We start from the raw sequence: 72,089 nt of genomic DNA, 5'->3' as shown, positions 1-72,089 counted from the left end.
AAGCCCTATCAATCAGCTCCTAACAACTGAAAACCCAGGTGACATCACAAAGTTATGAAGAAGCTAACAGAGGTTTGGATTTCATTTGGCTTGCAAGCCTATTCCCTTTTATTAATTTAAGAGATGTCTTCCAGTTCGAAAACATTTTTGCATATGAACTTAGGTATGATCCTAGACTATATAACAGCATCTCTTTAAAAATCCTGTCAGGAATTTAATGACGAGGACTTCTCTGATCCCGAGTGTCCCCTGCAGCTTTGGACTGGGATTTTCCTTTAATTTTTTTTTTTTTTAACACTATGATTTTACTTGCCATTGAAATGTTTTCAACTACTATGTTTTATAATTAAAAAATGTGTTTATGTACCCCTATCCTCCTGCTATAGCCTCTGATAATGGAACATGGGAGTGGAAAACGGCCCATCCACCACTTCAATTGCAGGGAATGGGAGAGCAGGGCTGAGCAGCACAGCGAGAGGGATATTGCTTTGGTGTTTATGTTTGCAATCTAAGGCCCTGATCCTGCACACGTTTAGGCAGCTGAGCAATTTTACACAAGTGAATAATCTGATTTAGCTCAAAGGGAATACTCCCATATGTTAAATGTCTCACCTGCTGTGGTGGTTTAACCCCAACTGACAACTGAGCACCAGAGTCACAACCACTCCCTGCTGTGGGGTGGGGAGGGGAGCTGGGAAACAAAGGCAAAAACTGTGGGTTGAGGCAAGAACAGTTTAAGAATTGAGATAAAATAAAATATAATCATCATTACAATAAAATATAAAATAATAATTTTAACGGGAAGGGAGAAAACAAACAACAACAACAACAACAAAGAGAGAGAAATAAAACCCAAGAAAGGCAAATAACACACAATAGAGTTGCTCACCACCCCCTGACTGAGGGTCTGCAGTATCCCTGTGGCCAGTTTTGGTCAGCTGTCCTGGCTGTGATCCCTCCTGGATTCTTGTGCCCCTCCTTGCTGGCAGAACATGGGAAAGAGGGAAGAAAGAGGGAAGTCCTTGACATGGGGTGAGCACCACTCACAACAGCCAAACCCTCGGTGTGTTATCAACATTATTCTCTTACTAAACCAAAACCACACCAATGTGGCAGCTACCAGGCAGAAAATTAACTCTCTCCCAAGCCAAACCAGGACACCTGGTTACGTGTTCCTAAGCTGGAGTCCCACATTGCACCCAGGCTGGCGCTTTCCAAGGAGGGAACTTCACCGCATGAAATCACCGTTCTTTCATTTTCTCTTAATTGTTGCCAAAGGAGCAGTAGCACATTCCCTGATCTACCTTTATGAAATACAAGAATTTGCATTGCTAGAGTGCACATGAAGCTAAATTGAAAAGGGTGGTTGGGCTTAAACTTCAGGAGAATGAAACAGAGCTTGAAAGCAAAATAAAATAGTTAGGAAACAGCAAAAATATTTTTTGTTACACAGAGCATACATTCTGCTCACATGGACTTTGATCATACATAAAGGTAGTGTAAGAATGGGAGGTGGTTTATATTTCATTAAAAAGTGACACTGAATATGTTGGTTTCAACAGCAAAATCTCTCCCTGCTATTTACTACTTTTTTCATCTATTAATGTATATATATGCCATCACAGAACTGTGATTCCATGGGAATTTCCATAGCAAAAATTCCATAAGCAGATAACAGACAAAAACTTTACCATAATTAGCCAATATTAAGGGAAAGCATAAGATTTCTGACTGTATTCAAAAGGCAGAGGAACATTTGCTTTCTAGATTCCTTTTTATAATTACCTCTGAATTCTTGATAGTAATACTTGGATGAGTTAAATACTTCAAGGAGAATGCTGCAGAAATACAGTACAGATCCTCCTGTCTCCTAATATTCATAAAAAAGCCCGCACAATACTGTATTTGAAATTTTAGTATACTGCTGTTACACTCTTTCAACAAGAATCAGTTTTTCCTCTTCAGAGAGTATCAAGGTGCTCTGATGTGACCAAAACTAAATCACCACCATTTAGGTGTTTCCCTTTTAAGACACAGCAGTGAGATTTTTTCCTTCTGCTGCAATTTACATTCTCAGCACTGTGAGAACAACTCCACCTATTAACTGCAGTCTCTCAGACACAAGGAACCCTCTTTAATGCTCTCAATGTTTTGTCCAAAGAACATCAGAATTTGTACTCTGGTCAGACACCACTGAGAAAACTACTGGTCAAAGGGAGTGGCACTAAGAAATCCCACATTTCCTTGCAGCTCCAGTGGCATAAAACAGAATTACCTTTCCCAGAGATAGGGCTAAGCAAAGAAAAACCATATTCTATAACAGGGAATAATTAAATATGGCTAAGTAAATATTGAAAAAAAGATTCTGAAATCAAGACCAGTGTAATAAAAATCTTAATGTTGATTAAAATGACAAATATTTTGAAAATACTTATGTTTTCTTTTGAGTGGATGTAATTGACAGACAAAACACAGAGTGATTCCAGGTGGAAGGTGTTGTCCCAAGAACAGTGATGCCTTATATGAATGTATTTTGGCTAGAGGACTGGTCCTCTGTCCTGACATTTAGCCTATAAAGCAATTTTATCCCAGTACACACTTCAATAACCATTTACCTCTGTGCCAACTGGGAATAGAATCATAGAATTGTTTAGGTTGGAAAAGACCTTTCAGATCATCGAGTCCAACCATTCCCCAGCACTGCCAAGGCCACCACTAACCCACGTCCCCAAGTGCCACATCCACACATCTTGTAAATCCCTCCAGGGATGGGGACTCTGCCACTGCCCTGGGCAGCTGTGCCAGGTTGGGCAGCCCTTTCAGTGAAGCAGTTTTCCCAAGTATCCAGTCTAAAAACTCCTGGCACAACCTGAGGACAGTTCCTTTTGTCCTTTGGCTGGTTACCTGAGAGCAGACCCCGACCTCCCCCAGCTCCCCCCTCCTGTCAGGGGGTTGCAGAGCCAGAAGGTCTCTTCTGAGCCTCCTTTTCTCCAGGCTGAGCCCTCCCAGCTCCTCAGCTGCTCCTGCTGCTCCAACCCCTTCCCAGCTCCATTGTCTTTGGGAGCTGGGTTCCCCAAGAGCAGCACAAACACTGCCATACAAAACACTGTCCCAACAATTTCATAATAACTTAAACCCAATTTGTGTGAGCTCACTTGACTTCACAAAGTGGAAATTCAGATCCCAGCTGAGGAGATTATGATCAAAGCAGGATGGAAACATCTCCTGCTGCCTTTTATTAGCAACAGACACTTCCACACATGGAAGCCTTTGAATAATTTACTGAAAGCAAACAGATCAGCTCAGTAAAGGTCTAATTTCATACTGTGGAGAAGACACTAAGAATGTGGCCTTCAATATTGAACAAACATCTTCTTTCACAATACATTTGTGAAAGTTATTTTTGCTCAAATAGAGAGTTGTGCCTGTGGAGTGTTGAGACTGAAGGCTTTCTCATCACTGTCATCAGGATGTCATCCCTAATTACTGTGTGGGGCTGTTGCTTGGGAACTCCTCCCTTCCCCTACCATGGGATAATATTTTCCCAGGCTATGGGAAACACAGCAGAGGGGGAAGGCCAGGAGGTCAGGATTGCTCTTTCCAGTAACAGCCCTCCAGCCAGATCAGCTTAAGCAGACCATGAAACTGGACCCTGAGGTAGACAGCTTTGAATTCTGCCGAGGGAAACTATCATATCTTTTCTCCCAAGTAATTTTTTATGTTCATAAAAATATGTTAAAAAAATAATTCAGTGTGTCTGCCAAAATTTCCTGAAGTTAACAGTTGATCCAGACTTTTAAAGAAGTAGTCACCTCAGACCTTTAGTTTTTTTAACAAAGTCTGAATATTAATTGAAAGGCTGAGTAAAAAAAATTAAAATATATGCAATCAACTAATATTAGGGTCATAATATTCTTGTCCTCAGAAATGCTGTTCATTATCATATATCTCTCATTATTTTTTCCTTATAACACATCTATTTCTTAAGGAGAATTACACTTATTTGGGGTTGTTGTTTTTGTTAAGCCCATTGTAGCAACTTTGAAAGTAAGAGTGGTAAAACATAACACACACATGGATAGTGTAAAGATAAACAAAATAAATGTTACTACCTCAATAATTTTGGACTTCAGTAAGTAATACAGAAAGGAAGAACTCCACGTCCTTCCTTCATTCCTTCTGTCTTTCTGTCCTTCCGTCCTTCCTTTCTCATTTGCTGGGCATTATTCACAAAGTAAAAATTCAGTTCAGGTAGTTCTCCCTATACTTTGAAAAATTCAGATTTGAATCCAAACTCAAACGTTGGGTTCCCAGCTCAGGCCATATCACTTTATTTTGTATTATCTAGGACATATCTTCAAAAGGAAGCCTGAGATGTATGAAAGAACATTTTGGTTTTTTTTCCTCCCCCTTATCCTCATAAAAGGGAATTTTCTATCTAGCAGTAGGTTTCTTAAAGCTAGAACTATACCTAGGATAGATTCCACTGTGTGTTTTAGACACAACTAATTAAATGCTTTTCCTAATTATACAAAAAATTGATAGATTATAATAATGATCTTCTCAAAACCAATAATCTTTCCTTTCAATTGAAGTTTTCTCCTTCCATAGGCTTTTTTCCCACCACAAAGTTCTCCAAAGTTTCTAAATCCAGCTCCTACATTTCCAATTTACAATATGAGATGGTCACAAAAGGCATGTGGAGCCTGTAAAGAAAGAGGTCCCCATTCACATGCAGTTGTCCAGCTGCTTCATTTAGCCAACCTCTTCTTTCCACAGGGTATGTAGGTCAGAGTTCCAATGTGAATGTTTGAATTTCTAACTTATCATACGCTATTTTAGTTTAAATATGAAGCCGACTTCCATCAGAATTTCAAACCTTATTAAAAACTAAACCAATAAAAAGAATTGTCTCTCCCATGCTCTGTGAAGATGGATGCTCAGCACCATTCCATCCCATAGTGCTGCTAAGAAATTAAGGAATATGGACAGGAAGAAACTAAAGTTGTTTCTAAAGGGGATCATGAAGCTTAATGGACTGATTTAATGTGCTCGATTACTGATTCAAATCTCAACACAACCAGCACAGGCAAGGGATTTTGAAGATCAAACACAGTTCTGGATGCCAATCTGGAGCAGGAGAGGTAAAAAAGATCTAGGATCTGCAACTGGTTTGCTAATTGCACATATAAAGCATATGATAATTGGCTGTAGGAGAGACTAGACTTAGTTGTGGAGTTGCTTTATTCCTCCATTTTTTATCAGTAACACACAAATACACATTTCAAACACCCCTGAAAATTCAAGAGCTGATTCACTCCTCAGTCTCAGAAACATCTGTGGTTACAAGCACATCATGTTTGTTATTAACCCCAGCCAGAGCAGAGCACAGAATGCAGTTATTCTTCATAGTGAAAGCACAGGAGCAAACTTCACCTGCAAGGAGACTGGTGAAAGAACAGCAACACAGAGTATGAATAATTCAATCCATATCTCTTCAGTTTAAAAAAAAAATATTAAAAAGAACAGTCACATTTAAGAAAATATAACTACAATGCTACAAGTTGTGGTAAGGAGCTGCTGTAGTCCCTTTGTACACAGAGAGGATTAAAAGTAAGGAGTTAGTAATGAAAAGCCTTCACTAATGAGTTTTTTGTTGGCTGTTGCTTTGTGAGTCTGGTTTCTTCTTCAGAAGAGTCTATGTCATGTATGTCAGAAGAATTTCAGTTTCTATCATAGCCCTTAAAATCAGGTCTGGTCTGGCTGAGAATTTCTCACACATGACCTCTTCTGCCTGACAGAAAGGCTCGCTGCTCTCAGGCTAACAGAAAACTCAACTCACTCCCTAAAAGCTTATACCCAGCTCTAGGCTTCTGTTCCAGTCTGGAGTTCATTAGTTCTTAGGGTTTTTTTGCCTCCAGGACCATCACTTCATATCACACTGAAGAGAGAAAACCAGGAAGCTCATACCCATCTCCTTCTACCACACAGAGAGTGAAATACTGTGGCCTTGCCTGGCACTGTGTCCTGTCCCTGTCCCTCCTTCACTGCTTCCTTCATTTCTGTTCCAATGTCTCTGGATGGATTTTTCTACTTAACATCCTTTTATCACAGGTTCACTTCTGCAAAGTTACAGCCCATGACCACCCACCATTGCTCTCCTGACTTGGCCACAATGTTTTATAACCCCCGTTTTTAGAGGACTCCTGCCACCGCAGCTGGGGGAGGAAAGGAAGTGCTTCACAAATACTGCTCTGATTTCTATTACTTTTTTTTTTTCTTTTTACCAAATGAGATTTACAGCTGCAGAGCACTTCAAAAGGCTTGAAACCCGTGCTGTGATGTTCCTAGTTTGTAATGGTAAAGGGGACAGGTAACGGAACAACTGGATTGTTATGGTAGAGCTGGCTGGGAATATTCTCAGATAAAACTGGGGGGTGGTGTCTGCCTTGCTTTTCCCCTACATCTTAATTTACTTCAGCCAAAAGATGCCATTACAGGTGGAAATTAGGGGGAAAAAAATCACTTCCTAACAGTCTGGGAATTAGGACAGTGAATAAGTGAATGGACATGGATGCAAATGATTGTTCAAAATAAGGAATAGCAAAGTCTTGAAGCTGGGTCTTCTGTGGTTCCTAAGAGCAGCCTTAACTCTAGACTATCTTAGTGCTTTTTATCATATTCTAATTAATTGTTTAAACAGACCTGGGTTTTATCTTCAAGGAGAATAAGAACATGGTTGATTTTTTTAAATAAATTTTGCAGGATGTAAAATGTACTTCACACCAACATTATGGTGATTATTAGTACTGAACTATGCATGTTCTAAAGGAATTAACTTCAGATCACCTTTAGGCTCTGTGTTTTACCTTTATCAGTAAGTACAGTGTGTGGCAATAACTGACTTCAAACACAGAGGTCTTCCTTTAAAAAAGATAATAAAGATATGAACTGTCCCTGTGCTTTAATAACAAAACATTTGATTTCCAGAAAGTTATTTATAGTGTTTCATAGTTTTGTATTTTTTTTCCAATAGAATGTCATACCTATATTCACAGAGACTAATAAATGGCAGGTTCTTGGTTCTGGTTTTGGTTTCTTTATTTTTATTTTTACTTCTTTTATTTTATTTTTATTTTTAATATTATCACTTCCATAGACTCTTAGCTCCACAACTGAAGTTGGAATAATAGTTTGATATGGAAAACGAGAAAATGAGCTAACCTTTTTTTTGTTTCTATTTGTGCTTTCTCATTTCTCTGGGTCCCTGACTGAATTATAAAACTTCTGTCTCATCACCGTGTTGCCATTTCTTCCTGGAGGAAATGCTCTGAGAACACAGGAACTATGTTTTTCCTTGCAAAGCTTAGAGGTATAATGATGTTCTTGTTGACTCTGACCTCGCATCCACATGTGGCTGAACCACTCAGCACTGTGAGAAGAATCCTGAAACCACAAGTATCACCCTCAACTATTGAAAATATTTTTTCCTTTAACTTCAGAAAAGAATCCCTTTTCCCATCAAAATCATATTTTCAACTCTAAGTACAAGAACAGTGTCACAGAAGGAAGATTTTTTTGAAACTCAGTGATTGACAAAAGTGATATCCTTTTAGACAGTTTATCTGTCTACTGAAGATGACTTTTAAAGTGGAAAACTGCTTAAAAAATGCTAGAGAGTGGCTGACAATAAGAAATAACTAGATGTGGGTGAAAATAGTGATTTTATTTCCTCTGATATATTGCTTCTTGTATGAAAACATTCCAATTTAAGAGGAAAAAAAAAAAAAAAGAAAAAACTTGGGGAAAAACTACCCGTGTGTTATTTCTGATTAAAAAGACTGTGCAGATTATATGTTTCTGCAGTCCTGAAGGGCAAAGGAGTCCAACAAGGAGGAATATTCTTCAGGAAGGGAATTTTCAAGGCACTTGAGCAGACCATCCTCATGTGCCAACAGATGAGCTGATGGAGAAGACAGCTGGCCTGGCTGAACGGGGGATCAGAAGGAGGAACTCCAGGCCTGTCAGCCTGATCTTGGAACAGGGAAAGGTCATGGAGAGACTCCCCTCAGTGTGACCACGTGCAGGACAACCAGGGGATCATACCTAGCCAACAGGGGTTCATGAAAGGCAGGCCCTGCCTGACCAATCTGATCTCCTTCTATGACCAGGTGACCCACTTAGGGGATGAGGGAAAAGCTGTGGATGTGTCTAATTAGACTTTAGTAAAGCCTTTGACATCGTTGCCACAGCATTCTCCTGGAGAAACTGGCTGCTCATGGCTTAGAAGGGTGTATTCTTCCCTGGGATAAAAACTGGCTGATGGTAGGGCCCAGAGTGGTGGTGAGTGGGGTTACACCCAACTGGGGCTGGTCACCAGTGGGGTTCCTCAGTACTGGGGAGGTTCTGTTTTGTATCTTTATCTGGGTGAAGGGATCAACTCCACTCTCAGTATTATCACAGATGACACCAAGCTGGATGGGAGTGTTGATCTGTTGGGGGGCAGGAAGGCTCTGCAGAGGGACCTGCACAGGCTGGATCCATGGGCTGAGCCCAACAGGGTGAGGCTCAACACAGTCAAGTGTCAGGTCCTGCCCTTGGGTCACCACAACCCCCTGCAGCTCCAGGCTGGGGTAGAGGGGCTGGAAAGCTGGAAAAGGATCTGGGGGTGCTGGTCAACAGTGATTGTACATGAGCTGGGTGTGCCCAGGGGGGCAGGAAGGGCAATAACACCTGGGCTGTACCAGCAATAGTGTGGCAGCAGGACCAGGGCAGTGACTGTCCCTGTGCTGGCACAGCTGAGGCCACACCTCAGATCCTGGGGTCAGTTTTGGGTCCCTCATGACAAGAAGGGGGAGCTGGAGCGTGTCCAGGGAAGGGAATGGAGCTGGGGAAGGGTCTGGAGCAGCAGGAGCAGCTGAGAAGCTGGGAGGGGGTTCAGCCTGGAGAAAAGGAGGCTCAGGGGGGACCTTTTGGCTCTGTAACTCCCTGACAGGAGGGGGGAACCGGGGGGGGGGTCGGGCTCTGCTCCCAGGGGACAAGGGACAGGGCAAAAGGAACTGTCCTCAGGTTGTGCCAGGAGATCTTTAGACTGGATACTTGGGAAAACTGCTTCACTGCAAGGGCTGCCCCACCTGGCACAGCTGCCCAGGGCAGTGGCAGAGTCCCCATGCCTGGAGGGATTTACAAGGTGTGTGGAGGTGGCACTTGGGGACGTGGGTTAGTGGTGGCCTTGGCAGTGCTGGGGAATGGTTGGACTCAATGATCTGAAAGGCCTTTTCCAACCAAAATGATTCATGACTCTCTTTCCTGTTTGACAGTATGCCCAGAATTCTTTATATTAACGTTCACAGCCCAGGACCAAGGTTTTACCTGCGTCCAGCGGAACTTCCAGCTCTCAGTGTTTCCAACACTGCTCCTTGTTTGGATCACCTGCTTCTGAGCAGGTTCCAGATGAGTTCTCCTCTCCCTGCATTTACATGCAATCAGAGCAGCTTCTTAGTGCATGTCACATTTTCAAGTCAAAAGGAAATTATTCTGTGTCAGAAATAAATCCTAGCAGAGGGGGGCTGGCAATAATTTAGGAAAGCAAAAATGCAGACAAAATTCCAAGGAATGCAGGCTCTGGTTTCAGTATAGAATATCAGAATACTGGGATGATGTATAAACACCTTACCAGACTGGCATCAAAGGAGAAATACTGCTGAGATTCCTGCTTTTCCTTGTGTTTAGGGGTTATGGAAGAGCATAGCTGGGACTGGAAGCAATGCAGCACAGCACCAGTAGTGCTGAGGCTGCCTTTCCTCATGCTCCCAATCTGCCTCCTGGGCCTTAGTAATCCATGATCCCTGGTGCAATTACACCTGATAAGTTTGCCCTGCTTATTTATATCTTTGATCTTTCTATAAACAGTCTCTGGACATTTGTTCATGCTGAGCAGTACTTTGATCCATGAATAAAATCACTCAAAATTACTAGTGCAGCAAGGTAGGGCTCAACATTTATAAAAGTAAAATCTTGACATAAACTGTTTTCACAGACTTGTGTTCTTTTGGGACAGCAGTCATACCTTGTTGGCTGTTTTCCTGGCAAGTTGTTTTCAGTTAGAACAGAATTGGAATGGTAATTGTAATGAAACAAAAGGAGGGGAAGAACAACATGGTTCATTTTCCAAGTAAAAGTATCACAGACAAGTGATGAAATAATTTTGTTCAGAATCACTCCCCTCTTATTTATTTATCTTATCATTTTCTTTAAAGACACTTGGTTTGGGGCTAATTTAATCTGAAAAGAATCATATCCTGCAAATAATTTCTAACAAATTGTGTGTTACTGAGGATAGGTTAAGCAAGACCACTCAACCTGCATACACTGTAAAACATAGTCTAAAATACTATAATGTGATTCAGAACACTAAAGACCTTTTCAGTATCTTCTGTTGCCACGATCCTTTTCTTTTGAATTCCCTTAAGAATATTCACACAATGAAAAGGAGATGTTTTTAAACTTCTGGATACAGTTTCTGAAGAGATATCCCATTTTACAGAGTGTGAGACATAGCTGTGTAAATGCATACCTTATTCTGCAATAACTGTAACAGAGTCCAGAAGGAACTTGTGGACATTGTACAACAGTATGTTTTTAATCTCAGTCTTTGACTAAAAGGAATAAATCACTTTCAATAAAAGTGACATAAATGTAAATGTTATTGAGGAAATGCCAAAAGTTAGTGGGAAGGCTCTATTAAATGATTTTTTTAAATTATTTTATAGTGATGCCACACTTGTTCACAAGTTATTTTGCTAATAGTGAGTTAGCAACAAAAGTTATTAGCTATGAGTGTTTATTTCACTTTATACTAAGATATTGTCTCATATTTGCTCAAAAATTGTTTTTGTTAAACAAATTTTGCAACTTGAAGATGACCAGAAGTTACTGTCATTTACACTCTAAACACTTTTGGATGGTATCAGATGAATTGGTTCCTGATTCTTCATTTCCAAATCATTTGATTATGCTTCTACTTATCACAAATTTCCTTTAAATGAAACTGATGCAAGTGGAAGTGTTGCTGAGAAGTCTTTCTGTAACTACTTACAACAGACTTTTAACAATAATGTGAGTATACAAATGTGGGTTGGAGTGAATGGATTATTGGGTAAGAAACAGCACCAAATTTTAAGATACATTGTATATTTGGATTATTTGCTCACGTTATATATTTCCAGTGACTTGGTGCAGCACTGAAGTTCTAGCATTAAAATTAGCATTAAAAATTGGGTTATAAATTTATCATAGATAGATTATCATAGATCTCACGTACACTGTCTGTGTTCTGATGAGTATCTACCTAAAACTTCCAAGCATTTGGTTCATTTGAAAATCAGGATTAGGAACCATTCTTACAGTTTGATTTTCCCCATCAAACTGAAGAATTTACACATTTCACGTAGGAAGTACAGATCTAAGATTGAACTAATGATCAGCATCATCCTTGTGGGCCTTAAAATCTAGGAACAGATGGAAAGGGTGTTATATACAGGTTATCCTTCTGTCTACTTTGGAATTTGATTTTCACTTTGCCATCGCTAAAGGTCTCTTTGGTCTCTCACATTCAAAGTTTTACTCATCTTGTGCTATGAACAAAGTTTCCTTCATTCAAAATTATCTTCAATCTCTGAAGTTTTTACAAAATTTTAAAATTCAGTCTTGTTTCTATCTACCCAGTAATTTCTGACAGACAGCTAACCCTTCAGACCTCATGGAAAATGCCATATTATTTCATCTTTAAAGTCAAACAAGTAAGTTGCATGTGGGTATTACAAGTATTCCTACAATGTAGGAAAATATTGGGACATTATTAAACATAAAGAAGTAGCAAAGTGTTTGAGCTTTCTGAATTCCTTGCCATTTTCAAAATGTCTCATTCAAAGTTTAAGACATATAGGAATTTAGATGTAGTCAAATATATTTTAATCACATCAATCAAATGAAAATATGAAAAAATTACTGCATATCCCAAAGAAATGTTTTATATTAATGTCATAACGATGGTTTGCTGAATGAATATATGAAGGAGCTGCCACTTGAACCATAGCAGCACTGGAAGTTTGAGAATCAAATAGCTAAGAATAACACTGCTCCATTTTCAACATACTAAAAGCTTTTTACTCAGTGGGAAACTAAGTTATTAGAAAGGGCAGTCTAAAAATGTACTGCTAGGAGATTTGGGAGTAGTAGTCCTTGAAGTGAAGATTTAGTATTGTAGATTTTACAATTTATCCATTTTTGGTGGTTGTGATGTATGAGTCACAGGGGTAATAAGCTTCAAATAGGTTGAAGTAAAGTTAAGTACTTCCCAGTATCTTCTATTAATTATCTGCGGAATAGAAGAAAAGAAATTAATGCAGAGACATAAGCTCATCTTGGAACAAAAGGGGAATACATTCTTATTGTGATGATTTTACTGAGTCTTTTTCAGAGGAGGCTGAGTGATCACGAAATATTTAACATCTACAGATTACTTTAAAAATTTCATTTTCTATCATTTTTTAATTTAAATGAGGAACGTGATAAAAAATGGAGGACAGCAGACTAAGAATACTATAAACAGAATTATTGAAGGTGTTGTGTTCTTCCCTGTGCAAAAGCTGCAGGACAGTCCTGTGCAGGTTTTACCTGCTGCAGTTGTTTCAAGACTATTTCATGCTCTTTGTTCTTTTAACCACAGAGTCCTTGTGAGAAGACTGTAAAGTGAGAGAAAATTTGTCACATATGTGATGGCTCTGTGATTTAGCAGGGAGCTGATCTGCCATTGCCCAAGGGAATCTCTAAGCCTTTCCCTTGGCTGTTCCAAAGCTGGCTGACCAAAACAATCTGTGTTTATAGTTTGATAGAGGGGGAAAACAAACCCTCCATTCTCCACACATTCCAATACCCTTCCTAACTCCTAAAGACTGATTTCCTCACTTCCTGATGATTTGGCACTCTGAAGGCTGGCAGTATGAGTGGAAGATTCTTTCCCCAAAGAAGGGAAGAGTTTTCTATGTGCACAGTGCATGCAACAGATTACAAACTTGAGGGACTAACTGCTGGTTTCAGGTGACTTTTGTAGATAGAATCAAAACTATATTCTAGATCACAACCCTTTAATACCTTCAAATGCCATATCCATCTTTAGATTAACTGAAAGAAAACAGAAAATGCACTTAATTCTCTTTTAAAAAATATGGTGCTTCTTTGCACAAGTGTTGCCTGTGAGTACTTAAGGTCAGCTCAAAGTTTGGCATTGTAATTTTTATTCTTCAACTCATCAGCATAGCTAAAACCTCCAGACCTGTGTCCCTTTGATCATTTCGGATTTGGACACTGTCCAATACATTAACTTTCATCTGAAGCTTACAGCTTCTTGGCAACAATAACACTATTTACTTCTGCCTTGTAGAAACATCCAGAACTGGTGATAAACTGTACTGGATCTGTGTGGCAAGGTTTTGGGTACTGAGGGCTAGAGGGGTAACATTAAGTTTTAATATTGTCTCTCCTTGAAAAGAGTAAAAACCTTTGCTCTTTTCTCCAGCATGAGGATCCTGCATTGAGATCCTCCTGTCACTGTCCTTCAGGAGTATCAAAATCAATGCACTTGGAAAGCAAACATATGAAAGGAAGTTGACATCATTGATCTTTTCCCACCTGTAAGGAAAACACTAAGCACGACATTGTCTGTGCAACTAAAAAATGCCTCTGATGAATAGCAATTGCCAGAAAAAAATAATCATTATTTGCAGTTCCATGTGCGTCCTCTGTATCAAGCTCTGCAGTATCCACACTTGCCAGGAAATGAACACAGTAGTTCTTAATCTTTTTAGTGAAGGCACAGACGTTTCTTTAACTGGATCCTACAATGAATGTTAGATTGACTGGCCAATGTAGAAATGTCCTGTTCTAAGGTCTGAAAAAAATTGCTCTTGACGTTTCCCCCACCAACCTGAAAGTCAGTCTGAAGCCTCAGGTGCACATGGACAGGGTAACACCCTCCATACTTCAGGCTCAGCCGAGTGCTCAGACTAGTTCTCACTCGTGTTACAATTCCTAGATCAGTCTTCCACATCCCAGCTAATTATCAACATCATCTCTCCAGATAATCTTGTCAGAGGATGACTGTGTCAGCAGATAATCTTTTTAGGGGATAATCTTACCAGAGGATCATCTTGTCTCTAGATAATTGCATTACAAGGCTCAAGAGCATCAGTTCCTCCCAAGAATATGGTAAATTTTCAGAAGCAGCAATAGTCATAAGTTTAAAAGAGAAATTAAACTATGTGATATGAGTCAGCAGAGCAGTGGAAATCAATGTAGAGCACTCCTGTCTCTACAAAATATCCTACACAAAAACATTTGTGAAAGAGGACTCTAATGAACAGCAATTTTGATAGTACAGTATATTACAGTTAAAGAGTCCTTAGTTCTCTCATTACAGATTTTAATACTTTGTAATAAAAGCTTCTCCTAGGTGAGATTCCACAGGCATTACTTTGCACTAACATTTTCTATGAGTTAATATTGCACAGGACTACAATAAATTATAAGCCTCACAGCACTGTTCTTAGGTAAGACTAGAGAATTCCTCATTTTTAGGAGTGGATTAAGACTCAACCAGTGCATCACTAATCACTAACATTAAAAAATTTCCATAAATACTGCAGCCCTTTCAGATGTTAAAAAGATCTAGTAATTTTCAATGCCTTTATCAGCCTGTGAAACTGCTACAGATAATGAAATAGTAGTAGTAATGGAATTAGAATTTAGGAATTCTGATCCTAAAGCCCTGTACATTTGTACATACTCCAAAGCACAGAGCCAACAACCATAATCAAACCTTCCTTTTTCTAGACAAAAGCTAGTTAACTCAGCATTCTTTCTGATTCGGGACCTGTTGCTGCTCTTTTCACTACACATCTCACTGACTTGTGTCCATTCAGTTATCAAGGATTACTTCAAAAAACATTGAGGATAGCTTTTTTTCTCTAGTTGAAAATGTGTGTCTATGTGAATAACAGGTAATTTCTGGACAAGCGCAGCAAAATTAGAAATGACAGCATTCATTTATATTAAAACAAAATGATCCTACTCAAAAGCTACATCCTCAGGGTACACAACATTCCTGTTGCAGGAACCACCCAAATGAATGAGGACTGTGACACCACTCTGGTAATCCTACACCTTTGATGAGATATTGTTATTCTGGTCAGTGTTAGTTCCCTCACACCAGGCAGCAATGTCACGAACGTGCTGCACTCTGTTCACCTTCACACCAGCTCTGAGCTCAGCTTTTAATGGTTTTCCTGGTTTCCCAGTTTTATTTAGCAACTCTTTACATCAGCTGCACTTCCCTTACAATTTATTTTTATGGGTGGTTAGAAAAACAGCCTTATCCTTCTTTGTTTTAACCAGTTTCTACTGTTTCCTGAGTTTTATTTCACCCAGGCAGCAGCAGCCATTTCATGGTGTGCCTTTACTAATTGATGCTCTCTGTTTCCACCCCAGCCTTCACCTGTGCCATGCCAGCTGCCTACTTTCAATTTATTTGGAGATATGCTTTATTCTTGTTCCTCCTGACCTCCATGACCCTATTTGTGCTACTGCAAAAAGAGGGAAGATTGTCTAACGTCCATGAATCACCTCAATTGATATTTCCAGGGCATATACACTGTTTAGAACCTCGGTCTTCACAGTTCACTACGTGTTTCCTCTGTATCTCTCCTGCAAAGAGAAAACATGATTTTACTACATTACCAATTTTCATAGCTGATGTCATTTATTGTCTTGTATTATACAGAAGACTTCTGTACAATATTATAAATTTTTATCAAAACTTCCAACCTTTATTCTGAGTAATAGTCAACTCCAATTCTGCTCTGAATTTCAGTTCAACCTTTTGTGTGTTGTTCATCAATGTAAACAGCTGAAAATGCTTCTGGTGAGAACAAACATTTTCAAAGGAAAGAAAAATAAAAGAGTTTCTTCTGGTGTTGTCGAGTATGGCCTGAGTGTTTTCAAATAATATCCCTTTATGTATGAAAACAGGAGTTCTGAAACTGTATTTGTTTACTGGAAAATACAATGTTATTAATTTCCTACATCTTTACTGTCTTTTCCAAGCATACTTCATTAGCTTTTATGCATGTTAACCAATTTAAATGAGAAGTTGTGAAATGTAGAATGGGAAATATTATAATTAAAAGTTTGTTATGACAACTCTGACACACCGAAAACTTGAAGAATTAAGATGTTAAAAATCATAGCACTTGGAGCTATTTAGCAAAACTTTCAAGATCGACAACTCTGCTTTACAAAATCTTTAAGTGTTTATTAACTTAAGTAGATTTCATAGGCTTTCTTTGATCACATTTTTTTTACAATACAGCTATTGCAAAGCATGCATCCTAATTGTTTATTTACACAATATTAATATTCAGGCAGAAGGATCATGGAAGCACAGTTAATTAAATACAAATTAATGTGGTGGAATATTTAATTATCTATTCTACACCTCACAACTAATGATTATGTAAATGCCTTGCATTTAATCTTGTTCCCAGGAAATTAACTTAATGGCCTTCAACAAATGAACATTTTGTATGCATTGCAGGACACTTTATCTAAATTTTAACAGCATGGTATTAGTTTCAGATAATAACACGATTACACAATTTAAAATGTAAATGTATACAACACTTTTGTTTCCTTGATTTTACTTCAGAATTCGGAGTGGAATATAAGAGAATTTATAGGATTGCAGCTCTGAGGCTCAGTGGGGTAGGTTTTGGCCACCATTTATTTCTCCAGTTTTGCTTTCAGCACATTTTCAGGGCTCTCTGTCGCTCAAACACCCAGCCTGTGCCTGGAGAGAGGAATTGGCTCCCCCAGCTACAGACCAGGAACCAGAGGGATACAAAAAATACAGGAAAATATCTTACTGTACCACAGAGCTCCTGCTAAATTGCCCAAACCCCAATCCAGTAATGAATATGGAAAGCTGGCCATAGCAGAGACTTTGCTCTCTTGATTGCAAAAAAAGTCTGTGCCTTTCTGTAAAAAAAAAAAGAGTCTCTGTGTCTGATTCTGGTAGACAGTCAAAGCAGTATTTACACAGAAAATCTTCCTTGGAAAAAAACCACTTTAATAGTGACATGTAGAAAACGCAACAGTGCAAGGCTGTCCTTTCATCCTCCAGGTTTTTTTCACTTTTAGAGATGTTAGGACCTCCTACACCCGTTAACCTTGGATTCCAGAACACTTTGGAGTGATCTCAAAAGGAGATTATGTAATTACAAGAAGTATCCTCAACTTTCACTAAAGCACATACGAGATATAGTGCCTGGGAAAAAAGGTCTCTTGTTACCAACCATGTAATTAATATACTCTCCAATCCAGGATTAATCTAGATGAGCTTCTCAGGCTGAGAAGAGAGAGGGTTATTAGGGTCTTATGCACAGCCTAAAAAGGGACTGGTGATTATGACTCCTTGGTCTGTAGGCCTGGGCATGCCTGTGCAGACTGTCAAACACTACCTAGTCCTGTCACTTCTGCTTTTGCAGAACCCTTACAGCTGGAGAAAGTCTTATTCAAAATCGGTGGAAGCCAATGGGAAATGATCAGAAATCAAACCAAAAGAATAACAATGAGATCTCATGGTGTATTTTATAGCTTTAGAGCATTTAACCTATTTTACAAAGGCAACACAACACTAAGTTGGACAGCCAGGTAAATTTTACCCAAGTGAGGGTAAATGGTGTTTAGAAAAAAAAAAAAAAAGAGAAACTATTCAAAGAATAGTTTCAGTCAAAAGTATAAAATGAAAGTTTTCAAAATTTATGTCATTTTGATATTATTTAAATTAAGTGTTTCCTTTGTGAAATAGGGAAGAACAAGAAGGCTTAAGAAGATAGAATCTCTGTTTCATTTATAAAGAATGAGAGAAAAAGAAATCCCTACCTCTGACCAGGTACACTCATATGAATTATACATTTGCTTATCCATAGTGCTGCACTTGCTAATCATCACTGTAATTGCACTCAGGAAAACGGGAATGGAAATTTCACAGAAAAAAAATCTTTGGGTCATTTACCCATCCTGAATTCAAGGGGAATAGATATAAGTTTTAACATATTCAGCTAAAAAAAAAAAAAAAAAAACACAAACAAATCCAGCACTACGAGGCTCCATTTTAAAGAAGAAATTCTACCCAAAAGTCTGGAGTTTTTAATGGATTTCTTACCTGGGATCTATAAACAAAGGAAATAAAAAAGGAAAAGGAAAGAACTGCACTTACCAACTAGTATAAGCTATATAATACATATTCAATTAGATAGGCCAAAACAGGTCCTTTGAACTCTGAGACACTTTGTATCTAAACTCTTGGATGCTCATGGTATCATTCCCTTTATTAAAGCACAGTAGATGTTGAAGTATTTTGTGGTTTAGATTCATAAGAGGTACATATTAATTGTCATTCACTCATCACAGCTGTCATCCAGAAATCAGTTGAATAATCACAGAGAAGTGCAGCCATAAAAGTGAGCTGATCAAATTAAAATTAATTACTTGACATCATGTTCTTTGTTTTGTGTGATCTTTTACAGACATTTTCTGCAGGGTTATGTTCATGTCTCTCAAAGAGTTTTTTTGCCTCTGCAAAGGCAATGAGTGATGTTACCCTTGGTATGGAAAGTTCAGAATATGACATAGGTTCTTTTGTGTCTCCCATTCATCTTACTGCTTCCTGCCAATTCATCCAGCTCTCACTGCATGAAAATCCTTTGGTTTATGTTTCCTTTCTTGTTGCTTATTGTTCTGTGTGTCTAACATTTAGTTTATTCTTTTTTGGGGTCGAGAAAGAGGTAAACCAGGGGTGTAAACCTGCAAGGAGATGGGAAATTCTTGGAGGAGCTTGGCAGTCAGTGGAAGCTGATTACACTCAGTAACACTCCACACCTTCTTGGATCAGTTGTCAGCTGAGAAGGAAAGTGGATGACAAGGAGTGGAAATAGTTCTTTTTGCATATTATTTCAAAAGGCCCAATTCAACTCTCATTTAAGTCAATGGGAGATTTTCCACTGAGTTTAATGGAAAACTCTTAACGTTTTACACCATTGAGGATTATGCCAATTAAACATCTACCTGGACAAACCTACCAAAACCAGTCAAATGAGGATTCCAATAACTACCCTGCAGTTTAGTCCCCTTACAGCACCCATCTCCACCAGGGAGTATGTTCCTCACACGCTCATCAGGAGAGCAGATCCTACTGAGCTCGGAGTTGGAAACAAAGGAGATGATCTAAATCTGGAAGTATTTTAATGGACCTCTGCATAAAATGAGAAGTTCTCCCACTGGCATATGATATCAGAAACCTTTACCATGTGTAGAAACCAAAATTACAATAAAAGAATATATACCTCCATACTCTATTAAATACTTGTTAAACTACAGTGGAATCACAATTCCCCATTTGAAGAGGCTTTAGAAACTTTCCATGCCTCTATTAGACTAATGTATTCTTCAGAACACCGTCCATTTATGTGGAACATTCCTCTCCCTCTTCCTTTTTCCTTCATCTCCACTGTCTTCCCCTTAAAACATTTCTTGATCTCCTTTTCCAGACCTTCATTTCTTGATCTCCTCTCCCAGACCTTCACTCTGCCCTTCTTTTTATATTTATTCTGGGGAACTAAAAAAAAAAAGAGAACTAAGAATGTAGCGGCTGCTATAAAGTTTTTTGGGAAGGTATGTGGAGAAGGAGTTCTCAGGGTAGAACGTTGGGGAGGGCCAGTAAAGGGATTAATTAAGACTCTGCAACCCCTTTCCTGCTTCCAGGCTCCCTCTGAATCAAGATGACTGTTTGCATTAACACATTCAGGAGAAATTAATTTCCTCTAACTAAAAGGACACAGGAGAGCAGTGCAGTTCCCATCATATGTGGTTATCTTTGACATCTCAGACTAAATGATCCAGCTGTTTTCAGCTAAGTCAGCTCAGGGCTGACTTGGACATCAGATCAGAACTCCCACTGTGGCATCCACACTGAGGCACACTAATAGCTCTGCCTTGAGGTCGAGTGGGCACTTTTCTTTTGCTGAGTGACACAGGTTTATATTCTGCTCTCCCTCCTGCTTACCATTCTCACAGTCTGAGCTCTCTTTTCCTGGCACCAAGCATCTTTAGAAACCAGATTAAATAGGGTTTAGCCCAGAATCACCAACATCACTTCTTCAAATAGTTCAGCTTCACAGTCATAAAATAGCAACTACTCCTCGGATTATGGCAGCATATTCTTGAGCCCATGTAATCTTAAAACATACATTGCAGGGCTCTAATTTTCAATGACTGCCAGGCACCTGTTTATATTTATGTGGTGTGTTGACATTTCAGATGTCCTGCAAAGATTTTCACATTGATTTGGACAGAACAGTTCAAAATTTAAAAAGCTTAGTGTGTGAAAAATCATTGCAGCATGTCCCCACTGCCATTTGCAGAGAGGAGGTAAATATAATTCTGTACTTTTACACCTTTTTAAATAAAATGAAACCCAGACTATCCAAAAGTGTTCAGCTTTTGTGTCAATCCAGTCCTGTTGGAAACATTGGTAAACACCAAGAGTTTTTAAAAGCAGCAGAATTAGGTCAGTGCTGAGGACCTTTGCAGATCTCTGTTAAATCAGCAGCTCAGCCTCTATATGGTCAAAGAACCACAGCATCAAACTTCAAAACTGATGGCTTTTCTACACTTTGTGGCTTTTTTTCCTGTTTAGAAAAAAGTTGCATAAAGAAATGACTGCTGAAGTGGAAAAAACAGTTGAATATTTGTACACTTTTTCTGCTACTAGGTTTTCCCTATACATTTCTTTATTAGTTGAGAAACAATTGTAACACTTGAGCAGTCAGTGAGTTCACTTTATTAACAATTCAAACATAATATGAAGCCAATATATTTAACATTAGTTACTAACCTTCTGCAAATTTAAGCTGTATTTTGCTCACTTAATTAGGTAAACTGCATGGTTTTTCTTTTACTGGTTCCTCTTTTTAATATGAGAGCAATAAAAGCACCATAGGGTGCATTGTATTTTTAAAAATGTATTAGAATTTATATTTTTCTATGAATTGTAAATTGTTTAGAAATTTTTTCACCTTCACTATTCTTATGATTCACAAGAAAATATGTGATCCCTAATGCAACCTTTTTAAAAAATGACTTCACCCAGCCTGTAACTAATTAATTATGAACATAATCTGTTCTAGTGACAGTTATTTTTTAACAAAGCTTTATAATGCAAATCATGGCATTTACATTTCTATTCAAGGGATGTCTCCATTTAAACTCTCACACAGGATATTGCCTAAGAATCAATCCACTATTTTCTCTTTTTTTTTTTTCCCCACCTTCTACTCTTTCCTTTGCAGTTCTCGTTTTCTGTTGAAATGGAACAAAACATCGCTAATTTGGCTCGAGCCTTTCTCCTCTTCTTGGTATTTTCCTCCCTTACTCTCCTTGCAGACTGAGTGGATCAAGCTATTGAATGTAAAGCCAGAGAGCATTTCACTATACATGAAATGAAGGAAGATCATGCTGGGACAGTCACCTTCAACATCGTGCATTCAGTCTGAATTTACAGTAATAGACTCATACTCGGAGGACACTTGCTGTGTTTGTTTGCAAACTAGTATGCAGTACTTACAAGTCTGTGGTTTTATTGACATATTCCTTTCCTTTCCTGTGGTTTTTAATTGAAACCCCCACTGCTCAGCCGAGCTCCTGGAAGTCAGAGAACAGAAGTTTTGCGTTTAGTTTAGCATTTAGACAAGATGAACGCATGCAGCAGAGTTCTGCCGGTCGATTATGAAATGCATGGTTCAGGGCTGGTGGAGTTTTTGTTTTGATTAAGACTCATGGTATGTGTATGGAATTAGCACTGTGAAATCAAATCATAGTATCCCAGAACCAGCTGACTCAGAAGGGACCCACAAGGATTATTGAGTCCAACTCCTGGTCCCGCACAGGAATGTGCTCAAGAGGATCATCCAAACCCTCCTGGAGCTCTGGCAGCCTTGGTGCTGTGCCCACTGCCCTGGGGAGCCTCTTCAGAGCCCAACAACCCTCTGGGGGAAGAACCTCCTTCAAATATCCACCCTAATCCTGCCCTGACACAAATTCAGGCCATTCCTTGGGGTCCTGTCACTGGTCACCACAGAGAAGAGATCAGTGCCTGCCCCTCCTCTTCCTCTCAAATCAGTGTTTAAGGAAATGTCTTAATGTATAGACCAACATTGAAATAAATATCATTTTAATATCACTATTAGATATCAATATTAGAAAAATATTTTCTAGAAGGTGTTTGTTTCCTGATGCCTCATATACACTGCTGACTATGTCCAACGTGAGTGTTCAGTACACAGCTGTGAATTGGCCAGCCAAGGATAATTTTTCATTCTGTTCACTCTCTGGATGAGCTGAGAGTGAGCCAAGAATAGCCCTGTATATCATAAGGAAGGTATCATTTCTTAAAAAATATTACGGTGTTCTTCACCAGCATTGTGGAATAATTCTACTTTAGGTACTAACAGTGTAAAAAAAGCATGTGCTAAACTGATGTGACAAACACTGATGGACAAAAATAATGTAAATCTAAACCCACATTTCTAGGCCCAGGCATATCACTTGAGTTAAAATTCTGTTGGCTTATACTTTTGTCTTATTGTACAGGTTAAAATCCACTAAAAACATTTATGACTCAAGGGAATGGCACGAAGCTTTGTTAGGGAATATTTAAGTTGGATCTCAGGAAAAGATTCTTCCCCCAGAGGCTGGTTGGGCACTGACCAGGCTCCCCAGGGCAGTGGGCACAACACCAAGGTTGCCAGAGCTCCAGGAGGGTTTGGACAACGCTCTCAGGGACAAGGTGGGATTGTTGGGGTGTCTGTGCAGGGCCAGGAGCTGGAATTTCATAATTCTTCCAGCTCAGGATATGATTCTTTGATTATACCTGTACAGTCTTCATCTAACTAGAAGAGCAAGGCAACACAAATAGCACACAACTATGTCCAAAATAGGCAACTCATGTCCATCCATAATGATTTAAACAACCTGTGACTCACGAGGGTTTTCTGAAGGTGTGACTTGTCCTTAAAGCAGCTCCATGGTAAAAGTTGCCTGTGATGAAGCAGATCTGCCAGCTGTGGGTGCAGTTTCCACTGCCAGTGACAAAGTAAGCATGTTTTATTATTGTCATTCTGCAGAAACCATGAACTGTTTCAGCTGCAGTTATACACACAGTTCTATCTTTCTAACAGGGTCAGCCTGAATACCTTTTAACAAATTTCTTACTGCTCTGCACAATTAATTAAACATCTCCCTGTGCCTTATATCCTGACCAAAACCATCTCTTTCCACCTAGACACTAGTCAGCAGACTATATGATCCTGTGCTAAAACACATCTCCTTTCTTCCTATGATGAAATGAATGGATTTTCTTCCTTGTATTCCAATGAGAATTGAACCAACTTGCCTTGGATGCAGATGGGAAATAGACTCTTTCAAGAATTCCTCCTGTTGCATTAGCACCCTTCAACCAAGTAGCCAGCAGAGGCTTTGCAGCACAGAAAAAAAATCCAACTACCACCAGCATTTGTCAAATAAATGTCTGTTAATGAATAACATAAAAGAGCCCATGTTCCTCAGTTGTAAATAAGAGAGAACAGAGAAGTGTGAAAAGAACTCTGCTAGAGAAACAATGAAATATTAATAAACTTGGGCAGGAAGCCTTGCTAGGTGAGGAATTAGACAAATACATCACTTGCTTTCTTTATCTTCCCCCAGGACCATGCCTACAAGAATTGGTATTGACCTATGAGGTAAGAAACACACACAGTAAAAACCCACAACAAACAATCCACAATATTAGAGTCCAGTTCACACCACAGACCACTGCACAATTAAGGAGCTTACAAGGATAGTAATATGCCAGTGAAAAACCTCTTATTTGTCCTGTATTAAGCCTGGGAATCACATATACCCCATCCTGATAAACCTTAATATTCCTTTCTTTCTTTTGCTCTCATACTTTTAATCATATCTGAAGAACTTACATGACCAGATATAAAAGGAAATAGAGGATTATATTAAAATTATCAGAAGATTCTCCAAATATCTGGACTTTTTAACAAGTACATTGGTAAATTGCTGACTTTTTCCATATGAAGCATATTTCCAAATACATATTGTTTTGCATGACTGCTGTGGTGTGCACATGTACTCTGAACCCTTGTGCTGGACCAAGCACTAAAATACCTGAGGAGCAATTATTGATTATTTGGGTGAAAAGGAGAACTAGTCATTGCAGCCTGAAGGATTAGGCTCACTGCTCACTTCTTACTGACAAATACTGAATTTTAAAGAGGATCACAAAGATAACCAGGTTCTTTTAGCTTTCTACATATCAAAGCTGGATGGTATAAAATTACTATTTTGTTTGAAACCGAAACTCTTTTAAACTGAAATGGTAATCCACTGATTTTACCAGTGGAATGCCAGAATATTTAAGAATTTGCAAATATCCCTGTCAATGTTGCTCATTATGCAAGAAATAGACTATAACAAAATGACATTGTAAGACAGTGTGCCGCTCCTTTGAGGGATAAGTGGGAAACTGCTGCCAGGAGTCCATTGAAATTCCAACGTGACAAGAACTGCCAGCTGGCTGTCCACAGCAGAATAAGACAAAAACCCCTCTATTTTCTGCCTATCACTATAAGAGCAGCCATTTGGCTTAAGTCCATTCAAAATCAAGTATCCAGATGGGAGACAGGTCCCATTTGTCCCTTTAAGGGTTAAGGAAGGTAAAGCAAAAGGTAAAACAACTATTAGGTTATTATTGCATGATTAGGTTATTATTCTTTGGCTGAGGATTAGCAGGGAGAAAAATCTCTTACTGCACTACTGTAAATAAGTAGCAGGCAGGTTTGTGCTGGCCAATAGGATCTGAAAGACAGTAAATTAAATAAAATCTATTTTTCACATTCCAGTAATGATGTTCTGGTGTATTTGCTGCATTGTTGCTTTTTCATACAGAAAAAAACTTATTGTTATCTAGACACTGTCCCAATTAACCTACATCTGTTTTAAAGGCATAATTTTTTCCAGTGTGTTTTTCATATAGTTTCCACAGTCAGATTGTAAAGGGGAATTTAGATTGTCCTCCTTCAAATGAGCTTTTAGTGGAGGAGACTGAGGGTTGACCCCATAACCAAATACAGCTTCTTCAGGAGGGGTAGGAACTGATCTCTGCTCTGTGTGACAGTGACAGGACCCAAAGGAACAGCTGGGGCTGGGTCAGGGCAGGCTCAGGTTGGATCTCAGGAAAAGGTTCTTCCCCCAGAGGGTGGCTGGGCACTGCCCAGGCTCCCCAGGGCAGTGGGCACAGCCCCAAGGCTGCCAGAGCTCCAGGAGGGTTTGGATGATCCTCTGGGGCACAGGGTGTGACTCCTGGGGTGGTCCTTTGCATGGTTAAGTGTTGGACAATATCCAGGGAAATATGCTTGTTTGGCAACGTCATGGCTTCTCCTTCCTACTGGCTGGGAAGGGTTTTCCATTTCCTTTCTCCTTTGTCTCTTACCATATTTAATTTTCCCCCAAAGAACCTTTCACATTTGGAGCCAATGTCTGTCACCAGCTACAGCTCACACCAATAAATCTTTGTGCTTCCCACCCTATCTCAACATCCTTTCTGCAGCAAGACTTGGAGGTCATACCACTGGCTCACACTGGGATGAGAGAGCCTTGGATTGAAGACTCTGTAGAGAAAAGGTGGGCAAGGGCAAGGCAGGGAAAAGGAAGAGTCCTCTGTGTCCTTCTACACTGCTTTTGTACAGAAGGCAGCAACTTTTACTTACATATTTCAAAATATTTCACTGTCAGAGAAAGCCACCACCTTGGCTTTGAGCTTCACTGGAGATGAGGAACCTGAGCCACAGCTGTGGGTTCCTAATCCTGGGAAAATCTCATCTGTAAATGCTTTCAGCTCAAATTATGCTATGGATACAGCACTTGAGGATGGTACCTCACTGAGGGGAAGGACACAGAGCAAACTCACCTCTGGTCATATCCAGAATGAAGAACTTGCTGCCTTCACAGCTGGCAGAAAACTACAGTGGGAAAGAATTCCATAAACACAGGAAGATAGCTGCCTTCTGGGAAAAATGTGCAGGAAAAGGTAGAAAATATAGCCCCAGATTAGGATGGTTTCCATCTTTTCAACAAAGTTTGAGCAAAGAAATTTAACCCCTTATGCCACTGCATTCATGACTCTTATAGTTGGGCATTAGCTCCAGTCAATTCTTTGAAAATAAATGACAGCTGAATAAATGACTGATGATAAACTGTAAGTTTGCTCTCATTTTTTCTGTAATGATGGTTTTATCCTATCCATTTATTTATGATAATTTAAATGCTCTATCTACCTGCTCTATAATGCAGACTTATTATGTTGTCTCATTATTGTGGAAAAGATACACACACACACACAAAACCCCAATATTTAAATTAAAATACAAACCAGGATAAAAATATCTATGCTGATGACCTATATTGCAGAGTATATTATTTTTCTTTCTCATGTATGGTAAAAGGATTGGAATATCTGATTTATTCTGTATTTAGAATTCAAAAGGAGGCTTATTTGCAAAGTAACAGACAAAACTTTCTTAGCTGAATCCTGAAAGATTTTTCACAATGCAACATGTGATGGTAAAGGAGGCCTTATTTCTCTCTGACCTGCAGTAGCCATCCTTCATAGAGGCAAAGATCCTCCCTTCAATCATATAGATCAATCTGAAGGTAGAATACAGTCACCCAGTAAAAATAAACTCCACAGTGCTCTAATACATCACATTTCATGGCTGACAAGGAACAAGTATTCTTAAGAAATTTGCATTTAAATCATCTGCCCGTGATAAATGCTGTGTTTTTCATTTATCTTGAAAGGGACACATAGTTGCCATGGTTTAAACTCCAAAATTTGAATCAAGGATCGAGTCATAAAACTGCAACAGAGGATGGATAGAGAAGTCCCTGGCTCTACTCAAATATCTCAGCTTCCATGGATTGCAGGGAACTTTATACTGAGCCACACTCCTAGATCATTTCAACCTACGAGGCTTACAAATATCCATACAAATTGAAAAGGCAATCAGAAAGAACTCTAGTTCTTTACACCTCCCTCTTCAAATCAATCACACCCTTTAAGGATGTTTGCAGGGCTGGACCTCTGTATAGTCTCATAAAAGAAGTTGAAATTTTACACTTTGGTTACCTACACGTCTCCTCAAGACTCGTTTTGCTGCACACCTCAGAACTGGTGCTGCAGTCCCAGTGCACTCTCAGATCCACTCTGGGTGTGTATCTCTGTGCTGTATTCCATGCTTACATGGAACGCTTCGTGTCCTGTACTGTCTGGAGCCAGTGAGGTTGGCATAAAGCTGGATAAACCCAGCCTGTTTCATGAAAAGTTACCAATATTTTCCTTCCCGGGCAGGAGGTCACTTCAGGCCAGGGAGGCTGGGCAGAAAGTTCTGTCCACCCGTGCTCTGTGTCTCCTCAGGGTTAGAGTTGTCTCAGGTGTTAAGGCCAAGCTCCCTGGCCACTCCCTGGCATTTCTCTCCCTACCCATTCCTGATCTCCAGGATCCTTGAACTTTTTTCCAAGGCCACTTTTCCTCTTCGCAAATCCTCCTTTCTGCATCAACTCTGCTTTCCAGAACCCGATCTTCCCAATTCCATAGTTCCTGTGTAGAAGTACAGTGGTGCTCAGCCTCCTGCTTGACAGTTCTGTGTCATGTCTCTATGTTAATAAACTGCAAGATTTGGGGCATGCCACTTTTCCTTAGTCCAATTGTCATTAAAATTTACAGGCAGTCCATACAGCAAGGAGCCAGCAAGAAGCAAACTCGTGTTTGAAAGTTCCAAAGTTTAATTCAGAATATCTGTCCACAGGTGCACATACTCCCAATTATCTACCAACTGTTAGTGTTCCAAATTTAAGCTATTTTTTTACCTACAAGATATTATTAATATATTTCCTTCCTTCCATTTCGCTTTCAAATTGCAACTTTGAGGGCAGTCTGTTTTTGGGTTATTCCATCACTTTATTAGAGGAGTCAGAAATTCCCAATTCCCAATCCCAAGTTTAATAATTATTAAATTACTGATATCCACCTAATATAATGCCATTTACTTGAAGTGTTTAATACTTCACTTGTCAGGTCCAACATCAATGGACTGTAGGTTCCCTGAGGGGAACAAATGGCATAATCTTGACATTAACATACCTGGGGCCAAGACTGTGCCTTAAAGGTTAAAAGAATTTGGGAGGATGCCTGATCTGTGGCTCCACTGGCAGCAGAAGCTTGTTCAAACCCCCCAGAGGCCATGCTGTGAACACAAGCTCTGTGCTGCTGGACTCCTTCGGGGAGATTGATGCTGCAGCCCCTGCACAGTTCCTTTCACGTATCCAACACCAGTTAGGACAGACCCTGTCCTAAAAGTGAGGGAACCCCCTTTCAGCTTTGTGGAAGCTGTTGCACAATGATATAAACATCACCAAGTCTTGATTTTAAAATGTTAATTTATCTTCCCAAATTACCACACTCGCATATGGCTCATAATTGCAGTATCATGGAGTGTCAATTGAGCAAAACAGATGTATTTTTCAAAAAACTGTGACACTGTTTGCAAAAGCACTCTATTCTCCATGGGTGCACATGCTGCTTCTACCTTCTGCTCCAGTACCTACATATTGATACTGTTCAACTAAATGCAGATTTTCTGCTTCAAGTATATACAACATTAACATTCAGGGCAGCAAATCATTCTGAGAGTGTTTAGATGTGGATAATGCTGAATAAACCAGTGAAAGCAAATGCCTGTGAATGAAGTAACAGACCAGAATTCCCTATGGAACCCACAAGAAAGCTAAACCAGGATATTCTGATATATTAGATTATTCATAAATTAGGAAAAAAAATTAATGAAGTATAAAATAGCTCCAGGTATAGTTGTTAGGAATGACAACTTTGGTAAATTAGGATCTTGTCCCATTAGGTTTTAAATTTGTGACTTCACAGGGCACTCTCTGGTTGAAATGCTGAATTGCTCTGCAACCACTCTATTGCCCTTAACGAGCTGTAAATTTGGTCTTAACGTGTCTTAACACGTTTTCTTGCATAGTCCTACCTGAAAGGTGCTGTAAGTTCTTGGATAAATCATCTTGGAGCTCTAGGCTCATCTTTCGGTTTGGAAAAGGCTTTGCTATACACCAGCTGTTGGACATCACCTGGGCACTGTTATTCCAACCAGGATTTGCTTTGCTGCAGAGTCTCATTATTATATGAATACCACTCAGGAAACGTCAAGGAAATCAGAGTTATTTAATGCATTTCAACTCACAGAACAGGAACTTTTTTTGTAGAAGGTGTTTCATTAATTCTTACATTTTGCAGAACTCTCGCCTTCCAGACCCACATTGGTTTTAGCTGAATAACTTGGGTTTCAGACAGCTTTCTCCTTGTTTTCTTTCTTTTCTGAAGGGAGAGTTTATCTACCTTTCAGAAACATAAACACATTTTCTCTCTGTTTTGGTTGTTGGGTTTTTCTAATACAAATATTACCTTTAAGAAAAGACATGTTTGTAAATTCTATTGTTAAAGAAATTGACTGCTTGATAGTTTTAACTCTGTGGTGTGAAAGGATATCCACTTTCAAAAATTGCAGGAAGAAAAATCAAAAAAATTTCCATTGTAAATACTGTTATATTGAACTAATTTCTCTCATTCTTAATTACCATTCTTAATTGCTTGCTGTGCAACTGGTCATAGTGTTCAGTAAATCAAAAGCAATCTCATGCAGTTACTTTTTGATCTTTATTACTTTAAAATTTAGCTCTCCAATAGTTCAGAATGAGTTTTTCATTGCATTTCTGTCTATCTTCGTGTATTTTCTTGCAGCAGAATTTATAGCAGTATCTTTCTCACGTAAAGAAGAAATCTCAAGGTGATGGATGCAGAAGCAGTTCTGAAGCAGTGTGATTTACTGCTGTTATCTTGGAGCTCTTTTGTATGCAGTGCTCCCTTGGGAGTTGGATGAAGTGAGAGCTGGGTCTGAACCCTGATGCACAAGCAGGAGGTTCTTGCCAGGTACAAGATGAAATACTAAGAAATAATAACCACACACAGAAAACCAAGCATAATAGTTTTGCCTTTGTAAGAATATGCTTCTCGTAAATACCAGTATTTCAAATATCTAGCAGTGCTTTACTTGGTATGTGGATTCCTTAAAATTTTTCCCTTTTGGCTTTTTTGATACATTTTTAATTGGGCCTTCTCTTAATGGAGATTATACTTAATTCCAGGAGAAGAGGATGAAAGCAGGGGTCAGTTCCCTTTAAATTCATCTAGTAATTTATAGAACTGGGTCTATTATCCCTCCACCAACCCAAGCCAACCTCTGCCTTGCTGTGGAAGTGGATAGAAAAATATATTGAAACACTGGAGATTGCTGTGGTACTCCTGGATGTGTTTAGGCAAGTTTATACCCTTCTCAGGTCCCATTTTTCTCTAATGTAGGAATAATAATACCAGATTTCTCTCTAAGCATTTGCAAAATATAATACAGTGTGGGTAGTGTTATTATTATAATATCATTTCACTACAAGTTCTGTAACATATATTTAGCTTCTCTTAATCTACAAAAGAACAAATCAGATGTGGAGTCAGCAGTTCCCAGTATATAAAGACATAGTGAAAACACCATCACTACCAGGAACAAGGTTCTGCCACTCACAGTTGTACTTCAAAATGCAACATTATCATGTCTGAGAGTCTGATTTTCCATGGCAGAATATCAGCAATGCAGATAAGACTCTATACCAGCATCTTTTATAGTTTACACCACTAAGAGATCTGGAACACAATTACAGATTTTTATCCTCTCAGTCCTATCAGATATGAAATTGTGAACCTGCTCAAAATGTCACCATTGGAAACAAAAGGCAAAACTGATTTCTTTTACTGCGTAATGTGTTACCATCCACTGTGTGGCTCAATTCAATTTTTACAAGGCTTCCTTATGAGGTGCAAGGAACTGATTTATGAGTCCACATTAAAGCCTCCCTCACTCTTGAGACTCTGGTTAAATATTATATGATATGACACAAGTATATTGAAAAATAGAGTTTCAGCTTCTTATTATGGGCTTTTGCTTGCAACCCTTGCAGCACGTTCATTTCAGATTGTGCAGAATGTCCTGCATTTCTATTTTTTATGTATCTCTGGTAAATGTGAGAGTTCAATTTGATACAAGGCAATATATTCTCTCTCAAACAAAAGTTACCAGATAAGATCCTAGGAAAAGTCTTCATCTTCTGGAAATGCCTCATGTATTACCATGGGCAAGTAGAACTGAATATTTTATCACATGCTATTATTATGGATGAAACTTTGATTTTGGATGTGTTTCTGTGCAATGGAACTATGTGATAGCACGTTCCAGACAGATTCAGCATTACACAGCGACAGTGAGGTTTACACACGATTGCTTGGATCTGTATCTCAAAATCTGTTTGAGTAACAGAAAAACTTGGTTTATTTTTGCTTCAGAGTGTTTATAAACAGCACAGATTGTTCCTAGCCCTTCCATGGCCACAAGAATGCGTTATAGCATCTGTTCTGATTGGGTTTCTGACTCCAGGAAGGTTTTGAGTGAAAGCACACGGTATTTAACCACTGCTCTCAAGGAGTAACCAACAGGCATTGAGCCTGAGGAAGAATCACAGAGAGAATCATGGAATCACACACTGCTTTGGGTTGGAAGGGACCTTAAAGTCCATCCAGTCCCACCCCCTGTCATGGGCAGGGACACCTTCCACCAGCCCAGGTTTCTCCAAGCCCTGTCCAACCTGGCCTTGGACACTTCCAGGAATGGAGCAGCCACAGCTTCTCTGGGCAACCTGTGCCAGGGCCTCCCCACCCTCACAGGGAGGAATTTCTTCCCAATATCCCATCTAACCTTGACCTTCATCACTGTGAAGCCATTCCCCCTTATCCTGTCACTCCAGGCCCTTGTCCAAAGTGTCTCTCCATGTTTCTTGCAGGCTCCCTTCACACACTGTAAGGTCACAATTAGGTCACTCCAAAGCTTCTCTTCTCCAGGCTGAACAATCCCAACTCTCCCAGCCTTTCCTCCCAGCAGAGCTGCTCCAGCCCTCTGCTCATCCTGGGGCCTCCTCTGGACTCTCTCCAGCAGCTCCATGTCCCTCCTGTGCTGTTCCCCAGGGCTGGAGCAGCTCTGCAGGGGGGTCTCATGAGAAGGAGGGGACACAGAATGTGAGAAATCAAAGTTTTACTGTCCCATACCATCAACCAGACAATGTACATGGGAGAGCAGTGATGAGGTCAGGAATATGAATTACATGAGGAAAAGAGGTGATGCAGCTTTGAGAATCATCTATACCTAGAATTCATCCCTACATGGCATAGCTGTGTTCCAGATCTCACCTTAATAAAAGACTAAACCGAAAGTTCACATTCCAGAGTGATCTCTCAAGGAATAAGTAAGGATACATCCACACAGGAGATGCATGTGCTCAAGGAAGCCAATTTTAGAATGGTGTATGACATATATTAAACAGCAGCTCTGCATTCAGGAGCCATGAAAATTCATACAGGCTGTGGGGAATAATTAATAAAGGAACTGGAACCTTGGACGTGAATTATCCCACTGTACACGGGGTGCATTCGTATCTTCTTTATTACATGCAATGTTCGTATCTCTAAAAAGGACAAAATAGACCTAGGAAAGATTAATAGTGTTATCAGAGATATGGAACAGCAACTCTGGTGAGGGAGGCTGAGCAAACCTGGGTTCACAGCCTTGGAAAAATCATGAATTGCAATAAAGAAGGTAAGTAAGGACTGCTGACTAGTTCTTACAACAGAAAACTGATAAGGCAGGAGGTTTAAAGAAGGAAAAAATACCTTTTTCTACAATGCAAAATTCATGCTGTGCCACAAGGTTCTTTGCATGTAAGAACTTAAGTAGGTTCAAAGAATAGATATACAAGTGGCACATAGTAGTATGTTTAAATATAGATATTGATATGATGCTCATGATACAATTTCTGCCTCAGAACATCTTTAAAGAGTATTTGTGCAGAAGCTGGGAGCTTGTATCTGGGAAAACATTAATATACTTCTTCCCTATCCCTCAGTTTTATAAGAAATATCCCTTTTGCTTTAGTCAGGGTTGATGTTCTTCTGTCCACCACTATTGCATGAATCTCCCCAGCACTGACAATCGGTTTCTTACTTTTTTAAAATTTTTTTTAGCTCTAATAATCTTCTTGTCATAGTCAATTGCAAACACATTCATGGTATGTTAGAGTTAAATCACAAGTGTTCTTAATTTAAAAATTATTAGCATACTACATAATTAATTAGACTTTTACACTTCAGTGAGTTTTGGTTCCCCAAAGAAAATTGAGCACAGAGAATATAATTTGATTTAATTTTTTGTCAAGGTTTAATCTACCTGAAACATTGTTATATTTCAGGGGAAGCATAAACTGCTTAGACCTTGTCAGAATTTCTTTAGTGGGAGCAACATTTATTTACCTGAATGTTAAAATAAATATAAGTAATTTAAAAAGAATGTTTTATCTCTTTCAAACAAACAAAAAAAAATTATATATAGAAAGATATAAAAGCAAGGAATACATTCAGGCAATATCCAAGATATGTGTGTTGCCCATATGTAAAAGTTGTGACAGAAGTGGTTATTCTACCAGAGCTAATTAAACACTTAAAATACAAAATTGAATGGAATAAGTGAGAGGTGTAAAGAAAATAAATGCTTTAAGAACTGCCAAGTAGGTGAAGAAGACTTAAACCTACCAAGGATGTTTAATGGACAGAATTGTTCATTTAACATCAGGTGTTTGAGGAGTCTGTGCAGCTGACAACTGATGTTTCCTGTTTGATTGGAAACATCACACTGGTGAGAAGAATTAGCAGCAAAAATCTCCTGAGTCTCTGCTATTACAAACCTGAAGTAGCTGTAGTGAGCCCTCCATTATCCATCAAAACCAAGACTGAGAAGCCCAGACAATTTAAAAATTCTTATCTTTTTTTTCCTTCTAGGTTTGACGTGCCTCTAAAATGTTTCTCTGAGTTGTGCTCCCAATTATTTTCACTTTCAAATGCAGTTACATAGATAACCCCACAGGCACACACAGGAATATCCCAAAATTTACAGCAATGTTCATGTTATGCTGAACCAGAGCTGCTCAAGTTCTCTCAAGACAAGATGAACCAGATAAAGGAGTGCAGAAACATTTGGAAGGTCCCCTGCAGAGCAACCTTGGGCTGTGAGAATGCTGAGCCTGAGCTAATCAGCCCTTCCAGACAAACTCCCACTCCGTGCACAACTGGTCTGGGTGTCCTTGCATTGCTGTTCCACATGACTGAGCATCCCATTTTCTGAAATAGGGGCTTAACACTTCCTTTTCTGTGAAGAGTTTTAAGGCAAAGAGCATCAGGGAAGGGAGAGCTGATTTTCTGTTATTCCATGATCTGCCTTATCAAACAGTCTGTCCGGTTAAATAACAGCTACAGGTGGATTAAAATTCCCACCTCCAGTGCACTGAATGCCAGGTGAGAGGTGATGAAACACTGGCACAGGGTGCCCAGAGGAGCTGTGGATGCCCCATCCCTGGAAACATTGCAGGTCAGATTGGATGGGGGTCTGAGCAACCTGACCTTGCTGCAGAGTTCCCTGCCACAGTGGGGGGGTTGGACCAGATGCCCCTTAAAAGTCTCTCCCAACCCAAACTATTCCATGACTATGATGCTGTGAAGTAAAGATGATCCAAGAGCAGGGCTGTGTTGATCAGTCCTAGAGCTGGCACACGAAGCAGAGGTCCTGCTCACTGCCCCAGTTATCACACGTGTGGACTGCCCATCTTTGGCAGAACTTCCAGGCCTTTTCTACTTTTGTTCTCTTCTTTTGCTTTGATATTAACAATTGTTTTTCAACTGCAGCAAGACTCAAAGCACTTGAGGAGTACGTGCAGCCAACAAAGATGCTTTTTATATAAAAAGCTGGTGGGAAGGGTTAAAAATACTAATAAAAGGGCTCCAGTCTTCAATGTTACAAAGACTGAAGAGCAAAACATCAGCCCCCAATGTGTTGGATGGTATAAACTATTCATTTTGTGGATGGAAGGCAATTCTGAGTCCTCACCTGGGTTGATTAAATCTGAGAAGAAATCTATAATTAAGAAGTTCAATGCAAGGCATTTTTTAAAATAACTATCAGGTAAACTACATGTTTTCACAACCGTAGCAAATAAACAAAAATATTCCTGCGTTATAATATACTTTATAACCATTCTACCCCTAGAGGATCATTCATTCCAAATGAAGAGTTTGTTCTTAATTCTCAGTTTTACATCCTGCCGTAAGGAAGCTTTGGAAGAGAGAAATGTTCTATATTCCTAAATATGTAGACAAAGCATTGTCTTCTCCCATGCCCATAACTCCCTGTAGCCTTGTTTATCTTAATCTGACTGGAATGAAAAATTCCTCAGAGGAGGAACCAAATAAATAATTTGAATAGAGATTATTAAACAGCGAAAGCATTCAAAAATCAACTTTTCTGTCTTGGAATTAATAGTATTTTTGGAATGTTTTTCAACAATCATTCAGCACAAAATACACAGAATTGGCTTCTATAGCAGTGACCAGAAAAATGATATTTTTTTTACTAGATAAAAGCTAACCCATTGAGCTAAAGTGCAGTCTCTGCCTTTTCTTTCCCCCTTCTGTTTTATTTCTTCATGTGCTTTTTCACAGAGTGGAACATCGTCAATAAACCAGTGGTGAGTTCCCCCTCCTCCTGCTTCCTCTTTCCCCACACAGTAGTTTGAGAACTCTTGGGATACGAGAAGGTATTTGCTCTATAAAACCACAGGTGTAGAAAAGGGGTGAATTTTGTGTGGCCAACACATATTTCAAAATACCAGTGATGCCTCATAAAAGCACTTTAAAAACCTGCCCAGGAAATCCTGCTCCAAGGCTTTAGGAGTCAGCAGCAGAGCAAGAAAGCTTGCTCTGAGCAAGGTATCTAAGCTCCAAGCTCAGCTTAGGCATCTCAGATTCTCAGTTGGCATCCAGCTCTCAGCAAAGATACTTTCTCTAATAAAATCAGCTCAGACCCTCAGTCTCACCACTGCCCCATTCGTTGTCAAGCCAGACAAAAATTTGTTAAAGAATAATCACACATTTGAGCAGAAAGCCAGATATTAGCCTATTTTCAGTGATGTGCTGCAGCAAAGACTGTGGTGGCATTACAATGTTAGTTCAGATCAGGAATGCTTCAAAATCAGTTATTGTTAATAAAAACACTATGACAAGTTGCCACTCTGTGTGCTTAGCAGCTTTATAAAGTAAAAATTTTGTTCTATCAAAGCCACTTATACAGTAAATGATACTTGTCTACATGACTGGCTAAATCCTACCAAATTTATTCTTTTTAAATCAGATGGAGCTGATGTAAAATCTGTAAGACAGTGTTTCTTCTTTGTTTTTACTTTAGTCAATATTTAGCTGTTTAACTCCATTTTAAAATAAAATGAGTTTTCAGTCAGCATGTCAAGCCCACACTGAATGTCAGCAACAATCATAGAGGGATTATTAAACATGCAACATGTGGGTCTATCTGGATAAACCTGACATGTGGGATGACATTTGCTCAAATCAGAATGCCAGGCCTGAGCCAAACGTGTGGAAAAGAAATGAAGAAAAATTTAACACAAACACATTTACCTTGGTATTGGTGGTGTTGCTTCCCCAGCTGCAATGTGCTTTAGAGGAATGTCCTGGTTTCATCTGGGATAGAGTTAATCTCTTCTTTCAGCATCACCTTTCCTGTGTGACCCAGACTACAGAGTTGTCTGTGTTGCAGAAGACAAACAAATTCATTGTTCCAAAGGAAAACATGATCTCTGACTGTAATTCTGGTTGTTACTGTTTGTTTTCTGGCAAAGCTGAATTTTAAATGCTGACAGGAATGGAACCTCTGTGGTGACAAGTTTTACTGTGTTCCAGTCTTTATACATGAGATGTCCTCCTAAGGAAGGACATCTCTTGAAGCGATGTCTTGGATATCACTTAAAATTTTGAAGTTTACTCCAGAGAGAAAGAGAAAAGTTCTCTCAGGACTTGGCTCTTCTTTTTTGTTTTTATAAAATAATCTCCAGCCTATGAAAGGCTGGCTTACTAATGTTTATGCCATATCTTATGTCAACAGAAAACACTTTAAGCATCCACAGCTTAATTACAGATCTATCAAAGAATCATAAAAATTAGAGGTGGAAAATGCCTAGTACACCACTTAGGTCTGCTAATGCAGGAATTTCTCTAGAGTATATTTATTCTTCATCTGTATCTCAGGTCCATTTTAAAATGTGCATAGGAGGGTTCCAGTAATGCAGGAGTTCCTCTGGAGCACACTTATTCCTCATTTGTTGCTCAGGTCTGTATTGAAATAGATATAAATGACTAATGCATTAACTTTGGTGGTGCAGAAACATGCAGATCAGGGGACTTACTTTGCCTGTTTTGAAATATATTGTCAGTTTTAGGTTATTTTGCTAACACATATTTTTCTATTCACCTTCAATGTAATTCCTTTTAATTTATACCAGTACTAAGAGCATAAAGCCAACACATATTACTGTAAGCAATGCCTCTCCTTTTTTTTTTTTTTAGTAACCCTCATGTGTTTGAAGATGGTTATAATGTTTTTCTTACCGAACTAATTCTTTATTAATTAATAAAAATAGACTAAAATATTTATTCAAAACCCTTTAGAGTGCAAGTGAGCAGAGATGCACAAGAAAGAATAATAAGAGTAGGTACAGAATAAAACAACAAAGATGGTCTGAATTCTGCCCTAAGAAGTGTCTGGTTTATTGATTATTTCAGTCTATTGGTCTTTCAGAGAAACATTAGTATGTCCAATGATTTGATAATGACAAATGAGATCAAAGATGGTCTAATCAAGAAATAAATGTTAAACCATCATGGAATGTGAAAGCAGTGTGTGAGCTCATTTTAATAGACACCAGTTGTCTGGTTTGGTTTCTTTGCTTTCAGTTGCAAGGTTGTTGTACCAAAATGATTTTCCATGAGGCTGGTGACAGTCTCATTTTTCACTATCAAGCAAGTCTGCATTATCAATTACATTCTATCTTCTTATAAAGCTGTCTGTTCCAACACTCCACTGTGATATTGTTAGGGGGAAATAGCATCATAGAATACTTTGAGCAATGCAAGATTCACTTCTTAAATAACATTTCTATAAATATATTTCCAGAATGCAGTATTGTCAAAGGCAAATAATTATGAATAGTATAATCTGATACACATAACAGTGTGTGGGACAGATAAAATACAGATATAATAGGCTAGTCTTCAGCTCCTCTCCAGCCACTTTGACTCCAGCATCCAGAAAAAGATGCATCCTCGGTGGTAAATGACTCCCAGGAAGCACAGGACCTCTGAATTTTGGCAGTCCCCAAACAACAAAATAGACCTTGGGGCTGCTGTAGTTTATACCATCTCTTAGCCATACTCAGACCTTGATTTACTTCAAGGTTAAGATCTCATGTCAGAGTCTGAGAGACCAAATATGACATGTATATAACCCAAATATAATGCTTATGACCTTCACTACTCCTAATTTAAATGTTTGTGTAAATCACATCCACAGTACTTCCTGGGCTGTATGGAATCACCTTCCCAAGCTATGCCCCTCAAGTTTCTTACAAAACAGATTAAATTAACTCTTTAAGAAAGATTACTGTCATCTCTCACACATTCTTCTGTGTTTAGAAGCTGAGTCCCTTCTGTGAATGCTGATTTTTAGCTCAGTCTGAGGGTTATAGTTTCCACCTGCACTCGTCTGGCAGCAGTTTCAGTCCGAAAGCAGCCAGGAGCATAATCTGACCCACAGCTGATCCAGTGGGCCAAGAGCAGGAGGAGTTCATAAAGGAGAACTGGTTATTGTTGTACAGTCATCCATAAATATGTCTGGGTTTGGCCTCACAGAGAACTGTGGCTCTCCCTTTAAAGTATTAACACCAACCATCCATTCAAACAATCCCATTTAGCTTAAAAAAAAAAAAAAAAAGGTTTAAAGACCATTGTTTGTACCTTCGTAGCTCTGCTGGTACAACCCAGCCCATGGAAGGCAGGCAGAATATCAGGCACCTACATAATGTTTCCATGAGACCCTTTACTGCCATAGCAAATCACTTTAGATTTTGTTCTTTGACTGAAATATGTGGTTTCATTTTTATGAAATTTTTATCCTGACACCTTCTGAAGGAACGACCAATTTTTGTGACTAATTTAATTTCTTTAGAAGTGTAAACCAACCCCAAAACTGACTAAATGCACTTTCAAAGGGAAGCTTTGAACCAGCTGTGTTACTGCACTCTAAGTTACATATTTGGAAGATTTTCAATCTTTAAAAGATTTATTAGCATGCTGTTTTCAGAAAGACTTTCATTTCTCTAACCATTATTGCATTGTGCTAAGGGATTATATTTAGTGCATTGTGGCCAGGTTTGATAGAAATTAGAGATATTTCTTAAAAATTATTGATAGCACTGAGGAAGGAATATGAATTTTGTAAGTCAGTGAATGCTTTCATATGTAACTCCCATTAATGTCAGTGAAAATCCTTCAGGCTTGTAGCCCTGAGCCTTAAATTGGATTCTAACACATTTCAGTACTTCTGATTATGCATCCTAAACAACATATGCTATGACATTAATGAGGCCCATAATTACAAACAGCCTAAATGGACAGAAGAAACATGATTTACACCAAACTCATATATACATATATACAATGTAGGACCTATAAAACTCCTTAAGCATGGAAACACAGGAGTGTTAAACTGATGCCCCTGAAAAGATGAAAAGGGTCAAAATAACGTCCTGCTCATATATTTATCATTGTAAAATGCATGTATGTGTTAACTTGACAGATCCAGTGGTGAGGAGATAAAGTAATCTTTCAGCTTAAAATTCAACTGACAAGAATGCAGGGCAACATTTTGTATTTGTTTATTCAAACATTGTGTTGAAATTAGCTGGGTATTGTCTGTCAAAATGCATAAAACGACCCAGCTTGATAGGAAAAATCCCTTATACATGATGGATGCAGACTGAGCAAGCTGGTTGTGTTATTATATAAAGCATCCACTACACATAACTTGATGAAAACCATCTTGAGAGATGATGATTTTACTGAGGTAGGTAATTCCTTAAAGGTAGTAGAGAAGATATCTTATTTTGGGCTTTCAGCTGAATGCTGAAGAGTGATAATAACAAGTACATTATCATCCATGTTCATTTTCTTCCCTGAGTTTTGTGCTGAAATTAATAGTAGGCGCAAATCTAGTGTCTTGCAGTATCTGGGCATGAAATGAAAAATGCATAATTTCACAAATATCTTTGTGCAGCAAAGAAAGCCACTTATATACCCAGTTTTCTGTATAGCATTGAGGTGACCTGCATGTCTGGAGGGAAAATAACTGATACAAAGACTAGTAGAACGAAAACAATGAAGGTCCCTGAAATAAAGCATTGGATCTTTTGGTAGGGAGGCAAGATTAAGTACTTCAAACATAAAATTGCAGCTCTGTGACAAAGAATATACACCACACCTAGAGAAGAGGACATTTCTTTTTTCCTAGGAAACAATGATCCTGTTAAGAACATGGAAATTCTGATGATAAAGTGGTTTTATAGCAAAATAATGAACACCAAGTGGATTTACAGGATCCTTGGACATAACAACCATGACAGTATCAAAAGGGAAGAGAAAAATCACGTTTTCTCAGTGCTGGCAAACTGAAAAATCCACTTGGGAATACTGTGCCTGGTTCTGGTATCCACAGAAGTACATTGAGAGATCGGACACACTTCAAAGAAGGACAGCAAAAATAATTAAAATATTATCTAAGAGAAAAGCTCTAATTACTCAGCAGCAGTTGGGCTCAGAACAACAATTAATTCTAGGGAATCCTATGGCCTGTGGATTACAGAAGTCCAGACTAAAGGACTGCAACAGTCTCTCCTATGCTTGGAATTTTCTAAAAGCTGTTTTTATTTTCACATAGTAGTAGAAAATCATCTAATCTGAGGCAAAATGTTGGAAATACATAACCAGCAAAAAATTATTCTGTGATCTGCAAGAAATGCATTTTTTCCATCCTGCTCCTAAAGGAAAACACACAAAAATGGGATTATTGCTTCTTTTTCCACATCTCCCATTGCAATGTTTGCCAGTTCTTTCTGCAGCAGGTGCACAAAATGATGAAGAATTTCATTGTCAAAAAGAAGATACTTCTGACATGAAGTATCTTCTAGACTTGAGGACATCCTAAATAAGATCTCTTACATTGGCTGATGTTTCCTACTCCAAATTCACTGGAGGTTTTCTGGTACCACTGCTCTGACAAGAATCCTCAGCCAGGCTTCATTTTATAGAGCAATGGTTCTATTGCCTCCAGGAAGTTTCTGATCAGAAAGCTGGAGGACTCCTTTTCTCTCAGAAGGCCTCAGTTATTTTATGGGAATGTTACTGCCTAAAAAATACCCAATCTAAAAAACAAAACAAAACAAACAAGCAAAAACAAACAAACAAACAAAAAACCCTTCTAAAATAAAATTTAAAAAAATAAAAAATAACAAAAATTTGGAAAAAAAAAAAAAAAGGAAAATTCTCCCCAGTGTGAGCTTCAAAAGTAGAATAAAATCTATTTCCAAAGTTCTCAGGGATGCTCTTTGATATACAGACTTTAGCAAAATTACCATTTTTCCTTTCACAGACAGAAAGTCTGCCTACCAAACCATATAGTTTGGCATTATCCAGGTCTATCTTTCTTCCAGTCCTACATACTTTTATTCTTAGCAGTTCTTCTCCCACATTACTGGTGGTAGCTGACACCAACCTTGTAACTCAATTTTATTCTTCACCCAGTCTTTATAAAAAGTATACATTTAAAATATGAATATATTAACACTTAAATATTTTCTTGTTCTTAAATCTAAAAATTTTCTACTGATTGGTACAATGCAATTTGAGGTAGGTAAATATATACAAGTTGTACAAAAAGGAAATTTGAAAAATGTGAATTTTTAAATGCATGTGAAATATTAACTACAAATAAAATAAGTTATTCCTGATAAAAATGTGTCTCTCACTAGAAAATATGTATTTAGTTCTACATGCTACTTATAACACATAACATGTTTGCTCAGCAAGTTTTCACTGTGGAAGAAAATGTGTAGATAAAAGAAATATAAGAAATCATGGAGATGAAAACCTAATATCACTGAGGTTAATAGAAAATCTATTTTTGACTCAAATTAAGTTATCTTATATGTTTGTTATCCTGTGATAATCTTCCTTTCTTGTGGCCTCTGCTACTTGGAGATTTGGGAACAAAATATTTTTCTGGGGCAAGTGAGATGGTTCCAACAGGAATTTATACACAATAATTGCCTTTTTTACCTCAGCATACAAAAGGACTTAATATGTGATAGAAAAATATTTTCTTTTAAAGTCACTGGTCACCACTGATTTTGTTGTTCAACTCATCTAAGAAAGAACTTTCTCTCTTTACAGTGAGAAGCTGATACTTATGGGGAAAATCCAACACTTCCTTGCTTGGGCTGCCACCTCCTGAAGCTACAAGAGCTGCTGGATATTCATTATTTGATTCAAACAGTAGAATTCTCCAGCTCATCTTTATTCAGGTCCCAGAAATGATAGACCCCTTATATCTGTAAAGTGAATATGAGAGAAGTGAGTTACTGATATAGAAAAAAGTAGAAGGCTTCAAAGAAAGAAAAAAAGTTCAATGAGATTCACATATAACTTAGATTTTCTTTATATTAAGTAACATTTATATATCCATTTTCCCTGAGCTTTGTTGTATCTTGATTAGTCCCTGAAGCCTTGAAAATATATGAATGATATTGGTCCCAGAACACAAAGTTATGTCCAAAAAAGATAATAATAATAATTAAAAAAAAAAAACATAACAGACTGGGGACTGTTAAAATTATCAGAGACCATTTTAAATTATTAATTACATAATGAACCATTAATAATGAATGCAGGAAGTATTACAAAAGCTATCACAGCACGATACCATCCAAATTTTCCTTACCAGATGTGTTTTATTGATTTCCAGAATTGATAACTCGAGTGTTCTAAGGGAGGTATTCTGGGGAAACCATGAATACATAAATAAATAATTGCATGTGGAACGAGCAATGTTGCTGGGTGAAGCTTTGTGCACCACAGTGATTTTAATCCCTTCTTTGAAACATGCAGAGTTAGGGAGGAGTCTGCAGAAATAAAGGAGATATTTTATTGGGCTTGTGGTTTTTGTAGACACTGGGTTCTATTTCAGGCACCCATCTCAGGAGGAAGAGTTTATATAGATATTCCAAGTAGCTCAATTCACCCTTCAGTAATTTTATTAACTATTAAGGCTACTGTAGTCACCTAAATCCATTCAGGGATTTATCTAAGTGACCCAATTTTCAAACTACTTCTTTGCTTGCAGATGTTATAATCAAAGTTAGCTCAGTTGCACAAGATTTCTGTGCTCAGAACACTTCAGGCAAAAATGTGGTCCAGATTTTACTGGAATTAACCTGAAAGGTGTCCATTACCCCACTGCAATGAGCCAGCCATATATAGCTCAACCCTGTAAAGCTCTTTTGGCTTGAATCACAGCAACTACATCAGTTGAGCCTCTGTCTAATGCTATTAGTTCCTTAGGTAGAGATCATCTTAACCTGATATTTTACAAAAGTCATTTACATATTGAAATATAAGATCTGCTGGCAGAGGAAAACTTTGACAGCAAAAGTTTTAAAAACTGATCATCTCAGGTGTTCTCTGTCACCACTCTCCTTTTACCTTCTCCCCCTACACCCCAAATAGCAGCAGAACATAACCCATCAGCCCAAGCTGCCTGGAACAGTATCCAAAATATCGTAGGTCCAATAATGAGGGCTCCCAAAAAAATGTCTAAAAAATGTGTTGCCTGGCACTGAACTATGTTTTGTCTCATCAGTATTCAATAAAGCTGTCTTGCCATAAAGAAGATTAAAAATAGAACAAAACCAGAAGAAGAGCAAGTGAGCAGAGACAAACATACAGAAGACATTAAGATTTTTTTTTAGCCCAGACAGCTGTGGCTTTTCTCTGTGACTATTGAATCTCCTTCCTAGTCAAGAAGCTTTTATACAATTCATTCTGCAAATTTAAATATGGCTTTATATGTGGCATACAAGAAAATCTTGTGCTCGGAGCCAGGTATCTGGCAGCCACACCCACCATATATGCCTATATTTTAGCAAAGAAAGTCAGTCATGACACGAAAATTGAGATGTGTAAATCACCCATTCAACTGGCCACAGTAATGCCCCTTCATAACAAACTGATTCACTCTCAGGGCTCTTTTGCTTCTCCCTCTCAACTGCCAGACTCTGCATTTGTATTTTTCTTCATTAATGGAGATTGTTTGGAACTGAATATTGCCGGGAAGAGAGGCAACATCTGCTATGATGTTTATTCCTCTTATTATTCTTTACAGAAGTGCGACAGGAGCCATTATATTTGCCTTCTGTAGAAAGTTCATTAAATCATGCAGCAATAAAGGGCCACAGACACTCATCCTGCTCCTAAGTGGGAGAGGCCAGGAAGGAGGGAAGTGAAACAGAGATACAGGGGCTCTGGAACACAGGACTTCACAGGAGGTCCAGGTTCATAGCTCAAGGTCACACTCAGTTCTTGAGCACAGGGAGGCTCGATGTTCCCAAGGGAAAACTGAAAGGTTTTTCCTCCAAATTTCTTTTTTACAGACTGCCTGGGATGCAGGAGCCATCTCACTGCAAGTTACAAGATCTTTCAGTGGGAATAAAAAGAACTATGATAGGGTTCCTATAACTCTCCCTCCCCTTAAGAAAACAGCAAAAGTGAGAAAAGGAAATATATGATGTTTGAATGCATCTTTCATATTTCCTTTTCTCTTTGTACTGGGTGATGAGCAAGCACCTGCCACTGGAGATGTGTTGCTCAGGGGCTTGGGTTAATGGTGGACTTGGCAGTGGGAGGTTTTCAGTTGGACTTGGTGATCTTAAGGGTCTTTTCCAAGTTCAATGATTCTATGACTCTGTGCTGAAGTAGATACAAACCTCTTTTTTTCCTGTTGACAATATTTCTATTGACAGTAATTCAATAACCCCGTGTCAGGGATATTCAAATCTTTCTGATCTATATTCTTAAGTGTATTTCCTATGAGATGGGAAAGACTTTGCCTAGTTATTAGATCATTAGCAGAGTGAGCATTACCCATGGGTTGTGAGAAAAACAACACATTAGTACTCCTCCTCTTTCACAGGGATTTGCTCTTTGAGAGAATCTGAGTGGGAAAAAGTTGGGTATTTCCCTGTTTCACTGATATGGAAAGAAAGGAAGATATTGCTAGAAATGTATATCCCTCATTAAACACATAAATGAGGTTCAAGGACCAGTTATGGAAGGAATTCAACTGCAGTAACCTGAAAGGGGGGGAGGGATGGAGATGCCCACAAACTAGTGCAGAACATATGTGTCAGTGTAAGTAATATTTACATCTGAAGCTTCATGAACAGCAAGAAAGGGCACAGACATGCACATTCTTACAGATTGTGTTGAAGTGGCTTAAAGAGATTCTTTCAGTTTAGGCTAACATGTTCTAATTTGTATTGAAAGAGACTGCAAGTGTCAGCAAGGTCATTTACCACATCCTAGAGAATGAGAAGGGAAGCTCCACTTTAGAGAAGGGTGTTTGCAGTCACAGTCATCAATTCTTGAACCCTCCCTACACAGTTTGCAAGAGTCTGTCTTTGTCCAGACTGCACAACACTAACATCTGTCATGATCAGCACAATCTGGGAAAATTTACCAATGTCAAGGATTCCCTGCTTCTACCTGCAACTCAGGATGCAGGGCAGGCAGGACAGGCTCCCAAGGAACTCTCTGCTTAGGGAGAAACCTATGGATTTGCAAAGGGGTGGGAAAAAAAAAGCTGTGGAAGGGATGTGAATTTATCTGAGCGTGGCAAGGGTTCTGCAAGCTCAGAAGCAGCCTCCAAAGCTACACAGAGTTTCCACTAAGAAGAGGCTTAGGTGGCCCTGTCATTGTCCCTGGCAGTCCCCAACACCACTGGATTGATATGAATTAATCAGGTGTTGTAGGATAAAACTTATTTTGGATCCAGACTGCAAACCTTGCAAATCTTTGCAAATCCCTGAAAGCTGAGGAGGCACCCAGATGGGATCCCCTTGGGATGATCTTTGGGCAAGGTAATGCAGGGAGCTCTGGCAGACAACTGTGGCAATGCCTCTCCCTTGGCCTTCTGAGGAATGTCACAAATGGTGCCACATGGACCCTCAGCACAACTGCAGACACTTTGATTCCTATTTATACACGTCAGGTCCTGTCATGTGCTTGCTGTGTAGAAACAGAAAGCACACACAAAGGACTGGAACAGTTTGAAAAGCAGACAAATAATGTGGCTTTTTGTGTCTGCCTTTATTAGCCAGCACTGCTTCACTCTTCTGGGGAGACGCATTGTCCTCTGTGCTGACCTGATTTCTTAGGCACATTTGAAGTCTGTTATTTATTTTAAAGAATCACTTTTAAGGCAGAGAAAAAAAGACTAATGCTGAGAGTAGAAATATCTGGATTGTAAACCCTAAACTGATACTGGAGAATAATCTTCACACCTATTCCAATACTTGGTCATGATGAAGAAGTCTTACAGCTTAGATGTTTGAACTGTGGTTCTGTGTTATTATTTGAGACTGACAAAACACTGGAATTCATCTGTACTGCTGTGGGAAAACATACTGTGGTACAAGAAGAAAGAACGTGACTGATGGATAAATAGATGTGTCACGATGTCATTTTTGCCATTATCACCTCAGCCATAAAAGGCTGGGGTGGGTCAGGATGCAGAATGAGCTTTAAAAAAATCCTTCAGTTGCAGATTGTTCACCCGTATTTTACCATAAATATCATAACAACTCTTTCAAGAGGCATTATTCTTCCATCTTAGTACATGCTCTGAGTGAAAGATGTTATCTCTGAAAGCAATAAATTCAGTGACAGCAGTAAAATTTAATTAGAGTATTTTTCTGAGGCAGAATTGATTTGGGGCAGGTCCATTAAACTCATGTGTAAAAAATAGACCCTGAAGTTGCACAACTAAAATTTTTACAAGTTTGTAAATAAAGATATCTCCTCACTTTCAGGAGATTAACTTTGTGAAGATTACACCGAGACATTTAGGAGCCAATGAATAAGAGGCTAAAATGATGGGAACACAGTTGTATTTTTCATGGGTGGAGAGAGGGGAGGGAGACAAAGATTTGTAGGCTGCCTGTCATCAGTCAGCATTAATTTCCCATCATGGCCATGAATCTCTTTTGGTCATGGCTGGCAGAGCAGCAGCAGAGATGGGTGAGTCAAAGCCATACTTCTAATTTCAGTGTCCTACTTTGCAACTTCATTTCATGTACAAGGCCACGCATGGATCATCATTTATTTTACATCATGGCATGTAGCTAATGGCCACATTTCACTGTCTCCTTTGACAGTGTTAACATAACTCTGGAGCTGTGTTAAAGGCTGTTCTGAGGGAGCACAGGCACTTCTTGTCGCACAGGCTATCAACACCTTTCCAAACGAGTTCCACAAGAGGAGGTCTTCCATTGCACTGCATCCATAATTGCAGCAGGCTGTCAGAAAGGATTTGCTTCTACTTAGGTGTATAAATAAGGATCTGATACTAAAAAGTACTTCTGATATTCCAATCTTTATTTAAAATACTCCAGTTTATTTTTGCTGGGTTTATGTTTACTGATACACTTCAATGCTAAAATATTTCACAGTGTAGAAATGCATCACTAACATCATGTACACATATACTTAACTGCTGCAACAACAACTCCTCCAGTTTGCAAGGAGCTTGGTGTCTACAAAAACTCAAAGGATGATACCTTATCCACCAAACACAGTAAACTGCATTTGTTTACCTGGAAACTCCACTGCCAGTTGTCTGTGGGTCAATGAAGGAAACCGCACGTGTGAAAAGCAACTAACTCAGCACCACAAAACATAAATGCATTGGCATTATATCTAATATAGAGATATTTAAAACTTTTTTCTCTCTTTTTATAACTGAGAGACAATGTGGTATGAGGGGGTAAACAGGAAGGAAATCATGGCACAAGTTGAACAGGACAAAGAGTTTAAGAGGAGAGTACTTAATAAACATCTCAAGGGTATAAAAGACCAAAAGAAACTTCAAGGAAGGCACGTGTAGGAATGGACTAGATTAGGATTTCTGAACAGCTTTTGACAACTGCTAAATTTGCTCTGTGAAATATAAATAGCCTTCAGCTAATTAAAAAGAAGAGAATCCATCAGTCTGTGTTACAATTCCAGGACAGAATTTGTTATTCTATTTGTAACACCCTGTTTAATAATGATACCCCAACCTCTAGTCATGTCAGGTTCTAGACAGCTATTGGTCTTATCCATATTCAGAAATCAGAAAAAATGGTTTTTTGCATCTGTTACAGAAAAGTTCTGTTTTTCCTCAGCTGCAGGGCCTTCATAACCTGCACTGTACTGTTTCAGACATCATTTCAGCACTGGCACTACCTTAACTTTCTATGAATGGTAATGAACAAATATTATAGACTGAGCACAGAAAATCAGAAACCTGAGTCACACCTGGAAAAAGAGACATTGGTGCTCTGGAGTGTGGAACTGGCCAGTCCCAAGTCACAATGTCAAACCTTTCCCTGTTTTTCTGTGCAGCAGGATCTCTCACACTGATAAAGGAGACAAGAATATAAACTACTGTAAGCCTGAACAATCCTTCCTCCACTTTTACTTGCTGTGCAAAAGGTTCTGGCAGTAAAAGAGACTTGTTAGGGAATTTCAAATACACCTAAGCTTCAAATCAGAGGAAAGCAAGATTTCTAATGGCAGGGAAGCAGCATAAGTTGCTTCACAGCACCCTGTGAAGGTGCTGACTCTTTGAATCAGGGATTTCCAAAGTTGAAGGACTAATATTTTCGAATGGGTAGGAGCTGCAGCTCAGGCTCCCTTCAGCTGTTGACTATTCCAGGGAAGGAAATATGTGCTGATATAATTGGGAAGTGTTTGTATGATTAAAGCAGACCTCTGGGAAAAATGGGTGGCTAGAAAGGACAGTCTCTGATGCAGGTGATTATTTTGGAGCACCTGAAATGGCTTTTTAAGATATATGCTTCAGTTTAAGAAGTTTGTGAGATTTGGGCCTATAGGTCAGGGGGATTTTAGCAAAGGTGTTCGACCACAGAAACAACCAAAGAGAAGTAGAAGGCAAATTAAGGTAAAACAAGACAGAGTCTGAAACAAGACATGACAAACTCTAGCACTGGTATTTTTATCTCCATAAGCTGAAATGCTGTTCCATGTACCATTTTAGCAGTTAAACCTTACTTACCCTCAATTCTGTGCTTTTACACTCTACAGGATCAGAGTTAAGGAGAGGAAGTATTTTAGTTAGTCACTAATACACTACAGCAAATGCTAATGTGTGAAGGGCATTGAGGTTAACTCCTAACAGTTGGGTGGAGAGGCAAAAGCATGAGGAAGCCAAGGAAGGAAGCTTCAAACACAGGAATGGAGCACAGGCCTGCTAAACACATACAAGTGGAGGAAAAAAGATGTGACCTTTTCATAATGTACTCAGGCTGAACATGGAGTGTGAGAGGGAAGGGGTGAGACTGTTGATGGAACACTTGTGCAGTCAGCCAGAGTTACTGCAAAAGCCAGAGAGCCAGGGCTCTGGAGACTTTATGCCTTCCCTTGATCAAATCTTTCCAGGTGTCTCTGAAAGAAACCTTGATGGGAAGGAATGGACTGGTGCAGATTAGTCACATTGTTCAGTACACCATGTGGAGACACTTGAGGGCAATGATAAGGGAACTAAAACTCATTCTTGCAGAAAATACATGTACAGGTGTATAAATCTGCACATATCTGCTTCTCTTCAGTGTATTTCCCTCATCCAAATACACTCTTTGCCATGCAAGGAAGGCAGTATGAAAGAAGAGACACAACTCTGGGTTAGAGAAGTAGTTTGGTATCTCTGAACAGCAAAGCCAAGTTTGATCCAGGAAAACCAAAACTTTTTAGAGATCTTCAGGAATGGAGCCTGAGTATTTCTTAATAAAGCTGACTCCAAATATCAGCATATAGAGCATCATTTTATTAGAAGACCTGAGTAAAAACAATGGCTCAGATACTCAGATTCTTGAAATTCAGATTTTTCAAATACTCAAGATTCTTAAAACCAGTGTATCAATTCTCTGAGGATTCTTATCTTCAAAAGTCTCCCCATTACCCTCTTCTCTTCCTGAATAGAGAGAAGTGTCCTCTTGGTCACGAAACAGAACACTAGAACAGCCTGGACTGGCATTTTGTGATAGTGAAAACTTTAATCAACAGTATTTAAAACTGACTGAAAGCTGCTCAGCAAAACTAGTGATCGGGATGAATCTGGGGTTGCAGTTAAAGCACTTTTAAAAAATACTGCCCTGAATGATTTTGCCATATGAAACAAGACACTTTCTGTAAAGCTATTAAGGAATGGATTTGTGCTGGCTAGTTGGGTTTGTCAAAAATTTTCTTTGAACCAATCAAACCACCAGTCTGCAGAATTTTAGGGATGCAAGAAACTGAGCATTTGTTTAAATAGATATGGTGACATATAGTAAATTTCAGTATTTTCTACGAATTTAATGTAAAATTGTTTTAAATGTGTTCAGTTCTTCTCCCTGTTGTTGGAAAGACTTTCAGATATTCTAGAAGTGCAGACACTGTTATTGTATAGATAGTTTTGTGGCAAGTTATCATACACTGGAATTTCAATGTTTGTTTACCCAGCTGGCACACATAAGGAAAACAACTGTAGTAACAAATTAGTCTCACAATCACAAGCTCAAAGAGTTCTAAAATCTGGTTCTGACAGTCCAAGTGTGACCAAAAGAAAAAAAAAAAGTGTCAGCCTTTTATTTTTGAACGAGCAAAAGCAACAAAAATCTTCACTTGAACTTGCAGGTAAATTCTGGTCGCTGACCTGAGTTCCAGCAGTGGAAAGAGGTCTTAAAACTAAGATTAGCTGACAGTTCTTCTATGACAACAGCAACACAGAACTGCAGGTTTGTATCTGACCTGTTCTGCTTTAGCAGTTTGCTGCTGTGACTCACAGCACTGATATTTTATTCACATGAAGCATTAAGGGCCTGATTCTTCACTCAGAGCCATTCAGGTTAGAAATTGCTGTGGTTTGAAATCAGTGCAACCTTGTGAAAAGAGAACCGAGCACTTAGAGCACCATCCAGCACAGGGGAGTGATAAATTATATAACATTAACAAATCTTATAACTCTTTGGTAAATGAGAATTTGATGACAGAGCCTCAAAAGGCTTGGCAACTCGGATAAGTGCCACAAAGCCAGCATGTTTATCCGCAGATTATCTGAATTATTCAAACCCCTTGGGTTTTCAAAATTGAGCTGGAAGTCTTGTACAGACAGACTTTGCCAACTGTGTGTACAGTAACGAGAAAAAAAATATTCCCAGAGAAATTTCCCATGACTAAATAAGCCTGGTAACAACAGCAATCTTTTTTTTTTTTCACTACACAAAGTGATTTTGTCAATCAGCGAGAACTGTGGTGGAAATGCTCCTGAAATAGTTACTTGGAGCAGTCCAGGAGGCAGCCGAGGGTCTTTCCTCACAAGTGAGGAAAACATTCTTACAATTAGAAAAAAATATGGAAACTTTTGTTTTTCACAGTAAGATTTACAACAAACCAGCCTGACATGGAGAGGACTCGCACTGGATGTGCAGGTATTGGAGAGCTGCAGCCCTTCTCTACACCTGCACCCTGTCAATTATGGCACTACAGAGTTGATCCCTAAATAATCTCCTGCATCCTGCTTGGAGCAGAATCAGCTGACAGCTAACACATATGGATGACTAAAATGAACGGGTTTGACTCAAAGGTTTCAAGAATATGAGGATGATTGTGACCAGTAAAGGGTATTTTAGGATGCCCAGGAGAGAAACCGTCAACATTCCCCAAAGGTTATTCCTGCATTTTCTACCACTTTGACTCCTGATTATCTGTAATAGGAAGAATAAGGTAAACAATAGGTAATAAATAAATAAATAAATAAATAAATAAATAAATAAAAGGTAATAGGAAGAATAAGGTAAAGCAAAATCTTGCTTGAAATCTTTTCACTCTCCTGTTAAGTTGATATAATAACAATTGCTTTTCTTTGCACCTGTTTAGTACTCCAGAGTCACTTTAAACTTCATCTTCTCCTCACCTTAAATCTACAAACCCTTTTCATCAGGATACTGGCACAAAAATGCAAATCTTCCTTCCCTTATAGTTCTTTGAAAGCATTCATACTCAGGAACAGGGAGAAGAGAGGTCAATCTGTACTAGTATTTGGATCCTCCTTTGGGAGGGAGGGAGGGAGGGGTGATGAATTAAGATCATAAAAGTAACGGATCTAAATTTCCAATTCCTGCAACACCAAAAGTAAATGACTGTAAAAGTAATGTGGGATTCACAGTGCAAAGATCTCAGAAGAAAATAGTTGCTCTGTATGCACACGCCAGATTCCTCCCTTCTCCCCCTTCTGAAAAGTAATCAAAGTATTTCATCTTCAGAACTGTAAAATGGGATGGCATATTTGTTAATCTCCAAGTATTGTACTGAGGAATAATGAAGAATATTCAGTTTTAACTTGTTTCTGGTAATATTCTTCGGGACTAGCCTGGAAGAGACTCCTGCAGGGGGTAGCCAACCAGGTTGCTGAGGTTGAAAGAAGCACTTGCAGATCAGTGATAAATACAAAGTCACTGAGTTAATTTAATCTGAAACTCAAAGTAGGGGATTGCATGCAAGAATAAGGAAGAAAAAGGGTCCCTTTAAAATGCCTTTAATTTCTGATCTCTCTTGTTTACTATCTTTTCTCTATCTAAAATATATATTATCCTATTTTGATTTTATGGGGGGAGCTCACGGTGAGAGAAGACCTGGGCACAGACACCTCAAAGCTTTGGGAAACTCACATTCCCTGTAGTCCTTCACCTGGAGCAGTCCTTTCTCCTCCTTCAAACTCTGTTTAACAGTGAGTCTGAAAAAGCAAGACTTCAAAGGCCAAAGGAAAGGAAAAGTGGAGTCTGTGCTTGAATGGAAATTAACAGTTGTTCAACCAGAATCGATAATCTAACTCCCCTTGGAACACTCCCTGCAAGGATTCTAACTTGGATTCTTGGCAAGGACTCCAGAAATAATAATGAAATGGATTGTGAACAGGAAAAAAATGAATTAACACTAACAGAAAAAGTTTAACACAAGATGTATCCAATTTTTTTTTTCCACATATGTTTTACAGACTAGAACTGTGGGCTGTTTGGAGGCTTTTGTTTGCTTGGGTTTATTAAAAGAATAGAATTGGAGCTGATGAAATTGTCATTGATTTGAATAAAAGCTTACCTTAATAGCTGAAGTATGATAATAACAGATATCTGTGTTGTACTTTTTATTATGGGCAAATCACCAAAACTAATTTGCTAGGAAAGGAAAATTGTTATTGTTTGTTAAGAACCAAAAAAAATTTACTCTCCTGCTTTAGGTTATAAAACAGAACTTTTATAGATGATGAGCTCTAAGTTTGGTTTTAGGTGACACCACCAAGGGGTGTGACCTGCAATAGTCACTTCTCTGATTTCAGGAGTTCCTGGGTTTGAGTAATTTTTGTGCTTCATTTTAAAATGAAACAAAGAGGGAACAATGGAGGCTGAATGCAGAAAACATAGTGAAAGGAATAATAACTGCCATTCCTTGTTCAAGAGGGTAAATATTAGTGGTAATAAACAAGTTCTGAAAGTTCTCAGTTCCTTCCAGCAAACTAAAATTTTATTTTCCGTACTGCTTACACTGGTAAGTCTATTTAATTTTGAAATACTCATCTGAGTGGAAAAGAAACCTATGAATCTAATTTTTAGTGTTGTGTGAAGGTTGTACCACTGACCTCCAGGTGTACAGAGCCAAGACTGAGCAACTGAGGGATCAGGGTGGATTTCAATTTTCAATAAAATCATACAAGTCACTAAAGTCCAAGGTCCAAAGAATTTTTAGACATACTAAAGGCAAGAATGATTGTTTTCATAAAAGAAAGGTTTCTTAAGCAATAGGCCTTGTGACAAAAAATAATACTAATCAATGTGTTGTGTCTAAAGGGGTCCAGTAATGAATTTCAGTTACAGTTAAACTACAACATTCCTTGTTTATTGTCCAGCACAAACCACAGCTTGTGAACCTACTGATTCAATAGAAAGTACCAAGTGTCTTCAATAAACCAAGATAAATGGGATCCTGGGACCTGAGACTTCATTGATGCAGAATCCATGTTTATTTTCCAACAGAAGGTTCATGTTATTGTTGATTTTCAAATGCCTCCTAATGGCATAAAGCAAGTTATAATGGAATGAATATGCTTCTCATCACTTAAAAACTCTACAGTGGGGACTTTATATCACAAATGTTCCTCCACTCTTAGGGGTTTTGTGACTGGTGTGTGTGTCCAAACCCCTCACAATTCTAGTGACTGCTTACCTTGTCTGCAAGTACCTGCTAAACTCACATACCTACAGGTTTAGTTTGATTTTTAAAAGCCATTAACCCAATATTTGATATGCTGATTCATGTTTGATACAATTTAATTTGTAAATGAATAAAAAAATTAACTTGCTACTTACACTGCAGAATACTCTTTTATTATGTGGGGGTTTTTTTTATTTTACTAATAAGACAAAATCCTAAAGCTGCTCAAGTGCACAGCAAAATTTCTGTTGTCACTAACACAGTGGAATTCATTTTATCAGTGGTGTCATCAGCACTGGGGTTTTGCTCTAAAATGAAGTAGTAGGTTGATTTGACTACTTGGGAGAAACTTGAGTCACTCACTGATAATTCAGGGTTTGTTTATCCCTTCGTGTTCCACATGAGGTACCACGTGTCTTATTTGGGAAACCTTCTTGTGAACTCCACACCGTGTTGTAGCTGTGTAGCAAGGACTTTTAACACAATAATAGATATTACTGAAGAGTCAAGAGAGCTTTCAGGAATGCCATAAAAGCTGAGTCACAAAACTAATGGGCTGTGCTATTAATCTTAGGCTTTTTTGAAAACACGACTTAGCAAATGCTCTTTATTTTTACTTCATTCCTTTGCAAAAGCAACCTCCCCCACCCCCAACGCTGGAATGTTGACATAAAGAATTTATATTGTGGTGAATCATCTCCTAAAATATTTGCGTGTCATCTCAAGTTTCAAAAAAAATAATTGCAAGCTGTAAAACACACCCAGTGTGATTTCTTTATGCTAAAGGGATCAACAGAACATGTTAAGTGCATCACAGTGCTGTAATGGAGAAAGCATGTGAATATTTGTAGTCAGCTCTAATATTTTCAATAATGCATGGGAAATATATTATAGAAAATTCATTATTCATATACTTTTCTCCCACATGCACCTGAAACTGGAATGGTTCTCTTTGCCTTATGAATTGTTGAAATGGAGTGTTAGTCTGCTCTTAACTCTCTTGCCAAGTGTACAGTCAGTCAATCATATGGCACCTTGGCTTGGTAGATAATTCATTTCCTTTAACCATGGGGTGTTTTCCTCTTTTTTTTTCTGGATACTTGAATAGAAAAGAGAGATTTCCAGTATTTTTACTACGCACTCTGTTTCTCTGCAGATTAATTTCTCAGATCAAGCCTACAAGTCTTTAGAGCAAGTTAGTCATGCCTTATCATCAACAGTTTTACGAGTGAAGGAAGTTTGGTTTTCATTGAATCAGAGAATCAGAGAATGTCTTGAGTTGGAAGGGACCAACAGGGGTCATCAAAGTCCAACTCCTGGCCCTGCACAGGACACCTGATAACATCACCAGCTTCCACATGATGATCTCTCTGTTGGTTAAACCCAGTTTGGATTGTGAAACAGCACATTGGAAGAAAAGCACAGGTACAAAATGCCACTTTAAATAGTAGCATTAAATACTTGTCTTCACACTTAGAATTGAAATTGAGGTTCATTATCAAGTTGAACTCTGCAGTCTATCAAACATTGCTTTGCTTTCAATGAATGTCTAAAAATGCAGCAGTGAATTATTGCTCCTTCTGCAACAAATGATATTATCATATAAATAAAACTCTAGTGCATTTTTTATTCATTAATAGATGAGGCTGCATAAGTTTTAAGTTTCTGGACTCTTTGTGGAAAAATCCACCCTGCCCAGCAACTGCTTGTAAGTAAAACCTGAATTTTGCAAATTACATCAAGATGATTAAATTTTTTTTCAAAATATGTAAAAACTTGAGCTTGGGGCTATCTAAAAATGGGAGGTCATTTGTTTTTAATTTCAGACAAAGAATAATCAGCCTTATTAATGGTCTTTGAGGAAGCTCACTGTCTCAGACAAGCTTCCTACAGGATTTTGTATTTATATAGCTTTAATCTGGGCTACAGTGTGCAGGATTTGGTTACAGAAGAGCAGGGCTTCCACGTGGCTTCTCTTGCTCAGAAAAGAGTAAATTGTGAAGAGGCAATGAGGTCAATATTGTTGTCAGGATCGTATCATTGACACGTCTTTTTATGGATAGCATAATCTAAAATGGATATCTTTTTGAATCAGCATTTTTCAGACATTTGTTTCATTTCAGACATTTATTGTACCATTACAACTAAAGGCTTTCAGTTTTCTTTTCCATTAAAGACTGATGTCACTGAGGATTACCATAAAAGAAGTTCCCAACCCCAAAAAGTTCCTGTTTAGCACCCCACCCACACTCCCATGCCCAAACCAGTCTGAAATAAACTGTGAGTGCAGCTTTTCCAGGGGAAGGGTTTTATCTTACCCAGTAAAATTACGAAGGTAGAAAGGGGATCAACCTAAAACAAATAAATAAAGGAAACACCAAAGGATGTGAGAGGGTTTTTTCCCTGAGTCATTAGTGAACAGCCACCACACTGCAACCCCAAACATTGCAAGTTCTTCTTAATAGACAGGGTAGTAGTCACAGCTCTCAAATACTTTGATTTAAAAGAGCAACTTCAATAAAATGTTGTGCTTGGGCAACTGTCAAGATACAGGGAATGGGAGGGAATCAAAAGATGCTGGTGTCAGATGTATAGGCTGATGTGGGGACAGAGCCTTTAAATGCAGGGGGGCTGCCTCCCTGCTGCCCTTGTGAGGGTGTTTGTGCTGTAAGTGGATGAAATCAGAACTGGAGAACAGTGGATTGCACTGTAGGGCACAAACAGCTATATAGAATACAAGGCAGAAAAGAGACTCTTGCAAGCAGCACTATGGAACAGGAAGCAGGGAATGACTGGTAGGGGCTGTGAAGAGGGTTTGCTTCAGATTTGGAAAAACAAAAGATGATTTGACACTGCATTCTCTGGGTTAGACCCCTTGCACCATTCTTAAGAAGAGTGTTTTCACTAAATCATATGGCTTCACCTATGGTTTTCTCCTCTTTTAATAACCCTTTGCCTAACCACAACATAAAACCCTTTCCACCACCTACACACAATTCAGTGTGAAGTAACTTTTATAGCGACATCAATAAGGAACATTAAGGTGGGACAAAAGTATGTAGCTCATCATCAGTTCTTGAATGAGACCATCAGGATTTTGAACAGTTTGGGTGATTGATGCTTCATCAGAGTCTGTTGCCTAAGGATGCTGTAAGACAAGAACAAAGACAGGAACTGTGCTCTCCTGGTAACAGACACAAGCAAACATGAAAAAGCTCATTAAGCACGTGCAGGTCTTGGTTTTTCTTGGCTCATGGCATTCCATGGTTCTTCTAGCCATAGCTGCAATTGGAATACTAATTATTGGAATACTAATTCTTCTGGGGAAAACGAAACCCCCCAAACCTTCTATGGTGGAGGAATGTGAGAACTGGCACCTAAAGGGGTGCCAAGCTTAGGTTATGTCAGTGTGTGAGGCAAGACAGAACAATGTCAGTGACCAAGTTCTGATGAGAAAAGACTTACTTGATTGAGACTCTAATGTAAAATCACATACATACATTCTTCCACGTATACAAGATGATAAATTACATGAGTAATGTGAGTTTTGATAGTAATTCTAAAAGGTGTTGGAACAAGCCTGCATTGTACCCCAGGAATATCATCTGTTCCACTCTTGCCTCCACCTACAGCCCAGTTTTGCATCAGAGCAGCTCTGCCTTCTGCTGACACTTGCTGAGAACTTGCTTTTTGGAAAATGCATGAACTTAAGAAGGTTTTGTAAGAACAAATCTACTCTCTGTGCTGAAACCATTAGTCAGACTATCCTCTATCCAAAATTTTCAAGCTGTTGCATATCAAAGCTAGTCTGCTTAAAACAAACTGTTATCTCCAGCACTTTACAATCAAATAGACAGAGTAAATCCCCTGCTGGTCATTAAGATTCCTCAGCTGTGTGCATGCCCTCATTTGACCCCTGGATCAGAAATTAAAACCATTTTTTTTGTGAGCAAAGCAGATGAAAGTTTCCCTCAAAGTAAAAAGGAAAAAAAAGAAGGAGAAAAGAAAAGAAGGAGAAAAGAAAAGAAAAGAAGGAGAAAAGAAAAAAAAGAAAAGAAAAGAAAAGAAAAGAAAAGAAAAGAAAAGAAAAGAAAAGAAAAGAAAAGAAAAGAAAAGAAAAGAAAAGAAAAGAAAAGAAAAGAAAAGAAAAGAAAAGAAAAGAAAAGAAAAGAAAAGAAAAGAAAAGAAGGAGAAAAAAAGAAAAGAAAAGAAAAGAAAAGAAAAGAAAAGAAAAGAAAAGAAAAGAAAAGAAAAGAAAAGAAAAGAAAAGAAAAGAAAAGAAAAGAAAAGAAAAGAAAAGAAAAGAAAAGAAAAGAAAAGAAAGAAAAGAAAAGAAAAGAAAAGAAAAGAAAAGAAAAGAAAAGAAAAGAAAAGAAGGAGAAAAAAGAAAAGAAAAGAAGGAGAAAAAAAAAAGAAAAGAAAAGAAAAGAAAAGAAAAGAAAAGAAAAGAAAAGAAAAGAAAAGAAAAGAAAAGAAAAGAAAAGAAAAGAAAAGAAAAGAAAAGAAAAGAAAAGAAAAGAAAAGAAAAGAAAGAAAAGGGAAGGAGAAAAGAGTCTTTCTATTCCTGTCCAGTTATTGACCAATTTTCATCCTACCTATGAAAATTATGAGTTTTAAAAAAGAAAGTATAAAATGTGCTTAATAAATCAAGTCACCTTCCTGCTAAGGTAACAGTCCCTGTATATGACCTTGTAGCCTCACCAAGCAAGACAGACAATCTGTTTTATCTGAGTGTCTTTCTCTTTCTGCTAACTTCCCTCTGTTTCCACTCACAGCATTTATTTTTTTTTAACAGAAGAAAATAAGTTCCATTTAAAAATCATCATGCTTGCTTTTCACACGACCCATTTTTCATACATAAGAGTTCCTAAATCCAAACCACAACTCTCTGCGTCTCAGAAAACAACTGATTCCTTCTCCTTTCTCTCAGGTAAGATACTGATTCCCTTTTTCCTTTTCTCACAGATTATTTAACCATTTTGCTGGCCCTGTGCTTGTTTCTTCACTGATTCAACATCATTACTCTAGCTCCTTCCAGTGGTAAATCATAACGTTTAACAAGAATAGGATAGAGCTTTTAATACACCTTTAATCATTTTGCTTTACAGAAGCCAAATGTGTGTCTGTTAAAGCAAGTCTTCCTGCTTTTCCTGTCCTGGTTGCATCAAAGGTAAAGGGTAAATGAAGCTCAAAGGTACAGCTCAGCTTCATTCACAGTTCCAGAACATTTTGGGAATTAGGTAATCTAATCTCTTGCCATTTAATCTCTTGACTTTTTTTTGTCTACTGTGATGCTATGAGAGTAAGAGCACAAACAGGGGAACAACAAATCCCTGTGTCAGACAAACTACAGTTTGCATAATTCAAAAAGGGGGGCAGCACCTTGAAATAAATGTATGGTTCATGAGGATTATGTGCTTTTTGAAACACTGTTACTGACTAAAGGGATAGAAAAGCAATCAATACTTAAGTATCAGAAAAACTTACTTTAACATTGCCTCATTTACATTCACATATATTCAGGAAACCCTGCCACAAAAAAGCCACAACAGAAACCCAAACAAACCAGCAAAAACAAACAAACAAAAAACAAACCCAAAACAACAACAAAAAAACAGAAAAACAAAAGCAAAAAACCAACCAACCAAACAAACAAAAAAAAAACCAAAAAAACAAACCACAAAAGCCCCAAATAAAAGATCTGAACCATAAATGCTAAAAAAAAAAAAAAAGTCTTCTGAAGGGAGGTCTGTGACAACATTACAGGAGAAATTTGGAGTGTTGTTGATTACTGCCATGAAAAATATTAAAGTAAAATAAATTTGTTTGAGAAGGTAAATCAGAAACTGAAGAAACAATTCATTACAGAACTGTAGGCACATTAACAATATTCAGCAGTTCTGCAATTACAGCCCTAAGCTGTCAGAAGAGAATATATGTGATCATTTATTTGATTATAAAGTACCTAAGAGTGTTCAGCAGGTCAGATTTTTCAGCCGGCTGAGTTTCCTAATAGCCCTTCTCAATCAAGGGATTGTGCTGCTCAGTGGAACACCGAGCCCGGGTACGAGGATGAGGGAGGTCACTGACCCTGCTATTTAAATAAAAAAGGCCTGTGCACAGCAGCTCTACAAATGCTACTTCCTACAGGTTTCTGTTCAAAATCTTTGCTTTTGCTGTTAACATATAAATTTAGGCCCTCATGATTAGATGCCTTGGCACAATAAACTGCAGTTGAACAAATATGTAGTGAATCATTAGTCTGAGCAGTAATTTGACCTCTGCACGATTCAGAACTCAATTTTTCATGATATTATGCACGTGCTTAAATCTATCTACATGTGGAATGCTATTACAATTAATCACTGGGAGCAAGTTGCTTGAGGGAAACACTGAAAGAACATTTACACCATGTCTTATAATTGGTAGAATCTGTTTCTTACTAATCAAACTCTGCTTAGCACTTTCATATTAGTTATGTGTAAATTAAAAACTGCCTGCCTATTTTGTTTCATGATTCACATTTCTCTTCCACAAAGAAAATTTTTCTCAGCTAACACTCTGGTCTCTCCAAGTAGAGGTTATGATCAAATTTAACAATCCCACCCAAGGAATTGTAAACCTCCTGTTTACAATGGCCTTGGGGGCAGATCCAAAGAAAGATGTTGACTTGTAAATAGGCCTCAAGCACCTAAATTACCTCTGTGTCCAAAATCATGATCTTGAACATTTGCTCAGCTGTTGCTAATGAGGAATGAGCTCCAAAATTCCTATCTCTTTATTTTAAACCTGAAGCTGTACCTTAACTTGGGCTAAATTTGGGCAGGACTGAGGAAAACAGTGTTTACCTTGAAACCATGTGTCTGAATACAAATTCAAAATACAAAGATCGTGAGCCCCTGATCAGTGGATATTATTGTAGGGAGTGTTGTAGAATCATGGAATATCCTGAGCTGGAAGGGACCCACAAGGCTCATCAAAGTCCAGCTCCTGACCCTGCACAGGAGGGAGTCTGCTCGTGTCTGCAAACAGCCACGTCTGAGGACAGGAGCATACAGAGAATCACTTTTCTACTTTCTTCATTAAAGCACAATAGTTCTGCCAACAATAACCAAGCACGTTGTTAAGGAAACTTCCCCATGTGACCACTCATGAGTCTCCCTGGCAATCACACTCCCACCCCCCCGACTGTCACTGCTGGGACCGGAGACCCTTCGCAGTGACGGTCCCGCTTGGCTCCCACACTCCACACTCACAGTCAGGCCACGTTCCCTCACCAGCTCAGCCCCAGGTTTCCCATGGCAGAGCCTCAGATGTCCCACTCCCTAAAGCCATTTATTTATTCATGGTGCAATAACACAGATACAGCCCGAGCCGGTGCCTCTGAGCAGGGGCCCTGAACAAAGGAACCCTGGGTTTTCATCCCCTCACAGCCTAAAGCTCAATAGTCTGGGACCTTCCTGCTGAGCCCTTGGCTCCTGCCCTGTCTCTGGGTGTCCCTCACCCGGCTGTGCCACAGATCTTTGTGCCTTTTGTCATGCAAAGGGTCAGCAGGTCACTTGTCTGGGGTTCCCACCCCGAGTTCAATCAGCAGCTCCATGGGCAGCTGCCCCTGGGCCACCTGCACCAGGTGTGCTCCTCGACAGGAGGAGGACCCAGCCCACACAGCCTGGGATGCTCACTTCAAAAGGAGCCTGGCTGCTTGTCTGTGCATGCCAACTGCTGTATTAATTGCCAGAGCTGCACAGGTGTGATTCCATAACCCCTCTGCTCATCTCTCCCTGCTGTATTTCCGCTTTCTGACACTGCTCACTTCTCTCACCCTCTTCTCCTGGGGCACGGCTCCCTCACCCTCCTCTCCTGTGGCACAGCTCCCTCACCCTCCTCTCCTGGGGCATGGCTCCCTCACCCTCCTCTCCAGGGGCACAGCTCCCTCATTCTCCTCTCCTGTAGCACAGCTCCCTCACTCACCAACAGAGCAACTTTTGATGGAATAACCAACCATCTAATGCCCTCTATGCCAAACAGAGACAAGTGTAGAGGCTGCCTAATATGAGGTTCTCAATTCAACTCTCAGGGCAAAGGGTTCCAAGGCTCTAAGCCTAACAAATTGAACCTACCCAAAGCTTTCTGTATACACAGTTTTGAAGACGTGCAATTGCCGTCTTTGAAAGCTTAGAAAGAGTTGGGGAGATAAAATCAGTGGGTAGGGAAAAAGTAGAAACCACCAGGTTCCATCTGGTTCCTCATCCTTCTCTTTGCTGAGAAATCTGGCAGTAACGTGTGAGGAGAGGGTTCTGAACAGCTTGAAAGGTTAAAGTGTGATTAATGGGATGATGTGTGGGTGCACGTGGTAATCCCCCTACATACCACCCAATTCAATTTGGCCTACATCATGTTGTAGGAAAGATTTAAATAGTCTTTCAAGGCCAGAAGAATAACATTATTGCAGTCTTCCATTCCTCCTCGATGTGATTATCTCAAAAGTAGATTTAGGGCATGGAAAGGGCTTCAATAACAAGTAGAAATCAGTTAAAATAAAATGCTACTCCACTCCGATGCAAACTCTTCAAATGAGTTGTTTATTTGTGAGTTAAACTATTATTTTCAGACAGTGTGTTCCAACGAGGCAAGTTGAAATTCAGGAATTATGTAATAGTAAAATACAGACTGTTGAAAATTGGTTTCCTTACTAAATTGAGAACTTGCAGAGGAAATTGCAAAGAGGGGGAACTCTACATACATGATACTCTCAAAAACCTTAATTGCTGACCATTTTTTAGGAAAAAAAGTTGGTCATGAAAAAGGAGATTTGAAGAGCTTAAAGAGAAACTAGTTAACACATCTAAGGGGGGGGGGGAATATATATTTAGATACTCTTTTTAAGCCATAGTCTGTTTTCCTTCTGGCCTTGTTCTGCTCATGGACCATGTTAATTGGAATGTCAACAGTGGCCAGAGCCTTGTGCACGTATTTGGAAGCAACAGTGGTTTTGGCCACTTAGTAACCATGCTACAGGTTAAAATTAATTTACCTAAAGAAACATCCTGTTCATCTATTGCCACATATATCAGATTTTTTTTCTTTGTCACGTATCAATGCAATATTTTATGATTAATTTTTGTCTCTGAAATTGTTCATAAGAAAAGAAAATATGTTTTCATGGGCTTACCCTGACATCTTTAATAACATGATATTCAAGGGGCATGATACTCCTCCAAGAAGATCTTGAGTACTGGTGAATTCAGTGCAGTAAGTAGGAAACCTGTATTCCAGCAATATATGGCAGAAAAAGAATCTTAAGCAGCAAAGGAGAAAAAAAAAATCTTTTCACATGGTTACTCAGATTTTCTTGGGTTTGGAATTTTTTGTTTGGTTTTATTTTTTGTTATGAAGTCCCAATGAAATTGTGAGTCTTACTTAGACTTGAACTTACAGAGGCGGTTAAGTGATCTTTTGATCCAGATTTTGGATATGAAGTGTTTCTTCATTATGAACAAAACTAATTGCTGCTGTACATTAAACTGCCACTTTTCTCCTCCTACTGCAGAACGTTTATTTCTCAGTCCCTCTGAAGTTCAATTTTCCTTATTTCTTTTAACTCTGTTTTGCATCTCCCCTCATTATCCAATCACCTTTCAATCCATGACCTACAGAGGATGAAAGGAGAACTTCCCAGCATTCTGCTGTCTGGTTAATGAGCCTCCCTGAGATGTGGAGATTGCTTTATTATGTCATTATGTTTGTTTCCTTTGGTCGGTGATACTCAACTATTTTGTTCTTCAATATGTTTGCCGCACACTGACACATCTTGTAAAGCTTAATCTTTCCCATTTAAAATGCACTTGAACAATAGTAAATCCAGACATCAGCAGCATTAAACAGTCACCCTCACCTTTCTCATTCTGTTCTGTAAGAGTTGGATCCGACAGTGGCAAACAGCAGACTATGGATTCTAAAAAGCACTCAAGTAGTCTGAGCCCTTTAGACCTTAAACAAATGTAAATGTGATTGTCCTTGGATTGTAAAATGGGTGTAACTGTTCCAATGAGTGTTCTGGTAAATATGCCAGTGTTACAGCCTTTTAAAGAACTTAAATATAGGTTTGCTTTTTTTTTTTTTCCTATGGAGCTATTTGGAAAGATCCTTGGAGTCATTTAATGTATGTCTGCATACTCTTCATTCTTTGGCCAAAATATAAAATACAGTTTCTGTATTTGCATTAACCATCAATATGGATCAGTTCTCTCTTTGGATCTGTTAGTGATTCCTTAAAAACTATATATACATATATTTAAAATATAAATATACATGTAGATGTATATATATATGTATACACACACACACACACACATATTCTGGAGTTAAATATCCAGAGCCAAGTGTTGGAATGGTGAATCTCTACATGTGGATCACAACTCTGTGGTAGTTGCACTTGTCCAATTTGTACGTGCACTCTTTGTAGTAAGGATTGAATTTCCATGCAGTATTCTCCCATTTTCTGCTCTGCCAGAGAAACAGGTGGGAGCAAAGAGGGGATAAGGTTATAGGAAATGACATGGGTAAACAGAAAGGTAAATGGTATTTTTTGGATGACAGCCTTGCTGCTGTATGTGTGCCTCAGAAACATCATTAGATAAATAGATGTGCACCCACAAGAAGGACAAGATTTCCTAAATATTTATGAGCCAGAATCAGTAATCTAATTTGTGGGTATGGAATACAAGGAGGGGTTAAAGGTCTTTGTCTGAAGCATTGCAAGTCCTCATCATTGAGACTCTTCACCTGAATGCTGCAAAAAAAACCCAGGTTCTGGATCTCAATTTAATATCTTTAATTGCAGCCACTGCTAAGCAGGACTCAGGTGCTGCTCCCAGAGTGGGCAGCACGAACTGGTGTGTGCTGCTTTAGCACTCACAAAATATGCTGCTCTGACCCAGCTGGAATGCTGTGTTGTGAGGATGGCAAAGCTTCAGTCAGAGCAGGGAGGAGCTGCTTTGCCCTTCATGATATCAGTGTGTGCTGTGAGGACTCTGGTTCTTGACTGCAGATAATGATGTGCTGTGTAAGGATGTATAAATATCTCCTGGATTCATAGCACATGTCTTTTAATAATTTGTTTGGTGTTGCTCTACTGCTGCTAAGGTTATGTTCCTGATACCTGTCGAATCTCAAAGCGGTTTGGGTTGGAAGAGACCTCGAAACTCATCCAGTCCCACCACCCCCTGCCATGGGCAGGGACACCTTCCACCAGCCCAGGTTGCTCCAAGCCCCCTCCAACCTGGCCTTGGACACTTCCAGGGATCCAGGGGCAGCCACAGCTTCTCTGGGTAACCTGTGCCAGGGCCTCCCCAGGGAGGAATTTCTTCTCTTCTAGATCTACCCTGCTTCAGCTGATACCTGAAATCTAAATCTACCTATATCCAGATCTAGCCCCCTCTAGATCTAAATTTCCTCTCCTTCAGATAAATTCCTGATCTTTATTACGGACCACTCGCATAAATCTCAGGTTTGAAGCTCATGAGGAAATTAGTAGGTTAGACTTTTCTCTTTGAAAAAGAATGGTTTTTTCAGTACTTCCTACCAAACAGGATCTAGAACACGTAGAGTTGAATGAAATGGTAAATTTTCTTATGACCAAAATATCAAAATTTTAATGTTTCAAATGTAAAAATATTTCAGGCATAAGCAAGCATGCCTTTAACTAATATCAGTGAAAAAAATCTTAATCAATTCTGGAAAAAAAATACACTGGAAGCACAAGCAATAAGTCCAGCTAATTTGCCTTCTCAAGGACAGTTTCTGAATCAACCTTCTAAAATACATGTGGCTACATGTAACTCAATCATTTATTGATTTCTTTATTGCAGCCATCTTAAAGGAAAGTTTTGGCAGTTCTGCTGTGTTACACCTTTTTTTTTTCCCTTTGGTTTGTCATAGTCTTCATTTACACATGTAATAACATAGCTAATTTCTTACAACCAGATATAGTAGAAACCTCTCTTAAAACCAAGCTGTGCTTAAAGGCATTTCTGATTTTTATAATTCGGACATCTAAATTACTAAATAAAGAGTTCTAATTCTGTTCACAATTAATTGATTTGATTTGGGAACTGATAGAATTGTATCTTTATAATAGAACAGTTGCCATGAATCCTTTGTGAATGTTGCAAGGAAGTTAGTGATGCTGAATTGGGTCCATTGCAATGTTTGGTTTTTGACATAACGTTTCATAAACTGACTGGGATCATCCTGCAGATGGTAACTAATGGAGGGAGTAAAAATATTTACACAATAAACAGATGGGGGAAAATAATTTGCATCACAGTATTCTTCCCTTGCCACATTAGGTTATTGTCACAGGATCAGAAGTGATCAATTATATAGTTTGGCAAGGTATTGCTTATGGCTCAGCCATAGTTGGTCATCCAACAGCAGAGTTGGATCCTTCCTAACAAGCAGAGTTGCATCCAGCTCTATATCATATCTGGCATTTTCAGGAGCTTTCTCTGCTTATAACTTTCTCTTTGGCTATAAACTCACTCTAAACTTTACATAATAACCACCAACACAGTAGTAAGGTTTGGGGTATTTTTTTTTTCCTTATAGATGTCATTTAATGAGCTTTGCTAGATACAATTTTCTGATTAAAATAAAGCTGATTAAAAAGTAAATTAAAAGTAAACTCTCAGTGATTGTTTTATATTGTAATGTTTTTAATCACAGAAGGGATATCAGCTGGATATATGTTTGCACTGTACTATCATGCCTGCCATAATTCCAGGGTGTTTCTGATTGCCTGCACCACCGAGGCCCTCAGCTGGTCTGCAGAACTGCTGAACGTGGATTATGATAACGAAATTCACACATGAGCATTATTAAAACCACAGCCTGATTTAAATTATAGTCTTTAATTTTTGTTCTGGGAAATCAGTGCTCTTAATCAGCAGGGTTCCAGGAACTTTCATTGTTCTTTGATTTCAGAGAATGGTATCAAAGTTGCTGTTTAATACTTTTTTAAAATCTTAGGTTTGAGGAAGGAAAATTACCTTTAATCTCCGTAGACTGTCACTTAAGACATATAATTTGTTTGTCTTTTTTTTAACCATTAAAAAGCAACTGAAACAGCTGCACCTCTTATTCATGGCTCTGCACACTCCAAATCGCTACCAGTGCTTTAAAGGAGCCCACACACTGTGACAAAACTTGCATGTCAGAATTAATTGTTGCTGTGCCAGTCTCTGTGAGTTACAGAGCACTTGCTGTACAGCAGAACACCCCTGTGTGTAACACATGACTGTGCACACCAAGATCATGTTATGTGATGCTCTGACCAAGCTACACTTGTGTCAGAAGTGTGCAAATGAAGGTGTGCAGGCAGGAGGAACCAGCAGGAATCCACCCCCTTCCCCCTGCCAGGCGTTGTCTGTCTCCCTGTAACTCGGTGATAACTCTGTGTGTGCAGCTACATCCTCATCTGGGGGCTCAACTCATCCCAGTTCTCTCAACTTCACTGAAGCCACGTCCCACCACCAAAACATCTGGTCTTACTGCTTGTTAGAGCAAGACCTGCTGAAAACAGCTGAACTAAACTGTGCTTTTCAAAGGAACGTTTCTCTAGCTAAGCACCTGAACTTGCCTTGGGGTTACCAGAGCAAGCAAACAAAAAACATCAGACAATCTGGTGTGGAAAAAATAAAAAATCAAACTCCTTTTGGGTCTGCTAGACAATAGCTCAATGAAGCAGTGCAGTGGTTGGTGTAATCCCCTCATTCTGCCTGTGTGTACCTCAGTTTGGTTGCTCTGTGTCTTCATCTGCCGTGACAATGCCACTGTCAGCACTGGGACAGACACTGAGGCCACACAGATCTGGGAGGACAACGAGGAAATACAGAGGTTCCTTTGAAAAGCTGCTTTGGGGGTCTTATTTTACAATTACCAAAAGGTTGATCTTGCCTTTTCTCTTCAAGAACTTAGTTTGAAAGGCAAATATCTTCCTTGTCTGCCCCAGCCAGGCTTTGTTGGGGCTGTGGGGAAAACTGTTCACCCAACTGCTAAAACTGACACAGCAAACCAAACCTCCCTCTTTAGAGTGCTTAGAATTTTCCTTTACCAGCAAAGCTAATATTAGGCATGCATCATATTCCATATTTATGTCATAGCATAGCAAGTGTATAGACACTGAACCTCTGGCTTATAGTCAGTGTAATCCTTAAATTAAAAATAAAATGGAATAATATATTCTCAGATCAGCCCCACAGACTTTTTTCTGACATACTGGCACATTTTTTTAACACTGGTTTTTCCCAAAAGTACTTAGCAAGTATGTCTTATGGTGGAGGTTAAGAAAAACAGGCATTAGAAATGGAACTCTTTTTGTGTACTTACAGCTCCTATGCTGAGTTCTTGTTAAGGAAGCAGGAGGGAAAAAAAAATAAAAGGGGAGAATTGGATGGATGCTTTTTTTCCCTGTGAACCTCACTCTAGGGTCAGAGCATGGAGAATCTCCAGCAGTGTGGGATGCAGAAGGAGGGCTGGATATTCAGGAGGCAGTGACCCAGAAGCTGGGGTGAGGGAGGGGCAGAGCAGCTCTGGGACCTGCTCACTCCGTGCCCATCTCCGTTTTCCATCGAGTTTGACATTTTTGAGGCTGAGGTTTGCTACACTCTAAAAGTTTGCAGCACAGGGCTGGAGGCAGGAAATCTTATGACAATATAAAAAAGACATTCAGAAGGAAATGAGTGAGGAATTAAAACAGCCAGGTTTGGGAGCTTTTTGTTAGGTACTTGCAATAAATTATTCTTTTGTGATACAGTCAAATGAAATATGTACACAGAATTCTTAGAACTTCCAAATATAAACAAATCATTATACTTTCCTTTAACTTAGAATGAAAAAGCTGTCAGGGTAGCTTTTGATGAGTACAATTGCACAATGCACCTACCAAACACTACTGAAGTTTCACATACATTTTTGCCTAATTTGAAGTTTTGACTCCTCTGTCACTTCCTGACGAATGGAAACATTAAAAATAGGCTATGTCTTGCTTGTACCTATTCCCTTTTTTTTTTTTTTTTTTGGTAAGGGAACTGTACTATCTTTGTGAATAACCTTTTTAGTACAGGAAATAGTCTCAGCGCTCAGAGGTAACAAAGACAGTGTCATTCTGGTAATTATGTGCTGTTTGCTGCAATTATGGCCCTCAACCTGTAATTCAATCTGTGTGGGCAGACCATTGACTTAATGGGGTTTACACTGTTATAAAGACCAATTTGCATGTCTTGGATTATAAAGTCAGGCTAATGGGTATATCCCATAAGCATTTAAGAATACATTCCTAAACTGTGACAAGCACAGAAATGGCACTGAAATGAGTAATAAGTCTGTGTTTATCAGCTGTACATTTGCTCAGCAATGCTGGAATTGCCACAGGTGGTTGTGGAGGCAGAGAGGATAAATTAGGGTTAGACAATTGCAGAGAGGGAAAGTCCATCAGGGCTCTAAATCCTCTGGATCAGGCTTTGGAGGAAGTCTGACACTGCTGATATCTGGAGGCTGGGAGGGTGTATCTAGACATGGTTATTTTGTGTTTGTCCTCTTTTGGAAACCCACTCTGTGGGCCTCGCTGAATACCTACAAGTTTCAGCTGTAGTGAAAGTAAAATTATCAGCTTTTTGGGAGAAAATTGGGGTACAGAAACTGCAAACAGCTTGTCTAAGGAAGGGGAGCAAGACGTGAAAAAATGGGCGAAATTCAAAGGATCTGAAATTGTAAATGAAGAGCCAGAAGGGAGCACAGTATAAATGCAGTATTAGACTTGATGAGGGCTAATCTCGTCTTTATGACTTTTATTGAAAGTGTACAAGCAAAGAGGTGTGGAAAAGGTTTACTTTATTAATGCTACTCTACACTTAATTTTCCAAAGTACAATTTTTTTCCAGAGGTCTCAAAATTTCCTATCAGCCTATCACCTGAAAAGAAAATAAGATGCTGTGACCTAGTAAGCACCTCAGCTGTATTTTTTTTGAGCAGCTATTTGAAATCAAAAGATGGTATATATTATTTGTAATAGTATTTGTACTTCACAATTTGCTTGGAAGCTTTAACTACAACTATGTGGTAAATAACAGATTTCATGTGTGCTCACATGGTATATCCCAAAAAGCCAACGTGCATCTGCAAAAATGGAAAAGAAATGTTTATTGTTTAAAGTGCAAGGAAGGAGCTGATAAAATATTTAGCATTTTATTTGTTCTTGTGCAATAATGTGTTCTAAAGTAAAATGTGAGTGACAACAGCCAAAACAGTTATTACAAAGCATACAGGCACAGTTCTGAAGTTGGGAATTGTACAGACCCATCAACAGCTCACTGAAGGCTGACTGCAGAGTCTGCAATTATCTGAGCCTGAAATTCTGGGTCTGTCTTTCTTTATCTTCTATCATTTATCACACAGAATAGGTGACTTGGGCCTTGCTTGCTTAAATAACTGAGTCACTCTGTTATTGCAGCAGTTGAGTATCTCTGGGTCAGTCCTACCAGGGCCAGAAGTACCATAAACCACTGCTCATATTTTCCTGCTCTGAGATACCTTGTGAGTTGACACAATTGGTAAAGTAGGAAGGAAAGTCAAGCACAGAAATGGAACAGTGAGTTTGAGAGCACAGAGCAAAGTAATAGCAGAGCTGGAGATGGAATCTCAGAACTCTGATTCAAAGTCAGGTGCTGTGAGGACTTTTAACATCTTTTCATAAAAAACAAAGCCTAAGACAAAATTGGAAATGAAATGGCTCTCCATTGGTCTCATAACTTAGAGTTTAAATATCTTTTAAATTCTTTTTTAATGTTTTTTTTGTTGTCTCCTTTTTCTTTATCTATTTGGACCTTTCTGAAAAATGTAACAATTTTTAAGAGAAACGTACAAGCTTTTTAAATCACATTGTCTTTCTAACAAAAGTAAAAAATGACCCAATTCTCTACTTTTCAGGATTAATAACTACATTCTTGTTATTATATTTAAAGTATTAGCTCTGACACTTAATGGAATTCTAGACATGAAGAAAAGGATATGTATGAAATGACTTAGATGAAATTCTTCTATTTCCTGCCACCCACTGTTGATGCTGATATTAATGTTTTTGGAAACAACAAGACAG

The 72,089-nt window shown here is 38.8% G+C and overlaps 1 long non-coding RNA gene across 1 annotated transcript; it reads right to left on the bottom strand.

Annotated features, from left to right (window-relative positions):
• Positions 1-21,739: 21,739 nt before the first annotated feature.
• LOC116793482 lies at positions 21,740-52,743 on the bottom strand. Its single transcript, XR_004359501.1, has 5 exons — positions 52,621-52,743; positions 36,929-37,056; positions 33,998-34,075; positions 23,146-23,252; positions 21,740-21,816 (listed from the first exon to the last, which is right to left on the bottom strand). It is a non-coding gene; the product is annotated as an uncharacterized LOC116793482 (long non-coding RNA).
• Between the last annotated feature and the right edge of the window lie 19,346 nt (positions 52,744-72,089).

Source organism: Chiroxiphia lanceolata, chromosome 13 (assembly GCF_009829145.1).
Source record: "Chiroxiphia lanceolata isolate bChiLan1 chromosome 13, bChiLan1.pri, whole genome shotgun sequence".
Taxonomy (NCBI): domain Eukaryota; kingdom Metazoa; phylum Chordata; class Aves; order Passeriformes; family Pipridae; genus Chiroxiphia; species Chiroxiphia lanceolata.
The sequence above is the reverse complement of the archived record's forward strand: the minus strand, read 5'-3'. Positions and strand labels throughout refer to the sequence as shown.